Here is a 72,089-nt window from a genome sequence, read left to right on the forward strand (position 1 = left end):
AAGAAGAAGAAGAAGAGAAAAGTCACAGTCGAAAAAGACCAAAGACCTGCAGGAATATTCTCTCCCCCTATATCTTAAAAGTCCAGACTGGAGCAGAGTCCAGCTTACAGTGAACTTGCAACTTTGGTGAGCCCAAAGCCCACAAGCCCACACCAGTAATCCTCTGGTGCTGGGACACAAAAAACAAGACACAGTTTTGTCGGGTTTGGGTTTTTTTTTTTCCCTTTAATTATTACTGTTTGATTTTTTTGTTGTTTACTTTTAAAGATTTGCCTTCTTTTGCATTTATTTTCTTTTTGGTTTTGTTCTTTTCTTTTTTTGTTCTTTTCCTCTTCTTTTTTTCTATTTCTTTCTTTTCATTTTTTTATTTTATTACTTTATATATTATTATTACTATTATTTTTCTTTCTGTAAAAATCCATGGTTTATAAGAGTAACGAGCATATACAGACAGCTCCAGCCAGCCAGCAAAATTCACCAAGCATACACAGTTGGCATAGGGGTCACCATACACAAGACCATTTCCTCAACTTTAGGAGAAGTAGTTATTTGCATAATCCATAGAAACAAACACAGAAAGACAAGCAAAATGTGAAGACAAAGGAATAAGTTCCAAAAATAAAAAAAAAAAAGAAAGAAAGAAAAAGAAAAGAAAGTCAGTAGAAGAATTAAACAGAAATACAGCAACATGCCTGGTAAAGAATGTAAGGTAATAATCATAAAGATACTGGGCTAGAGAAAAGAATGGAAGAACTCAGTGAGACTTTCAATAAAGACATAGAAAAGATTAAAAAGAACCAATAAGAGCTAAAGAATACAATAACTGTAATAAAAAAAAACCACTGTATAAAAAAAACCACCTCTAATCAACAGTAGATTAGAGGATACAGAATGTATCAGTGATCTGGAAGACAGGGTAATGAAAAGTACACAGGCTGAACAGTAAAAAGAGAAAAAAAAATTAAAATTAGAATAGAGTAGAAGATCTCTTGGACAACATCAAGTGAATAATCATCCACATTATAAGGGTCCTAGAAGAAAGAGAAAAAATATGTAGAAAACGTATTTGAAGAAATAATAAATGAAAATCTCCTTAACCTAAGGAAGAAAATAGACACCCAAGACCAAGAGGCACAGAGAGTTCCAAACCAGATGAACCCAAGGAAGACCATACCACAGTATATAATAATTAAAATGTCACAGGTCAGAGATCACAGAGAGAATCCTAAAAGCAACAAGAAAGAAACAAAAAAGTTACCTACAAGGGAAAACTTAATAGACTATCAGCTTATTTTTCATAGAAACTTTGCAGGCCAGAGAAAGTGGCATGATATATTCAAGGAAAAATTCTAAAACCAACTTTATTCAGCAAGATGATCATTCAGGGAAGGGAGCAAGATGGCAGAAGGGTAGGGTCCCCAAGTCACCTGGCCCCACCAACTTACCTAGGTAACTTTCAAACCATCCTGAACACCTACAAATTCGGCCTGAGCTATAAAGAGAGAACAGCTGGAACACCACAGAGAGAAGAGTTGGTGCTTCTAACAAGCTAGGAAGACAGAAAAAATAAATAAAAAAGAATCCCATGGGGGATGGGCCCCATGAGGAGCCGGGCTAAGGGGGGTGGTGGGAGCCTCTAGGACAGGAAAGCCCAGTCCCGGAGAAGAAGGAACTTTAACAATCTTCCCGGAGGGAAAGGCACTGAGCGGGGAGCCCGGGCAGAACCGCGGAGGGGCCGTGGGGCCTCCAGCCTCCCGGGGTCACTGGCAGGACGTGCGCCCGGGGCAGGGCGCCCCACACCCCGCGGGCCGAGCGCGGGAAAGGGCTGGAGCGCCCGGCGGGGCCTCGGGGAGCAGCCGGGCGGGCGGGCGGGCGGGGGCTCCGGGCGGAGGGGGCTGCGCCCTGCTGCCTTCGGGAGCCGCGGCCCCGGGAGCGACCCCAGCAGCGCAGGCCCCGGAGCCCAGGGCGCGGGGGACACGGCCGGGACCCTGCGCTCCCCCCGGGACGGGGAGGCGGGGAGGCGGGGAGGCGGGGAGGGCCCGGGACGGCGGGGACGCTCCTGCCGCCGCCGCCGGGCGCCCCCGAGCTGTGCGGGGCCGCGCCCCCCGCCCCGGAGCATCCAGGCCAGTGCGGACCGGGAGCTGCGGTCGGTACCGCGGGAGCTGACGCCGGGGCTGGGGACCCGGCCGCCGCCAGGGGGGATGTCCCTCCTGGTGTCACCGTGTGCCTGGGAGGGGCGGGGCCGCCAGGGGACAGGGACCTCACAAGACAAACAGCTCCCACTGAGCCGTGCACTTGGCAAGGGTCAGGGCAGCTCCTCCAGGTGCACACACCTGAGAATCAGCACAACGGCCCCTCCCCCAGAGGACCAGCTGGAAGGACAGGGGAAGCGCAAGTTCTTGACCAAGCAGTGCTGGAAAGCTCCAGGGGAAGTCGAGGGATTTACAGTACATAGAATAAGAGGATACCCCTCCTTGTTTTTGTTTGTTTTTTGTTCTTTGTTTGTTTGTTTGTCTGTTTGTTTTCTCTTTTTTCTTTCACTCTTTTTTTCCTTCCCTTTTCCAGTACAACTTGTTTTTAGCCACTCTGCACTGAGCAAATGACTAGAAAGAAGAACTCACCACAAAAGAAAGAATCAGAAATAGTACTCTTTCCCACAGAGTTACAGAATTTGGATTACAATTCAATGTCAGAAAACCAATTCAGAAGCACATTATAAAGCCACTGGTGGCTCTGGAAAAAAAGCATAAAGGATTCAAGAAACTTCATGACTGCAGAATTTAGATCTAATCAGGCTGAAATAAAAAATCAATTAAATGAGGTGTAATCCAAACTGGAGGTCCTAAAGACAAGGGTTAATAAAGTAGAAGAAAGAGTGTGTGACATAGAAGACAAGTTGATGGCAAGGAAGGAAGCTGAGGAAAAACGAGAAAAACAATTAAAAGATCATTAGGAAAGGTTACGGGAAATAAATGACAGCTTAAGAAGAAAAAAAAAATTACGTTTAATTGGTGATCTAGAGGGAGCCAAAGAGGACAGAGGACCAGAAAGTGTATTTGAACAATTCATCGCTGAGAACTTCCCTAAGTGGGGAGAGAAATAGGCATTCAAATCCAGGAGATAGAGGGATCCCCCCTAAAATCAATAAAAACCATTCAACACCCTGACATTTAATAGTGAAACTTGCAAATTCCAAAGATAAAGAGAAGATCCTTAAAGTAGCAAGAGACAAGAGATCCTTAACCTATATGCAGAGAAGTATTAGGTTAACGGCAGACCTCTCCACAGAGACCTGGCAGGCCAGAAAGGGCTGGCAGGATATATTCAGCGTCCTAAATGAGAAGAACATGCAGCCAAGAATAATCTATCCAGCAAGGCTCTCATTCAGAATAGGAGAGATAAAGAGCTTCCAAGACAGGCAGGAACTGAAAGAATATGTGACCACCAAACCAGCTCTGCAAGAAATATTAAGGGGGCCTATGTAAAAGAGGAAGTCCAAAGAAACAATCCACAAAAACAGGGACTGAATAGGTAATATGAGGACACTAAATTCCTATCTTTCAATAGTAACTCTGAACGTGAATGGGTTTAATGATCCCATCAAAAGGCACAGGGTTTCAGACTGTATAAAAAAGTAAGACCCATCTATTTTCTGTCTACAAGAACACATTTGAGACCTAAGGACAACTACAGCCTGAAAAAGAAAGGTTGGAGAACCATTTACCATTCAAATGGTCTTCAAAAGAAAGCAGGGGTAGCAATACTCATATTAGATAAATTAAAGTTTATCCCAAAGACTGTAGTAAGAGATGAAGAGGAACACTATACTATACTTAAAGGATCTATCCAATAAGAGGACCTAACAATCATGAATATTTATGCCCCTAATGTGGAAGCTACCACGTATATCAATCAATTAATAGCCAAAGTTAAGACATACTTAGATATAATACACTTATACTGGGAGACTTCAACACAGTGCTTTCTGTAAATGAAGATTTTCTAAGCACAACATCTCCAAAAGAAACAAGAGCTTTAAATGATACACTGACCAGATGGATTTCACAGATATTTACAGAACTTTACATCCAAACGCAACTGAATACACATTCTTCTCAAATGCACATGGAACTTTCTCCAGAATAGACTACATACTGGGTCACAAATCAGGTCGTAACCAATACCAAAAGATTGGGATTGTCCCCTGCATATTTTCAGACCATAATGCTTTGAAACTAGAACTCAATCACGAGAAGAAATTTGGAAGAAACTCAAACATGTGGAGGTTAAAGACCATCCTGCTAAAAGATGAAACGGTCAACCAGGAAATTAGAGAAGAATTAATAAGATTCATGGAAACTAATGAGAATGAAGATACAACCATTCAAAATCTTAGGGATACAGCAAAAGCAGTCCTGAGAGGGAAATACATTGCGATAAAAGCATCCCTCAAAAAACCTGGAAAAATCTCAAATACACGAGCTAACCTTGCACCAAAAGGAACTGGAGAAATAAAACCTACACCCAGCAGAAGAAGAGAGTTAATAAAGATTCAAGCAGAACTCAATGAAATAGAGACCAGAACTGTGGAACAGATCAATAAAACCAGAAGTTGGTTCTTTGAAGGAATTAATAAGATAAACCATTAACAAGCCTTATTAAAAACAAAAGATAAAACTCAATAAAATCACGAATATAAAAGGAGAGATCACCATTAATACCAAGGAAATACAAACAATTTTAAAAACATATGATGAGCAGCTATATGCCAATAAATTAGGCAATCTAGAAAAATGGATGCATTTCTGGAAAACCACAAACTACCAAAACTGGAACAGGAAGAAATCGAAAACCTGAACAGGCCGATAACCAGGGAGGAAATTGAAGCAGTCATCAAAAACCTCCCAAGACACAAAAGTCCAGGGCCAGATGGCTTCCCAGGGGAATTCTATCAAACGTTTAAAGAAGAAACCATACCTATTCTACTAAAGCTGTTTGGAAAGATAGAAAGAGATGGAGTACTTCCAAACTCGTTCTATGAGGTCAGAATCACCTTAATTCCAAAACCGACCAAGACCCCACCAAAAAGTAGAATTATAGACCAATATCCCTGATGAACACAGATGCAGAATTTCTCAGCAAGATACTAGCCAATAGGATCCAACAGTACATTAAGATTATTCACCATGACCAAGAGAGATTTATCCCTGGGATGCAAGGCTGGTTCAACAGTCGTAAGCAATCAACGTGATAGATCACATCAATAAGAGACAAAACAAGAACCATATGATCCTCTCAACAGATGCAGAGAAATCATCTGACAAAATACACCATCCATTCCTGATCAAACTCTTCAGAGTGTAGGAATAGAGGGAACATTCCTCAACATCTAAAAGCCATCTACAAAAAGCCCACAGCAAATATCATTCTCAATGAGGAAACACTGGGAGCCTTTCCCCTAAGATCAGGAACACGACAAGGATGTCCACTCTCACCACTGCTATTCAACATAGTACTAGAAGTCCTAGCATCAGCAATAAGACAACAAAAGGAAATAAAAGGCATTCAAATTGCCAAAGAAGAAGTCAAACTCTCTTTCTTTGTAGATGACATGATACTGTATATAGAAAACCCAAAAGACTCCACCCCAAGATTGCTAGAACTCATACAGCAATTCGGCAGTGTGGCAATGCAAAATCAATGCCCAGAAATCAGTGGCATTTCTGTACACTAACAATGAGACTGAAGAAAGAGAAATTAAGGAGTCAATCCCATTTACAATTGCACCCAAAAGCATAAGATACCAAAGAGGTAAAGATCTATACCCTAAAAACTATAGAACACTTCTGAAAGAAATTGAGGAGACAGAAAAAGATGGAAAAATATTCCATGCTCATGGATTGGAAGAATTAATATTGTGAAAATGGCAATGCTACCCAGGGCAATTTACACATTTAATGCAATCGGTATCAAGTACCATGGACTTTCTTCAGAGAGTTGGGTACAAATCATCTAAAGATTTGTGTGGAATCAGAAAAGACCTCGAATAGCCAGGGGAATATTAAAAAAGAAAACTAGAGCTGGCGGACATCACAATGCCAGATTTCAGGTTGTACTACAAAGCTGTGGTCATCAAGACAGTGTGGTACTGGCACAAAAACAGACACATAGATCAATGGAACAGTATAGAGAATCTAGAAATGTCCCCTCAACTCTGTGGTCAACTAATATTCGACAAAGTAGGAAAGAATATCCACTGAAAAAGGGCAGTCTCTTCAATAAATGGTGCTGGGATAATTGGACATCCACATGCAGAAGATTGAAACTAGTCCATTCTCTTACACCATACACAAAGATAAACTCAAAATGGATGAAAGATCTAAATGTGAGATAAGAATCCATCAAAATCCTAGAGGAGAACATAGGCAACACCCTATTTGAACTTGGCTGCAGCAACTTCTTGCAAGATACATCTATGAAGGCAAGGGAAACAAAAGCAAAAATGAATTATTGGGACTTAAGGTAAAAAAACTACACACGCCAAAAGAAACAGTCAACAAAACTAAAAGACAACCTACAGAATGGGAGAAGATATTTGTAAATGACCTATCAGATAAAGGGCTAGTTTCCAAGATCTATAAAGAACTTATTAAACTCAATAGCAAAGAAACCAACAATCCAATCATGAAATGGTCAGAAGACATGAGTAGAAATTTCACAGAGGAAGTATAGACATGGCCTACAAGCACATAAGAAAATGCTCTATATCACTTGCCATCAGGGAAATACAAATCAAAACCACTATGAGATACCACCTCACACCAGTGAGAATGGGGAAATTTAACAAGACAGGAAACAACAAATGTTGGAGAGGATGTGGAGAAAGGGGAACCCTCTTGCACTGTTGGTGGGAATGTGAACTGGTGCAGCCACTCTGGAAAACTGTGTAGAGGTTCCTCAAAGAGTTCAAAATAGAGCTACCCTACAACCCAGAAATTGCACTGCTGGGGATTTACCTCAAAGATATAGATGCAGTGAAATGGCCGGACACCTGCATCCCAATGTTTATAGCAGCAATGGCCACAATAGGCAAACTTTCTAAGGAGCCTCGATGTCCATCGAAAGATGAATGGATAAAGAAGTTGTGGTCTGTGTATACAATGGAATATTACTCAGCCATTAGAAAAGACATATACCCACCATTTGCTTCGATGTGGATGGAAGTGGAGGGTATTTTGCTGAGTGAAATAAGTCAATCAAAGGACAAACATTATATGGTCTCATTCATTTGGGGAATATAAAAAATAGTGAAAGGGATTAAAGTGGAAAGGAGAGAAAATGAGTGGGAAATATCAAAGAGCGGGGCAGAACATGAGAGACTCCTACTCTGGGAAATGAACAAGGGGTGGTGGAAAGGGAGGTGGGCAGGGAGTGGGGGTGACTGTGTGATGGACACTGAGGGGGGCACTTGACGGGATGAGCACTGGGTGATATGCTATATTTGGCAAATTGAACTCCAATAAATATATATATTAATATATAGTAATCCCTTAAAAATTATCATTCAGATTTGAAGTAGAGATAATGAGTTTCCCAGAAAAACAAAAGGTAAAGGAGTTTATCACTAATAACCAGGCTTATAGGAAATGTTATATATACTTCTTTAAGAGGAAAATAACCATAATTAGAAATAAGAAAAATATGAATTAAAATGTAAATTATGAAAACATATAAATAAAATGTGGAGAAGGGAGTAAAAAGGGAAAATAAAGGGCAAAAGAAAACTAAAAAATCTTATTCAATTTTTAAAATTGTTTGAGCTTAAATGACCATCAAATTAATGTGGACTGCTATTTACTTAGGATGTTATATATGAACCTCAAAGTAACCATGAACCAAAAACCTATGATAAATGCACAAATAATAAAAAGAGGAAAGCAAAGCAAAGCATTATAGATATTCATTAATCACAAAGAAAGAGAGCAAGAGAAGAAGAAGCAAAGAGGTATAAAAAGAACCAGAAAACATTTTTTTTAAAGTGTGTGTGTGCTTTCTTCTTTTTTTTTAAAGATTTTATTTATTTATTCATGACAGACACAGAGAGAGAGAGGAGAGGCAGAGACACAGGCAGAGGGAGAAGCAGGCTCCATGCAGGGAGCCCGACATGGGACTCGATCCCAGCCTCCAGGATAGCCCTGGGCAGAAGGCAGTGCTAAATCGCTGAGCCACCCGGTCTGCCCCAGAAAACAATTTTTTTATGAAAATAAGTACATGGCTATCAACAATTACTGTAAATGGCCCAAATGCTCCAATCAAAAGACATAGAGTGGTGGAATGAATAAAAACAAACAAACAACCCCCTCCCACACACACACCCAAATAAACCAAGACCTTTCTATATGTTGCCTATAAAAGACTCACCTCAGACCTAAAAACACATAAAGATGAAAGTAAAGGGATTAACCATGTAAGTGAAAGTGAAAAAAAAAGCCAGAGTCCTTATATCAAAGTAAACTTTTAAAACAAAGACTCCAACAAGAGACATAGAAGGATATTACATAATGATAAAGGATCCATCCAACAAGAGGATATAACAATTGTAAATATTTACACACCCAATGCTGCAATACATTAATATATAAAGCAAATACTAACAGATATAAATAAAGATATTGCTGGTAAATAGTAAGAAGACCTTAACACTCCACTTACATTAATGGATAGGTCATTGAGTCAGAAAATCAATAAAGAAACAATATCTTTCAATGACACTTTGGGTAGGTGGATGTAACAGATATATGTACAGAACATTCCATCTCAGCACAACAGGATACACATTCTTTTCAAGCCCATATGGAATACTCTCCAGAATAGATCACATAATAGGCCATAAAATAGGCCTCAATAAATTTAAGAAGACTAAAATCATACTGTGCATATTTTCCAAACATAACAATATGAAACTAGAAATAAATCACACACACACAATGAAAAAAAACACAAACGTGGAGACTAAATAACACACTAAAAAATCAATACATAAATAAAGCAATTGAAAAGGAAATAAAAAAAACGCATAAAAACAAATGAAAATGAAGAAACAATGGTCCAAAGTCTCTTGGACACAGTGACAGCAGTTATAAGGAGGGAACTATATAGCAATACAAGCCTATCTCAAGGAGCAAGGGAAAAAAACTCAAACAATCTCACTTTATGCCCAACAAAAAAAAAGATGTACAAACAAAGCCCAAAGTGAGTATAAAAAAAGAAATAATGAAGATCAGAGCAGAAATAAATGAGGTAGAGACTAAAAAACAATAGAAAAATCAATGAAATCAAGAGATGATTCTTTGAAAAGACAAAATAATAATAATAATAATAAAATAAATTGACAAATTCTTAGCCAGATGCATCAAGAAAAGGAAACAGGACTCCAAAAAGTAAAATCATAAACAAGAGAAAAGTAACAACTGATAACACAGAAAGTATTATAAGAGAATTTTAAGAAAAATCATAAACCAACAAGCTGGACGACCTAGAAATAGATACATTCTTAGAAACAGTCATTCAGTACTGAACTAGGAAGGAAAAAAAATCTAAATACATCCATTACAAGTAACAAAATTGATGTTGATGCTCAACATCACTAATTATCAGGGAAAAGCAATGGAAAACCACAATGAGATATCACCTTATACTTGTCAGAATTGCTAAAATCAAGAAGACAAGAAATAACAAAGAAGTGTTGGCAAGGATCTGGATCCCTTGTGCATTCTTGGTAGGAGTGTAAATTGGTGCAGCCATTGTGGAAAACAGTAAGATGTCCTCAAAAAGTCAAAAATAGAAATATCATATGATCCAATAATTCCACTATTGGGTATTTACTCAGGAAAAACAAAAGTACTAACTCAAAAAGATATATGCATCTCTATGTTTATTGTGGCATCATTTATAAAAGCTATGACATGGAAGCAACTTAAATATCCATCAGTAAATGAATAGCTAAGGAAAATGTGGTATATGTACATGGTGGAACATTACACAGCCTAAAGAAGGATGAAATGATTTAAGACAACCTGGATAGATCTAGAGGGTATTCAGCTAAGTGAAATAAGTCAGACTGAGAAAGACAAATACCATACAACTCTACTCAAAATGGAATCTTTTAAAAAATGAATAAACAAGTAAAAGACAGAATCAGAACTATAAATACAAAGAACAAACTAATGGTTGTCAGAGGAGAGAGGTCAGTGAGTGCAGAGTTGGCCAAAATGGGTGAAATGGAGAGGGAAATATGGGCTTCCAGTTATGGAATGAGTAAGTCATGGGAATAAAAACCAGAGCATAAGAAATGCAGTCAAGGATATTGTGATAGCAATGTAATGGAACAGATAGTAGCTGTACTGGTGAACATAGCATAATGCATAAACTTGTCAAATTACTAAATTGTATACCTGAAATTAATGTAACATTGTGTCACTGTGCTCAAAAAAGAGAAAGGAATAAAGAAAAAGAAAAGAAATATAGATTAACTCCAGCCAAACATAGATGAAGAAAAAGTTTGCGTCCTACTATGAAAAGAAAAAGTCTGCATCAATGTGATCATATTTTTGTTGGGCCTTCTAAATCATTATTAAGTAAATGTTTTATAGAACAATTGCGAGCAGCCCAGGGGGCTCAGCGGTTTAGCGAGGCCTTCAGTCCAGGGCCTGATCCTGGAGTCCCAGGATCGAGTCCCATGTCAGGCTCCCTGCATGGAGCCTGCTTCTCCCTCTGCCTTTGTCTCTGCCTCTCTCTTGGTCTCTCATGAATAAATAAATGAACATATTCATGAAGTATGTATGTTTTTCATTTATTTCTCTTAAATAATTTTTATCTTCTTCTAGCCTCCATAGTTGATGACTGATGATAAATATCACTTCAGCTGCTTATAAAGTTTCCAATGTTATGTCCGTGGGAGTTTATAAGGAGCTAGAAAACTGGGAGAGGCCATATCCTTTGTCAATCCCAGTCATTATTTTCATTACCATTACTTTATCTATGACTCTACCTTGTCTCTGTGTAATAATTCACTGATATTGTTCAAGAACTGTGGGACAGGGGCAGCCCCAGGTGGCTCAGCGGTTTAGTGCCGCCTTTAGCCCAGGGCCTGATCCTGAAGACCTTGGATGGAGTCCCATGTCAGGCTCCCGGCATAGAGCTTGCTTATCCCTCTGCCGGTGTCTCTGCCTCTCTCAATCTGTGTCTCTAATGAGTAAATGAATAAAATCTTAAAAAAAAAAAAAAAAAAAAGAATTGTGGGACAGCTCTACTACAGAGATCCATTCTACACACCATAAACTCATATAACTTTTGAGGAGATGCTTCTGTGAATGTTCGACATCTTCTGCCACCTGCAGAAGCCCCCAAAATCATCAAACATCTTAATCTTTGGAAATATCAAACCACTTAAAGTGGCTGTATTTACTTGACATTTTCCTCAAAAACAAAAGCCAACTGGGTGAAGATTATCATCCAGGTACTTGAAAATTTCTGATATTTTAATTCTAAAATACATAGGCCAATAAATGCCACCCTTATTTCCTCTGAAATCATGCAATGAACTAAAACTTAAAGCTAATCTTAATTACTTCCTTAAAAAGGAAATAGAAAAATACCAATAGTGATAAAAAAAAAGAAATCTCAAATTACTACTTCCATAAATTATCCTAATGTAGAATTTAATTTTTGATAGCCATGGAAATTGGAAGAAGGAATTCAGGGTAACAATGCTAAAATCTTGCTAAACTACTAAGAAGAAAAAAATCATTTTTATCTAGCAATTAAGACTGACTTGTTCTAAAAGTGAAAGCAGCTCTGCAACTCCGAGATCTTTGGTTTTTATACACCTTTGCATGTAATGTTCAACATAGCTCCCAGGCCAATGATGGAATACAGGGTATATCTTTTTTTTCTTCTGTCAGTCATTGCCATTGGAGATTTGTCATATATGGAAGAAGACTGAGAGCATCATGGAAACACTTAAAAAGGCTGAAGATATTCATAGACAAATAGATTAGAAATCATAGGTATGTTACTACTCGCCTAGAACTTCTGGGTAGCTATGTTTGATAAAAAAATAATTCCATCACAATTAAATTCAGAAAGATACAGATTCATCATAACATAATTATGCAAACTACATTTCACACTTCAAGTGTCCTACAATTTCTAATATTAAAGGTGTTAAGATAAAATTTCCCCATTTTTAAAAATTTTCAAAGCCTCAGAAATTTTTACATTTGATTTTTACTTACATGTACCATACATCCTATAATCTTTAGCTAGATGAAAAAGTAAAAAATCTTACCTAAGCTTTTTAAGAGTTACATTAGGTTAGAATAGTATATGATGCAGTAGTTAAGTTAGAAAAAAAGATAAAGCCCTGGTGGTTGTTTTCTCCCTTTCTTTGTTCCAGAAACCACCTGACAAGTCTGCCAACATGTTAACCTTTCTTCTTCCTCCCCAGAGTCTCTAGTAATAGAGCAAATGTGATGCTTCCTATCAAAGATGAACAATGTGTCTGTGAGCTAGGGGGTTTGAACTTCACCTTCACCTTGATTAGTCTTGACTGTTTGGATCCACACATGAGTTTAGAAAACATGTACAACCTTAAGTCACTTTTCTTTCTGAGACGCAGAAAAATAAAGGAGGTGAATAGAACACTGGATGTGTGTGATGTGTGTGTGTGTGTGCATAAATGAGTCAAGAGCTACTGCAAAACTATTTTTTAAATTTCATATAATCATTACAAAAACATTGCAAATGGAAATTCCACAAGTCCCCTAGGAAACTTTGTTATTTGCAACTTACCAATAATCCTTATTTCACCTTAAAAAAATCAGATTGTAGTAATTTATTCTCCATTTGCCCCTTAGATTCGTGTTCCATCTTTTTTGATCCCATAATATCCTTCAGGAGACTATGAACCACATTACTCATTCTCCATTGTCATCTGACTTTCTCTTGGGTTAGGCCAATTGGAGGTGCTGGCGGGAGATCAAAGATGAGGAAAAAACACACTTAGGATATGTTTTCCCCATCTTTCTATCTCTGAAGTGGTTCTGACAGAGGTTTGTCCCTGTGAGAATAGATTCTGTATGGGAGCTCCCTTTGTGTGATCCCTGAACTTAGCCTGGCTTCAATTCAACCCTTAGAAACACACACTCAGGTTTAGATATGCTATTGCTAACATCAGGATGCCTCAACATCCTTAGCTGATTCCAATTACCTAGCACATACATCTATCAATAGTCCCTTCATTACAAAAAGCTCTTAAAAATCACAGCTCAATAAATCCTTATTTTGGGGGGGAACTAGACTGACGATGTTATTACAAAGCTCTCAGGTTTCACCCCAAAAGAAAATATATTCAAGTTAAAACAAAGGAATAAATATGAATTATTCTAAACAGACAAGTCAATAAACAAACAAAACATTTGTATATTTCCAGTTCCTCTACCCAAAGAAATTATGTGTTGACTACATTGTGATATTTCTATTAAAAAAATAGAAGGAGCCACCTCTCAATTGCCCAAGTAAAAAAAGGAAAAAAACATATAATAAGACATTATAACTGTGAACCATTTAGATAAGTGATTTCAAACTGTAGGTTGTAATCTTTAGTGTGCATCATTAAATCCAAGTAATCAGTCAGGACCAGCAATTTTTTAAAAGATATAATAGATTAGACAAGTCAGGGATTTAATTAGAATAGAATATAAATAATCGCAATGAGTTGAACATAGAAAGGATATTTCTCATGAATCTTGATTTATTAAGAACACATATGTGTTTATGAATTTGTCACAATTTAAAATATGGCTTTCACCATGAGTTACACTTTTAAAAGTTAAAAAAAAATTCTATTATAAAATAGAGATCTGATCCTTCCTTCTTTTGGAAGCATTTATAGGGTTATGTACACAGAAACTGACTCTGAATGGGCTACAATATATGCCTTCTAAGATTGAAGGAGCCATCATTCTTCAGGATTCTGACGCAAAATAAAGAAAACAGCTGAGGATTGGGAAACCACTATGAGAAAGAGCTCATTTTTACTTAATATATCTTGTGTAGAATATAAAAAAAGTTTTTATTTAGCCACAAGGTTCTGAGTCTTTTGCTCACTGCTTAATGGCAAAATGTATATGCACATATACTTGTACATGTATTCATTTCATAAATAGCGCACAGGAGATTTGAGAATTGGCAAATAGAAAATTCCTCAGATCACATCACAGATTGCATTTAAAATATAGGAAATATTATTCATGTTTAAGAGAAGACGGAATATTGGCTCAGCTGGAAAAAGTAATCTTCACCAAAACAAAGCCAGCTTGAATGTCATTGCCCTTTAAACGAAAGTATAACCTAATGATTTGTAGGATAGGCCCTATGGACAGAATTCCAGAATTTAGAGCCTCACTTAGCCATGGTTAACTATGTGATCTTGTATGTGTTTTTAATCTTAACTTCTCAGTTTTTCTTCTTAAAATGGAGACAATAAAATTATCTACCACTTAAGATTGTTTAGAGAATTGTATAAGTTAAACAAGGGCTTAGTACCTGCCATATCATAAGTACCCCCATAAAGGCTAGCTACTACTCTTTTTAATTTCTCTGTTTACTTTTACTCAGAATCTCTATTCCTTGGTTCTTTCCTCTAATGTACTGTAATGGTGTATAATGATTAAAATACCCATACCTTTATGTAGGACTATGTTAAGCTTATATAAGTGTCTATTATGTATATATTATCTTTTATCCCTTGCATATTTGACAGAGATTAAAAAGATTATCTTCTGATTTACCAGAAAGAGATTCCATATTACATGTTATATATAGTAGTATATATTCCAGAGCATATAAATAACACATAACATATATTTCTTTCTAATTTGAGAATCTTTGCATGAGAGAATTGTAATATCAAATTTGTACAACAATATGAGGGAATATAGTATTTCCTATAAGTAAGTCATTTAAATAATTTTAAATTGCTCAATTACCTTTGACAAAAGCCTTAGAAAAGCATATATATATTAACCAGGCAGTCTGATATGGTTCAAATAGCACTGTATTGGATATTGGACCTGATTTCTTTTTCTTTTATGAAGATTTTATTTATTTGAGAGAAAGACCACTTGCAGGGAAGGGACAGAAGGAGAAACAGACTCCACACTGAGCGGGAGCCTGAGGCAGGAGATCAGTGCAGGGTTCAATCACAGGACCACAAGATCATGACCTGAATCGGAGTTAGACACTTAATGGACTGAGCCACCTAGGTGTCCCCTGATTTAGGAACTTACAATGTCTGATAAGTTACTTAGCTGTACTGGACTTTGATTTATTCATCTGTAGAATGACATTTTAGAATTACATAATATCTAAGGTACTTTTCTATAATTCTCTGATTTAAAATAATCATTACAAAAATAATTTGCTAGCACTATTCCAATGGACTAATTCTCTGAGGGACTGTTCAAAAGAATAGTGTATTTCGTACTACTTCCCTCACAGTAAAAATCCCCAGTATTTTATTTTCTTGGATCCTGTGGAATAAAAATTTTCTCTCTTCCTCAATGGTATAAATATATTCTACTCCTTTTCACTACTCTAGTGTCATTGCATTTAATTTCACCAACCAAAATAAGTGAAGTGATTGAGAGTGCTAATATAATTCTTTCACTTATTACTTAACATAACCTTAGGTAATTTATTCAAATTTCTTAAATCTCAGCTTTATTGGTACAAAAGAGATATTAACAGTAGTTATTTCACTTTGTGAGAAATAAAATTATTTATTCAGCAAGCCATAGATGGAGTTCTTGCTACAGAGAAGCATTATTCTATGTGCTCCTGAGCAGTAGTATGTACATGAAGGGGTTTGGGACAGGTTGTCCCAAATATGCTACCTTTGTCTGTGGAATATTTTGAGCTGAATGCAATCATAAGCCTGTAGGCTCAAGGGAAACTTTTGACCCTGCCTTAACTACATAGAAGAATTTAAATTGGGGGTCTTTCTCAGAATGAGAGTTATTACTAGGGATAAATTTTATCTGAGTGATTCATCTACATGGCAAGGCAAACATGTACTTACCAAACATCTGCCCTTATTCTTACTTTCCTGTGAATTGAGTTCCTTTCCTTTGAAGTCTTACACCCCTCTACCCCCTCTCCTTAGTTTTAGGTGACATTGTATACCTCACTTTGCCTGTCTTCAGAATTTCATATCTATGTGGATTTCTCATAAATAAGAAATTAAATTTGATTTTCCCTGTTCGTCCATCTCATGTCAATTTGGTTCTTAGTGCAACTAGAGAGACCTTGAAAGGGGCAAAAACAAAACAAAACAAAACAAAACAAAACAAAACAAAACAAAAAAACGCTTCCTCTCCAACACCTGACAAATGTAATGCCCTCATGGATCCTGCTTTTAGAAGGAGATACAAACAACAAACAAGCAAACTGATATGTCAGATGATAGTAATTAAGGTAGAAAAAGTGGGGTAAATGTTTAGAAAGTGACACCATGGTGACTCAGTCGATTAGGTGTCTCGTCTGACCTTTGGTTTCAGATCAGGTCATGTCTCAGGGTCATGAGCTCAAGCCTCAAATGGGCTCCATTCTCAGTGGAAGTCTGTTTGGGATTCTTTATCTCTTCCTCTACCCCTTCCCCAACCTGTGCACTCTCTCACTTCTCTCTTTCTCTCTCTTTCAAATAAATAAATCTTAAAATTAAAAGAAAGTGATGGACAGGAAAAGTAAGGGTGTGATGGGAGCTATTTTGACCCAGTAGTTAACACCAACAGATACAAGAAATACCCCCAAATTTCATTTCCTTGGCATTGTTTAAATTTACATGCTGCTTATGTCTTGGAACAGTTTGAGTCAGATTGACTCACAGAGAGCTCTGTATTAAGTGAGACTATTTTATCTATTTTATCTTGCCATTGTTTTTGCAGTTGGGGAAACACAAGAGGGAAAAAAATCATGCAAGTTTTTTTCAGTCAGCCTGATATGTGTGGCACACACATCAGTTCTATCCACATCGTATTAGTCAGAACCCAGTCACATGACCCAAACTTAGTTATGAAAAAGAGTGTGAAATGTAGCTTTTTTTGGTACAGCAAAGGAAGTGAACCCAGATTTGATGGACACTCTGAGAGGGACTTTTAGTGGAGTACACCTGTACAGGCTTTTCTGCAGAGGAGGTACTGTGATAGAAATGTCCTGCTACAAGCTTTGCCAATTAAGGGGGGGGGGACAGAACTTACCATCCCAAAATATGCCTCTTTGGCATAAGGATTATCTTAACCTGGTTATTTTTAGGAAACTGAATACATAGAGGAAACTCTGCAAATCAAGCATTAGTTATCCTTTGGTAAGGGAAATTTGTTTATAAGGAAAATATCCATTTACTGTGAGGATGTCTCTTTAGGTAAGAGTGAAAGAGGAGAATCAGTGAATCTAGTAATTTATCAGTGGAGAAGGCATGGACTTCAGTCTGCATAACAACCATGCCCTTGTTTACTGTGATTTGCTGGAAAACCTCCCCCCATAGCTGGCACTTCTTACCCCCAACATCTTCTTTTGTCTTTAATCTAAAGACGTTCCTTAAGATGTCACTTGGGCCATTTCAGGGAGTTACTTTTCCATAAATACAAAAGGTATACATGTTATTAAACTGTTTTTTTTTTCCTCCTGTTAATCTTTCTTTTTACAGGGATGGTCTCAGTCGAGAACCTAGAAGCATATAGGAAAAATAATTTTTTCTCCCCTGCATACTCAATGCAGAAAAATTGTTCATGATTGCCCTACATAATTGAGGTAAATTAACCAGTTTTGCAATAATTCTTACTTTTTGATCCCCAAACCATTATTCCTTCTTTCTGTATTCCAAAACCTGTGTATGTATATACATCATTCTATTCCTCTTGTGATCCATCACCTATTCCTTGATTTCACTATTGCATTATATTTTAATTATTTATGTATTCCTGAAACAATTTTTAAAATCAGTATTTTAATATTCAGTAATATCAGAAAATACCAACAAATAAAATAATTCAGTTACATTTGAATTTCATTAAAAAAAGAAAAACAATTTTCCACAAATTAAAGGTCCATATATATTTGAGTGCATGCCACATTTACATACACCCACACACAATGTGAGTTTAAGTGCACTTAAATTCAAGACTCTTTTTATCATTTTCTTCTCAATAGAATTACTCAACCAGAACAGATCCATTGGTTTCCAAGGGAGAAATTTTGTAAGTAGAAGCCTATTGCTTAAAGTAATTCCCCTATGGGACTACTACCATCTGGCAAAGAAATATGCACATCAAAGCAGAGAGAAAACAGCACCTCTTAAAAGTAATTTTCTCTAAGGGTTTGCCTGCTGGTATCCTGCCAACAGTAATCTTTAAACCCTTAGCTAGCTACACAGTGAAAAGCTTTCAGATTAGGGGAGCCCTGGTTTGTGTTTCTGATTCTGAATAAAATAAATAATAATATTTAGTGGAACCAAGATATAAACAAAGATCTTTAATTTTATGGCAGGAATATCACTGAGTTATTGCTTTTCCTTCATTAATCATGTACTGCTACTAAAAATAAAATATGGAGACCATTTTGGGATATTGAGGCAACTCTAATTAGTCACCTACTATAAAAAAAATTCATGCTGATGGCTCTCAGAATATGTGTAATGCAAAATTACCTAGGTATAGAAGTGAAAATAACAGTGATAAGGAATAATAATATAAGACAATAATGATAACTGTGCTAGTTATTGTCATTTTGTATTTACTATATGCCAGAAAACGTAAAAGGTGCTTCTCATGATTTATTTACTTAAATGAAATTACAATTCTAAGATAGGTCTCATAATTAACTTCATTTTACAGATATGAAAGTTGAGACACAAGAATAAATCATTTTCCAAGGATGCCTGAGCAGTAGAGATTTTTTTTAATTTTTATTTATTTATGATAGTCACACAGAGAGAGAGAGAGAGAGAGAGAGGCAGAGACACAGGCAGAGGGAGAAGCAGGCTCCATGCACCGGGGGCCGACGTGGGACTCGATCCCGGGTCTCCAGGATCGCGCCCTGGGCCAAAGGCAGGCGCTAAAACGCTGCGCCACCCAGGGATCCCAGTAGAGATTTTTGATACCACAATATTTGCTCTTTGCCCTTTGGCCAATCATTTTTTTATTCAAATAATCCTATGATACATTCAAACATCTTTCATCTTCAACCACTTTGCATTTTCTCTCTTAACTGTACCTTCATTATTTCCTTCATTTGGCCACACATGTTTTCACCAAGTCAACCTGCTTAAACTTCTATTGTTAATGAGTTTTCTTTGCTTAAAATTAACTTTCATTTCTCCCCAGGGACCATCCCAAAAGGAATTCAATAACCCTTATGCATGGTGGCCAAGTGTTTCATAAACTGCCACTCCTTTATTTGAAGCTCATACAATACTGGATTTTTACAAGAACAAGGTTTTTAGTAAGATTCTCTTGAATGTAACTCATACCTTCTACATATACTACAAGTAGCTTAAGTTTTCTAAGTATTTTATCACTTTTGAGCTTTGTATTAAGTTTTACCTTATGATTTTATTCAGAGCAAAGTGATGTCATATAAAAAATGCGAGACATGGAATATTTTTTAACAAAAATTTTCTTTCTAGGGCAGTCCAGCAGTTTAGCCCCGCCTTCAGCCCAGGGCATGATCTTGGAGACCCAGGATAGAGTCTGACGTTGGGCTCCCCGCATGAAGCCTGCTTCTCCCTCTGCCTGTGTCCCTGCCTCTCTCTCTCTCTCTCTCTCTCTGTCTGTCTCTCATGAATAAATAAAATCTTTTTTAAAAATTTCTTTCTAGGTATAGTTCCTTTCTTGATCTCATTCTCCAAGTAAATTGTAACACTTCTTATTTTCTATTTCATATCTATACTTTGCCTTTCTTGCCTTAACATTCTGTTGCATCCATTACTGCTCAGCAGAATTTTCCTCCATTTTTTTCTAGAAAAAAAAATCTATTTATTTGAGGACCAATTCAAAATCACCTCCTCCAAGGAGTCTCCTTTGATCTTCCAAAGAAAGGTGTTTCTCCATCATTCAAAACATAAATTTATTACTTCTAGCATATTCTTCCTTGAAAGGTGTTTAATTATTATTTTTTGTCTATATGAAAAAATAGTCTTTTCTTGCCTACTACATTGGAAACTGAAGATCAGGAGCTATTTGAGACATACAGTAGAGCCTTCTCATAAATATCATGATGACTTCTATGTAGTAGAAACAATAGTCACTACTTGAAGGCAATCCATATATGTTGTAATTCATTTAACATTGTTCTGAAGTTGCAGTGCGCATTATGCACTAAAGTAGTACACTGTATAGCTTTACCTACTTAGGCGACATAGTATAGTAACTGTCCCTTCTGCATTTAATGCATCTGCCTTTATACGGTTATCAATGCACTTTGTGATGACCTCTTCTTTTGGATCCTAATTCACCAACTGACAGGGATGGTCTAACTTCCATCCTCCATTTTTTACTCTCTATTTCTTGAGTATTGTGCCATCTTCCTCATTGCTTCTTCCAGATAATTATCACTGCTGTCCATTCCCTTTTCTTATTTCCACATTTACAGATAATTTAGGCAGAACGTGCATCCTTAAACTATGACTTCTCACCGAGTACAGAACTTCTACCAAGTTGTAAAAACAAAATCTCTTATCAGCTCTAGAACAATACCTGCAGTTATTTCCCAGTTGTTTTGGCTAGACATCTTAGTCAAAATGAATTTATAACTACTGGAAATTACCATGCAGTTTATTTGGGTTGTATTTTGTTTTATGTCTGTCTTAGTACTGTCTCCCCCACTCTTCAGAGCTCAGAAGAGTAATGAAGGAAATGACAGCTATTGATGCAAATGTTAATGCATTACTACTGGTATTATATATCAGAAATCAACAACTGTATGAAGTTTCAATTTCAATGAAGCTTTGCTAATTTTAAGTGTTATGCATTTTTTAACATTTTATTTATTTATTCATGAGAGACACAGAGAAAGGCAGAGACATAGGCAGAGGGAGAAGCAGATTCCCTGCAGGGACCCTGATGCAGGACTCAATCCTGAATGCCAGGATCATGCCCTGAGCCGAAGGCAGACGCTCAACCAGTAAGCCACCCAGGCATCCCTTAAGCATTTTTTTTTTAAGAGAGAGAGACAGTATATGTGCATGTGTGTGTGTGGGGGGGGGGGGGGGAGAGAGAGAGAGAGAGAGAATGTCTAAAATCACCGTATTTTCTCACACTGAGAAGATACCTTTTGGTATCGTCTCATGTTAATTCTTCAATGGACTTTGCAAAGCAGCTCCTTCAAAGCTAGTTATTTCCATTCAAAATTTTTTACTGTATTTCTGAGTTAACTGAGCGAATTAAAAAATAAGTAAGGCCTAATTGATGCACACTGATCTGGGTCCCCACATCCGTAGACATTTATTCAACTTCTAATGCAGCTTCTCTTAAGCCATATTATCTAAATAACAAGAAACTCTCCACAAGAAACTCCAAGGGAAAAAAAATCACACATATCTATTCTTATTTGATTATTTGGCAATATTTAACAGTTTACCCATCCTGTTTTTCAGGAATATAATTTTTATTTTTTTTAACATATGTCTCATCATTCTCTCATAAATCTCTACCTAAGGAAAAAAAAATTCTACCTATTCTGTAAGCCCATCCACCTCAAACTCATTACAAAATTTTCTTCCTTGATTTTTCTCTTTAAGTAGGTCTTTTGCTGGCCCCTTTTGTTTTCTCTCTTTTCTCCACATGCAACAATCTATCCCTTTCATTTTCTATCTCTGCCTTTCACTTCTAGAGAGCTAGGTAAACTACAAATACATAAATTCAATTGCTGACTCAACATCTCTGCTTTAAACCCTTATTCTACGAAAATAAAAAAATAATTCACTGAAAACTCAACAATCTCTTTACACCAACTCCAAAATCTATTCTATCCTTTCTTTTTTCACTAAGTTACTTTCTTTTTTCACTAAGATATTCAAGGAAACTAGCTTAGTGCTAGGTATAAGCTTTGCATGTAAATAATATATGTTTAATTTTTAATGGTAATTAAATCTATTTAGAGTTACTATGTGTTCTTAAAACCATGCTAAGGGACATGAAAAGAGGCTAGAATTAAAAAAATATAATCTCTGCCACTTGTAGTTCTTTTAAATCCTAGGATATTCAACTAATATGATGTCTCCCACATACTTTTTTTCTTTAAAGATTTTATTTATTTATTTATTTATTTATTTATTTATTTATTTATTTACAAGTAAGAGAAAGAGAAACAGAGACAGAGAGAGACAGAGAGAGCATGAGCAGGGAGAGAGGGAGAATCAGACTCTTGGCTGAGCAGGGAGTTCAATGTGGAGTTCAATCCCAGGATCCTGGGATCATGACCTGAGCTGAAGGCAGACACTTAACTAACTGAACCACTCAGGCACCACCAGGTACTTTCTTTAAAAGATCAACTCTAGATTAATTTTGAAGTATAATTAATACACAATGTTACATTAGTTTTAGGTGTATAGCACAGTAACTAGACAACTCTATACCTTATGCTGTGCTCACAAGTACACTTACTATCTGTCACCATATATCACTATTCTAATTCCAGTTACTATATTCCCTATGCTGTACCTTTCAATTGTGCCTTATTCATTTCATAACTGAAAGCCTGTACCTCCCACTTCGTTTTGCCCATTTTGCTCATACACACAACCCATCTCCCCTATGTTTTGATGAAAGAGAACTGAAGAAATCATTTGAACTACAAAGAAATTCACTCTTCCTTATTTCCAATGAACTAAGCAAAACCATCTGAAATTCTTTTGAAATTATTTCTGCAAGTGTGACACTTTTTGAACAACTTAATACAGTTGCTACACACAAGTCCAAATTCTTGACTTGGATACATTATTTTTTTAACCTCAGCTAGTAGTTTGAACATACAGATAGTGAACAGCTTGATTTAATATATCAGCAACAAAATACTTAGCTATCCTTTAGTGGAATAAGGGGTGAAAGAACATAATATATGTCACACTTTCATTCTGGATTGAATTGTCACACTAAACTGCTATAGGAGAGGAAAAAATATGATACTTCTAGGTTCTTTGCTCACCTAATAATTACATTGACAGAAGACAAATTAACAGGAGAAAACAAACTTAAACTCTTATGTGTCAGAGCCTGGTGAAACTAAGAGATCCAAGGGCAAGTCAGGCAGGTGAAGCTTATATGCCATCCTAAGCTAAGGAATGGGATGAGGCTGGGCATTAAAAGCGAAGGGGATAAGTCACACGACAATGAAGATAAAAGCAGATGTTGGGTAATTAGATGTTTGCCTGACATACAGAAAGGTCATTCAACTAAACTTTTATTTGTGGTAATAGCTCTCTTTCTGGGCCAGGCCACCTACCCAAATTATTTTAGATAGTTAAAGGAGAGATAAAAGTTTTTCTTGAATCTATTAGGTCTTGATTGCCTTCAGCTCACATTAATCTGTGAGCCAAAATGGCACATTTTGGGGTGGTGTATTCCACTCCCTTTCACTGTAAATATATACATTTTCAAATACCATAATATTTTATGGAAGATACTGATGGAGAACAAATATTAAATGCACAATCTTTTGACTCTATTTTCTGACTGAAAGGCAAAAATATTTCATTTACTTTTATAAAGCAAATTATATTTTAAAATATAATAGACAAGTAGTAAAAATCAAAGGCCTACTATTTAATGTAGGCCTAAGGCATATCCTCTTGAATATTTTTGTACTTTAAAAGATGGTTCTCAAAACTATTTGCCCTGAAACTTCTCTATGTAACTTTGAATATTCCCCTAACTACTTGTTTCCATGAAATAAAAATGATAATAGAATTTGATATTCACTTTTTTAGTATTTCTCAAAGCGAATTTAAACATATGTTTTCAGATTGCATCTTTTTATACCTTTAATTTGTTATGGTTCTATGAAAATTTTAAATTAGAATTTGGCTTTATTGCATTTGGCTTTAAAATATATAGTTTCACTTAGAAATTGTTTTAAAGATTTTATTTATTTATTCATGACAGTCACACAGAGAGAGGCAGAGACACAGGCAGAGGGAGAAGCAGGTTTCATGTGGGGAGCCTGATGCAGAACTAGATCCCAGGACCCAGGGAACATGACCTGAGCGGAAGGCAGACACTCAACCACTGAGTCACCTAGGCATCCCATAGAATTTCTTTCCCCACAGTTTTAAACTACTGCTCATCCCTTAGTAAATTCTTTTTCAGTGTTTTTTGGGTAATTTTTGTGTCATTTAAACTCATATTAGGTAGACTTAAACACATATCTATTACAGAATTCCCTTTGAAATAAATTCTCTATCATAGATTTCTGTACTCATACATCATTCAAAAATAGATGTTATTTATTATAGCATAAATTAAATTTTATCTAAAATAAGTGATTAAAACTATTAAATATGAAATATACGAGCAAGATAGTATAATTTAATGGAGGGGCCATCACATTTGGAATAAAAAATTTAATTTCCATTTGAAGCCATAATATATATCAATTCTGTAATTTTGATCTATTTGGCTTCTTGGTCTCACTTGTGTCTGAAAAGCACATCATAATAAACCTACTTCTCTAATAATTTATATGTATGAATATGAAGTCAATATTTTGGTACCACAAAGTCATATATTTCCTAGTTATTGGAGTTAATGGTTTCTTGCTTTAATCTCCAACAAATTGTCATTTGTAGGTCTTTCAACCTTTTTTTATAAGTCATAGTAAAAATGTTAGTTTTAGGTGTACAAGATATTGGTAAAAGCTGAATATTAAAACATTTCCTTCTTCTGCCTATTCCTTTATGAATCCTCCCATCCCCTTCCCTGCATCCCCCAATATTACGCACATGGCACTTTGTGGGCCATGAAATGTCCCTGTCATTTGGATGAAATTTAGAGAAAATGTCTTTTTACCAAACATTCTAAATTCTTCACCTGTATGTTAGAGCAGCCATATTATTTTTATACCAAACAAGAGAAGAATGAAACTATTTTTGAAATTTAAAAATACTTAAATAGACTATGCACATTATGACAACCATGCAATTGCAAACATCTTTTGACTCTCAATGTATCTTAAGGCTTAGGCTTACCTGCTATTTAAGGCTTACCTAATATTCATTTAAATGGTATACTATTGAGCAGTTACAATATATCTCTAATTCTAACTATAGAATTTTTGTTTTGAAATTTCTTAACTACTTTCATTTATCTTCTACAGGTCTCAATATTTGCATAATCCTTGATTTTTTGTTTAATAAAACTCAATGTTTTCTAAAAGATAAATCTAAATTAAATGTAATAAAATGTATTCCATGAACTAATCCCTGTAAATAGCTATCATATCTGGTTCTGGGCTGTAAAAAGATTCAGAATAAGTAAAGTAGCTATTATAACATATCTAATTAATTTCTTACTTCCACATCAATTTTAAATTGTGAGTGTAAAAAGTCTGATATGCTAGGAAATTATATTTTATTGGATTAATTTTATATAGATAGAAATTGCAGGTGGGTGAAGGCTTAACATTTAAAATGTAATTTGAGTTTATTTTTCTCATTAAAAAACTAGAATTGGAGTTTTATAAGATAAAAACTCTATTATAAGTGATACTTTATGTCTAATTTAGAAAAATAGTTTCTAAAAGCTCTATCTTATTTTACAAACCAAATGAATGCAATAGAAAGAAAGCAAAGTGAAGGTAAAGAAACAGTTAATTAGCAAATTGGATACTTACTTTGTAAATATAATGGAATTGAACAGCAAATATCTTTAGATACCCAATGGTCATAAAGGACAACAAAAAATAATATACAAAATAATTTATTAAGATAGAATTTTTTAAAGGTTGACCAAAGTATTAAGTAACCAAAATAAAGTAACACAAATTAACAAATGCTAGAATATCTTTTAATTATGATATTGAAGCTCAAGCACAAAGAAAAAATTCTATAAGCATCCAAGAAGAAAATTCAAATTAGCTAAATAGAGAAAAGAAACAATAGGTTCATTTGACTGATAAACCTCTCCTGACCAGCATTCAAGGCAAAATCACCAAAGGATCACAGATTCTAAATGCAGATGCTAAAAAACCATAATCTAAGTTTTGGTTATGCTTCAATGATGTTGTACATGAGCATGAGCAACAGAAACATCTCAAATGTATATGGCTAGGTGACCAAATACATAAGAACAAAACCCCAAGCCTGACATCCTAGTGTCTAAAGCATCACAGTGAAATACAGTGAGACAATGGTAAAAGTTTAACAAGAAAATGCATAAAAGGCAGAGAATAGAGAAATGTAGAGATATCATTTAAAGTTGAATACAGACGAGCACATAGGTGGCTCAGTGGTTGAGTGTCTGCCTTTGGCTCAGGTCATAATCCTGGGGTCCTGGGATAGAGCCCCAGGCTTCCTCAGGCAGCCTGCTTCTCCCTCTGCCTGTGTCTCTGCCTCTCTCTTTGTGTCTCTCATGAATAAATAAATAAAATCTTTAAAAAAAATAAAGTTGAATACAGAGAAAGTAGCATTCAGTAACATTATAAACACCAAATATATAAAAATAAGAATACTGGATACTCAGTGATGAAAGGAACACACATAAGTTTGTCTTTTTCTTAGTGACATAATGTAACATGTATAAAAATTAGAGAAAATGCCAATACAAATTCTTGAACATAAAATACTAAAGGAAGAGATCTACATCTTGTTACTAAATTAATGAAATTAATAAGAACATTTAAAGATACAGAATATCATCCATCTATCCATCTACCCACCAAAATCTGTATTTTCACTGGCAAAAAATTGTAAGAGGGTATTAATCATAACTTCTTATTTGGAGTATCAAAAATAAGCCTAAGCCTGAGAAACAGTTGCATTTTTCTTCAGTTTAATATGGAAACCATATAACTGCCCTAGATTATGCAGGAAAAAAATTGCAGTGTTCACTTAAGCTATGCTAAGCTATTATAAGACAGGTTTTGACACTTTTAACTCATTACTCACCCAGATGATATTAATCAGGGAAGACCAGATCTCTGACTTAGAGGTACTGAAGAAACTGGGGAGCTGCAGAATAAGAATGTTTTCGTAGGCTCTTTTCAGATACCCGGGAGGATGAATCCTTGAAAAGGACTGAGGCTGCTCCTCTCTCACTTGAATTCCAGTGACATTCACACAAGAGAAGTACATAAGCTATTTGGCCTACGTTTTTTGGCATTTAGAGATTGCTGATAATTTACAAACAATCTGAAATCAAGATGCTGGCTGGCAGGGATAGAAAGGGAACCACCTTGAGAACTGCCTGCAACGTTTCCGATTTGGTCATGCAAAGACACTTGCTGCCTCTGTGAACCTGATTTAGTTCAACTGAACTAACACTGAAGAAAGAGGTCTAGATGTGAGTTATTTCACAAGAATCTACCCTCAAAAGAAATGCATTGAGAGGACTAGATCCCAAAAAGCCAGGAACTGTAAGGAAGATGAGTCATAAGTTAAAGATGAGGAAGCATTGCCCATACCAGGGAACTATAGTCCAAAGTGCCCAGATAAGGGATTTATGAGGAATCCCCCCCCCAAAAAATATATATATACTATAAGAGGAAGGATCATGTTTGGTGCCCATGATCTGCTGGATTGCGTTTCGTCTAGATGTCTAAAACCTGTCCCTTTAGGCCTAACCCCAGAGGTACTACCGACAACATCTTGCAAGAGGGAAGGAAGGAGAGGGCAGGAGAAGAGATCACCATCACCTTCCAGTTGAATGTTGTATCAACTTGGGTGATGGATGAGAGTAAGGGAATTTGAAAGTCAGCTGGGTTTGTTTATTACCTGAGACTTATTCCAAAAGGCCAAAATTTCATCCAGATGTTTAAAAGAAAAAATAAAAAAGCATATCAAAGGAACAACTTAAAGGGATCACCTGTAAAACCAAATAAATTTGCTTTAGCTTGTATTTTATCAAGACCAGCTCATTCAATGCACTAGAAAAAAAGTAGAGTAAATATTGGGCAAGCAAACAAACAAATCTTGTCAGTATTTTTCCAGGAATAAACAAAGGATAGAAGGAAGAATTACAGTCAATTTTTTCTTCATTTCCATAGCATATGGAAATGAAAGGTCTATAATCCTGTAATTAGCATTAATATCTGTTAATAAATGAACTCTGTCAAAGCAAAAAAGATTTTATTGAGAGTATTCTAATTGGGCAGAGAATCCAGAATATGAGTTCAACTCTATTGAAACAAAGAGCTGAAATGTTTTTAATATTTGCAGCAGGAGGATCACAGTCCGCCTGTGTTTGTCAATTGGCCTTTTCCAAAACAAAAGTAAACTTCTTCATATCTTCCCAACTGGAGGTCATTTACAGCTTGTAGCAAGGCATCCACCAAAACCATCCAATAGAGACCCTGAGATAGGGGCATTATCTTCTTTGATTATTATATTTCAAAGAGATGGCTCTCAGTACTTGAGAAAGACAATCCTCAGTTATAAAACAAGAAGGATATTTTTAAAGTGACTTATAGCTCATATGGGGCAGAGAAAAGACTGACAATTACTTTTTTAAAAAGTAAATGCTCAGGCAGCCCTGGTAGCCCAGTGGTTTAGCACCGCCTTCAGCCTAGGGTGTGATCCTGGAGACCCGGGATCGAGTCCCACCTCGGGCTCCCTGCATGGAGCCTGCTTCTCCCTCTGCCTGTATCTCTGCTCCTCTCTCTCTCTCTCTGTGTCTGTCATGAATAAATAAATAAAATCTTTAAAAAAAAGAAAAGTAAATGCTCTAAGGGAACGGGTTGCATATTAATGCATAAACTGCCTTTTATGCATTACTATGTGATGGACTAACATATTTCTACAAGTGAATCTTAATATCCAAATCTCACTTTGTTACATTTTTTATTCATTTAGCTTTCACTTACTTTTGAGATGAAAGGATCAAACTGAATAACTCCAATGCATTTACTTAAATAAATCCAATATTAAAAACTCAAAAAGCTGAAAAACAATGTGTTCCTAAAGAAAATATTTTAGTAGCAAACATACAGATCTAAATAATTTCTTCTGAGATTCAAATAAGTGACCTGGAGAATCAAGTACCAGAAACATCTAAACCTCAAGAAAAATAAATAAATAAATGACTAAAAATATATGACAAAAATATAAAATGATGATTATTTTACTTTTTCTGTGAATTGATTTGAGGTTTGCCAGTTTTTTAATTCAATCGATAGCTTCTATCCTTTCTCTAGCACTCTTAATCAAACATACATAACTTTATTCTTATTTGTAAGCAATATTCCAACCATTTCCCCTCATAAAATACATTATTCTCCCTCCATTACCATTCAGTTCTTCCACTCTCTCTCTTCATGTTTTTGTTTTTAAGATTTTATTTATTTATTCATGAGAGACACAGAGCAAGAGAGGCAGTCAGAGACACAGGCAGAGGGAGAAGCAGGCTCCATGCAGGGAGCCTGATGTGGGACTCGAACCCAGGACTCCAGGATCAGGCCCTGGCCTGAAGGCGGTGCTAAACCGCTGAGCGATCCAGGCTGCCCATCTCCCTTCATGAGTTAAAGCATTTTGTAAACATTTGTGGTTTTTAATCTTCCTTTTCCCCGATTTATTTTTTTTCCTTTTCCTATCTCCAATGAGTCTGTATCATTGCAAAAGCAAACAATCAAACAGAAATAAAAACAAAAATAACTGTTTTCATGTTTAAGGATATGGGATTTAACAGAAGCAAGTAGGTTTAAGGAAAAGGATTGGATGGGGTGGAATTCAGGAGGCTATGTGTGATGTCACTGCCTTGTGCTACAAGCTTAGGGGATATGATCTTTAGATCTGGCTGCTGTTGCCACTGAAAGTGTTCTCCCAAGGGTCAAGTGTCCTCAACCTTTGCAGGAACAGAAATAGACAAAGCTGCACATAGCAAAGCATGTAGCACAAGTTTGGCAAGTGAATTCACTTAATGGAAACTTATTTGCATCTAAATAATGTTGCAAAGGAGGATGAGAGGTTTTGTTTTACCTGTCCAGCCTCTGCTCTTAATGAAAACTTACTAGAAAGAAGTAGAAATTGGTACCAAATGTCAACTGATTACATGCAGTACAGTATAGCCACTGTCTACTGAATATTTAAATATATCCATTTGCTTATCCCTAAATTTTAACACAACAATAATGACAGTAACAATGCATTTTTTGCTTAAGAAAAAGAAGGAAGGAAGGAAGGAAGGAAGGAAGGAAGGAAGGAAGGAAGGAAGGAAGGAAGGAAGGAAGGGAGGGAGGGAGGGAGGGAGGGAGGGAGGGAGGGAGGGAAGGAAGGAAGGAAGGAAGGAAGGAAGGAAGGAAGGAAGGAAGGAAGAAAGGAAGGAAGCTCAATCTTTCCCCAAAATGGACAAGCAGTTACATCAGTCTTTGTAGTTCTTTCTGGATAAGAATTATTCTGCTTCTAGTTAACTACAATGCCCCCTACATATGCTATAATTTAAAGAATAAGTTATATAATAAATAACAATAAAAATCTTTATATATATAATATAACTGGTAAGAAGAATAACAGGAAAAAAAAGATAGTTGCTTTATATACAAAACCAAAACAAATAAGGTCAAAGTATATAGATAACCGTTATATTCTTTATTTTTGTACTTTGTCATAATCTTATTTATGATGTTCTTTTACTGCTTAATTCATATGCCCTAAATTCTAAAATAGCTCCTTCAGTTGATCAGTGATTTTTAACTGATGAAGTACCTCAAATGATTATGTATGAAATATCTGAGTGTTGAGGGTATTGCTTAGATGAACTGTAGCTGTTTATTAATTTTTGCCACTGGTATGGAAGTACTCAGTTATCCCAAATAGTTCCCTAGACTCCAGATATATTCCTACTATTCAATCCCACTTCCTTTGCTTCCTAAAATCATGTCCAAAATAAACTTACTTGTACTCAAATCTTCCTCTGAAGTTTTTGTTCAAGTGAATAAAACTAAAGCAATTTTAAGGTCATTTTATTTAATTCAGTAATCTCCATCGTGCCCTGTTTGTTCAATGACATGAGGAATTTATATTTTATAGGAGGAAAACTTGATATCTGTTCTATGAAATCATTGCTGGGTCTTCTAGTGAAAGCATCTTCCTGAGTAGAAAGTCCTCTGGATAAACAAAGTCTAAAGATTTAGGAGGAGAAGAAAAAAATGTATAAGTGGATTATTAGATATAATGGTGAAACGACCCATTTCTATTTCCATCATTCTCAGGTCCATGAACACTAACTATGATATCTCAACCCCATATATAGTTTTCTGGTTTAGAATACAAAATATAACCTTTAAAAGAGTACCCAAACTTTATGGTATGTGGCCCTGTCTGGTATTTTATGGAGACTTTGAAAAAAGCATATCAATATTCTTAGTAGACCAGCTGCCTCTCAGTAAATTAATTACATCAAAAATAAACGAGAGGAAAAAAAATCATTGCATCCTATCAATAGATACTGCAAGAACATTTGATAAAATTCAACAGAGCAACATAATATAAACCCTTTACTATCACTGGACTAGAAAGCAATTAGGCAGGTATAATAAAGACTGTAACCAATAACCCAAAAGAAGGTGCATGAAAATTGATGACATAATGAACTACTTTGTTTAAAATAATTATCTAGACAAGGACAACTACTATCGCCTTTATGGTTTAACATTTCTTTGGAGAATTTGGCAAATACAAGATGAAAACAAAGTGATTTACATCAACTTCAGAAAATATAAAATCTCCTTGTTTTGCTAAATGAAAAGATGAAAACCTAGAAAATTCCCATATTAGGTTTGCTAGAATGAGGACATTTTGTCTTAATTTAACCCTAAATATCAAGAGTAAAATGAATGAAAATATTCCATTGGCAAAAATGAAATATACGTACTTAAAAAAAACTCATGAAGAAATACTCAGAAAAGACATCTACATGAAACAATTATAAAGCCATTAGCAGACATAAAACAATATATAAAAACAATGTAAAGTTATTTATAGAAAATACTTAGATATCATCATAAAAATATAAGTTCTCAATTAATATATGTATTTATTTGATGGAATCCCAATAGAATCCTGAGATTTTCATGTAATTAAATCGAATGATCTTAAAACTGCTTTAGTTTTATTCACTTGAACAAAAACTTGAGAGGAAGATTTGAGTACAGTAAGTTTATCTGGGACATGATTTTTGGAAGCAAGAGTGAAGAAAGAGGGGTAATGAAGAAAGGGAAAAAAAAGTATTCATAGTATAATAGTTTATGTTTGTGGATCCTGGGCATGGGGGGGGAAGGCAATCACTGGGCTGACCTAAAAAGTATGGAGAACTGTGCATCAGATTGCTAGGGGCCTGGAGTGATTCTCCACCATCTTTGTTCCTTTGTTCTTTAAGGATGGCTCCAAGGAGCATTAAGTCAGGACTGCACAAAACTAGGGCCAAATAAGCTGTAGGTGTTGCAAAAGTTCAGGAGCTGAAGAAAAATCTTAGATAAGACCTTGATTTTGTCTAGGGTCTGACAGTGACAGGTAAGTCTAAATTCCCAAGGATCATCTAATATACATGATTAAAGTTAGATCAAAAGAAAGTGACAGAGTATAGCAGAAATATCTGCAACAAAAATTGAGAATAAATAAGAATAAATGGTAATGTTATTAAACCACTTAGTGGAGCATTTCCTTAAAAAGATATTAAAATGTAGGGGAGTCAGACTGGCCTAGTCAGTAGAGCATGTGACTCTTGCTCTCAGGGTGGTGAGTTCAGGCCTCATGTTGAGTGTAGAGCCTACTTAAAAAATTGTTTTCTTTTTAAATAAAAAGATATTAAAATACAGAGAGTAGACACTAATCAAATTAACTTAGTGTTAATGTAAAATATACAAACCAATCAAACGAAACAGAGAAATCAGAACTAAATTCCCAAATATGACATATTAACAGAGATGAATGCAGCAAGTTTGATTCAGTGGAAAATGACAAACACTTTCATAAATGGTAGCAGATACATGGTATTCAACAGAGGAGAAGAATGAATTCCCAGCCTTCATCACAGTCAAAACTAAAATCCAGGTGAATAAATTATTTAAATATTTTTAAAAGCATGAAAATGTTACAAAGAAATTCTAAGATACTGTATGAATTATTTGAATATAGAAAGTCTTTTCTAGGCAAGACTTAAAATCAATAATCTATTTAAAAAATAGATATTTGGGTGCCTGGATGGCTCAGAGGTTGAGCGCCTGCCTTCGGCTCAGGTCGTGATCCCAGGTCCTGGGATGGAGTCCCACTTCAGGCTCCCTGTGAAGAGTCTGCTTCTCCTTCTGCCTATGTCTTTGCCTCTCTCTCTGTGTTTCTCAAGAATGGATAAATAAATTTTTTTAAAAAGATATTTGATGAGAATAGATCTGTCAATGGACAAAAATAGAACAAAAATATTGTATCATAGCAGACAAAATTTCTAGGTTATTTATTAGTAATGAGTAAATGAATACATATAATAAAAATGGCAGAGATGAATTGTTATTACAAAAAAAATGTTTTTAAAATTGATAAATAAGTAATAGATGCTCAATTTAATAATAGATGCTCAATTTGCAATTCAAAGATGCATTATAGCTATATATATATTATAGCAATATATCAAAAATTGAAATATGTATTTCAAATGTAGACATCATTCAGTTATTCTACTTTGAAAAATTAATCAATTACAAAGTACTTAAATAAAATCATATTTATTGTTTGCTTTGTTCCAAAATATGGAAACAAAGTGAAGGACAACAGAGAAATAAATAGAAAAAAATTTAAGAGGGTACTTTAACCAAATCAGAAAAGCAATTATAATCAGTAAACTACTTAAATTTTTATAAAATCTATGATGACAATTATGTAGACAGTTTTGAGGGAATTGTCATATTTGAGGGAAACATATTTGGTAATATCATGGCTCATCTGTGTGTAGAGATGCGCGACTGTTATGATTAAGTAGATGCAGATGGATGATGTATCCATAGAGAAAAACAGCATATATGATATGGATTCAGTTAACTGAAGAGTAAGATTGGGATGACATTACATATGATTGTAGGAATAGTGAATTTTTGCTGTGTTAATTTTTTCTTGCTAAGAATAGGTAAATAGATTACACAAATTTTAGAACACATATAATGAAATATCTTCTAATAATTGCTATTATTATTTTTATTTTTCTGATTATATAAACTATATTATTAAAATTAAATCATAATGCTTTTTTAAAAAGTAATTCCAAATTTTATTTGAAATATTACTTATTAAATTGAGTGAATATGAAACAAAAAAGGTAACAATGAATAAAGACTCCAGATACATAAATATTACATATTTATATTAAAAAGCATCCTCTCAGTAATAGAGAAGAAGATCAATTAAACAGAATAAAAAGCACAAAAGAAAGTCATTGTCATATATAATGTAGGATATAAAAAAAGGCAGTTTAAGTCATTTGAGAAAATATTAAATACTATAGAGAATATTGAGACTTTTTGCTGGTTGAAGCATAAAGTTTGGCTTTTCTCATTATATTACAAGAAGGAAGGAAAGAAGGAAAGGGAGAAGGAAAAGATGTAACATTTAAATATAAAAATGAAACAGTAAAAGTATTTAAGTGAATTATATTTTATAAAGGGAAAGCCCTTTTATTATGATACAAAAAATCAATAAATTACAAAGGAAATTATTAATAAACTTAACTACTACAAATGTGGCAAACATATAAAACATACAAAGCTAAAGAAAATTTTAACAAAAGACAATCTGGTCAGATAAATGTTACAGTTCCTTCTGGATTTTGTAATTTCAGCTATTTTTAATTTTCATAATTATGTTTTATAGATTCTGTTACTATAGTATTATAGTTTAAAAAGCAGTATATTAGTTTCCAAGAGTTTCTGTAACAATATCCTACAAACTAGATGGTTTACCACAACAGAAATCTATTCTCTCACAGTTCTGGGAACCAGAAAATTGAAATCAAGGTGTTTGTTTTGAGGGAGAATCTGTTATGAGCATTTCTCCTTGCTTCCGGTAGTTGCTGGCAACACTTGACATTCCTTGGCTTAAAGACGCATCACTCCAATCTCTGTTTGCCATCATATGTGTGTCTGTATCTCTTTGTCTCCTCTTAGGAGGATACCAGTGATTGATTTAGGACCCACACTAATCCAGCATGGTCTCCTCTTCACTTGATTATATCTGCAAGTGCCTTATTTCCAAGTAAAGTCATTTTCATTGATGCAAGGATTAGGACTTCCATATACCATTTTAAAGGACACAATTCAACATGTAACATAATGTAAATATCTGTAATTTATAGAGTATTTTTTTTCCAAAAAAAAAATCAGTGCTAGCCTTCTGTTTGTGTCATCCTCACCCTCAGAGTTTATGGAATATGTGTAATTAATAAAAGTAAATACTAATATGTTAACCCTTTAAGACACCTTTTGAGAGATTTCATCTTGACTTTTGTCCTTTGGTTTATTATTAGTTGCAGTTATCAATATATTCGGTATCTTGGGAAGGGAAATAATATTAGAGATCCACGTAGTGTCTGCATACTATGTGCATATATGTTCATAGTCAAGAAAAGAATATATATAAAATACACACCCTGTGTCTAAAAATCATTTTGTGGGTGGGAGAAAACTTTAGGAGTCGATGAATATGTTTAGAGCATAGATTGTGGTGATGGTTTTGCAGAAACCTTGCTTCAAACTCACCAAGTTGTGAACATTAAATACACAGCTTTTTATATGTTAATCATACCTCAATAAAGAGGTTTTTAAAAATTGCCTTGATCTATTCATTCTCACGTGTTTTTTTTTTTCAAAAGTAATCTAGAGGCTTAAAACACACACACACACACACACACACACACACACACACACACGAACATTGTATTACATTGTTTAATCTTCAATAATGCTCTTAATGCCCCCATCTTCCGTAGAGCTCTTTCTTTCACACTTTCTCAGTTTCTAAGTGGCATGTCGTTCATTTATACTGGGTGCAATCTAAGATGTTTTTCTATATCACAACAAATAAATGTTAATACACCTTGTAAGAGATTACACAAATGTATTTAATCTTTTCAAACCTGTTACTAATACCATATTCTAGAGATTTCACTCACTGATATTTGCCATAGCAGAACCATGGACTATTAGAATAAAGTGTTCAAAGATACATTGTTTTTAAATGTTTTCTCACATAACTATGTGCGAAAATTCTTAATAAGAACATTCTTAATAAGAATAATGGAAGATGATGCCCGTTTGTTGTCAACTGTTGCTGAATGAATTTCCTAGAATAATGAAGGAGAATAATTATTAACAGTATCATTTTTACCAAGACTTTTAGCATTACATATCAAATTATGGACTCACTGATGTGTCCTAAAAATCCTTGCTGAGGAAGCAAACCTACAAGGGACAGAGGGACTACATGTGGGTGTGCTGGGTGCCCAAGAACAGAGGGGAGTGGAAACCCCTGTCAATCACCCAGAGGTCTGTGATCTGAATAGAGAGCTCTACTCCCTGAGAGCTTGAGTCCCTTTGTCCCTCACAGGCATGCTTTTATCGCCAAACCTCATGACAGAGAAAAAAGTACAGGGAGGCCCCTTGTTGGTATTCGGTGTTTAGAGCTGCTGCACAGAGATTTTAAAAATCGTTCTTTGATTTTTCAATTTACTCTCTTCTAAGGCTGATAATGCTTGAGGGTTGTGCTGAAGAGAGATTAGAGACAGGTAATAGAAGCCACGGAAGAAGCAACACTTGTTTTCTGCTATGGTCAATATGAAAAATTATCCTACTTTGATGAATGGAAGCCTGGTGTGCTGAGAAACACGGAAATATGGAAAAATGTAAATTGCACAGCCCTTTTACATTCAAAGGGAAATTCAAGTTATGTTTAGAACTGGGTTCTCTCCAGATGCAAGTGAATGACAAACCCTGTGTGTCCCCAAAGAAACATTCTCTATAGACAGAAATACAGAATAAGGCCTATATCTTTATTTCTCTTTTTTATGCTGCATGGCAAAACTTTCGAAGCTAATCATTTTTACGTACCAAACCTACTGGAGGGCATTTCTCAAACTGTTCTCTGAGAAATTCTTGCTTTCTGGGCAGCCCAAGTGGCTTAGCAGTTTAGTGCCTGCCTTCAGCCCAGGGCGTGATCCTGGAGACCCGGGATTTAGTCCCACCTCGGGCTCCCTGAATGGAGCCTGCTTCTCCCTCTGCCTGTCTCTCTGTTTCTCTCTCTGTTTCTTGAATAAATAAATAAAATCTTAAAAAAGAAAGAAATTCTTGTTTTCTGAGATTATTACAAGGTGCCTCTAACTACAAATTGCCAATCATAAACAAACGTTAGTAACATATTTTTCCAATAATTTGTTTTTAACATATATGCGATTACTTACATATCTGTCTCTTACTTGTCTAATAAATACTGGGAATTTCAGAGCATAAAGGAGAGATGAGAGACAGTCTACTGATTTGAAGTCAGATATTTTGTTTGATAAACTAACATATATAGTGCATTCACTATATGCTAGCTGCTGATCAGAAGTTCTTCGAATGTATTAATTCCTTTGATCTTCACAATGTAAGGTAGGTGTTAAATTAATTAAACATAGAGGCCATTATACTGAGGTGGCTCTAATGCCATGGCAGCCTGTGCAAGCAAATCAAAATCTAAGCCTCTAAGTGCCTCTGGGTTATGAATTGAAACCTAAGGACAATCAATCACAAGCAGCTAAAAGGCTTTAAGCTACAGTCAATCACATAATTTCCTTGCTTTGTTTTTGTCATCTCTCTACTAGAGTCTTTCTCCAGCTTGGAGTGGACCACTCCAAACTACTTCTGGTTTTGCGCTGCCTGATTCCAATTCATTTTTGTTCAAATAAACTCTTAAAATTTTTAATATGCCTCAGTTTCTCTTTTAACATAGATAATTTAACTGTCATCATTGTATGGAAAAGTGAAGCAATCCACCTCTTAGTGTAAGGACTGAAATTTAGATAATGGATTTGATTAAAGGCCAAAAGTAAGCCCCTCCCTACAAACATAATCACCTGATTTATAATGAAGGTACAAGTTGGCTAGATTTAATAAGAAAAGAATATCCTTTTCAACAAAATGTATAGAAACAATTGAACCTCCAAATGCAAAACTGGAATATTGATTTAGAAGTTATTAAAATTTCTAGAATGAAACATAAAAGAAAATATATGTGCTTTTAGATTCAGCAAAGACTAATTATATCACCAAAAATATGCATGAAAGAAAAAAATAACTTGAATCTTATCTAAATTTTAAAAAGTTTGCATAGCCACACTGTTAAGAAAATAGAAAGATAAAGTGAAGACTGGGAGAAAATATATATAAATCACATTTATGACTAAGGATATAAATCCAGAGTATATAAATAACTGTTAAAATCAACAAATAGATGATACAAATAGATATATTACAAATATACGAAGAGACATTTTGACAAAGAGGATACACTTTATGGGTGTCAAATAAACATGAAAATACACAACATCATTAATTACTAGAGAAATACAAATTAAAATAGAAATGAGATACCACTACCTACTTATTAGAATAGATAAAAACAAAACTGACAATACCAAGTTCTGACGAGGAGATGGAGAAACTAAAACCAACATGGTTGGTGAGAAGTTACAGGCAATTTGAAAGAGAGTTTGGCAGTTTCCTGATTGATCAATCGATTGATTGACTTTAAGATTCATTGGTGGGGAGGAGCAGAAGGAGAGAATATCCAAGCAAACTCCTGATGAGCATGAAGCCCAGCTCAAGGCTCCACATCACAAGCCATGAGATCATGACCTGAACCAAATCCAAGAGTCAAATGCTTAACCAACTGAAAACCCAGGTGCTCTTCTTATTTTTAAGCTTTATTCTTGAATAACTACTTAAAAATGGAACTATACCCTGAAATATTTTTTGCACAAAATAATTTATGTAAGATTTGTTTTCACTAAGAAAGATAATTTAATCAGGCTTCATTTCACAAGCTCTTCTTGTGGGTGTATAATGTCATCTTAAAAGTTTCCTTTAGTTAAATAATCTTTTAAAAATCTAGCAAGGAATAACAAGAAGAGAAAGAAATATAATCTGATTTGTGAGCAAGAGGAAATGGGCTTCTATATATGGAACAACAAATCAAAAACAGCAATGATGTTTACAATGTGTAATCACAGATTTGTGCTAAAATCATTGAGAGATATTCAGAAGGCTCCTTTCCTTGATCAATTTTCCCAATTGCCAACTAGTATCCCTTGCACCTCTCAAATGTTTCTGGGAGTATCTAAGACAGTCTGAGCCCAAGTTGAGGTAGAAAACCTCAAGAGACTATTTTACAATAATAGCTCCATCTCTGCTGCTTTTCTACTTGTGTTCTGTATATCTACCCATGTTTTATATAGTGCCTCCGAATAAGTCAAAGTAGTTAGGTTCCCATTTCAAGGGGGAACACATAGCCTAAATCTCTTTCCAATACAAACCCCTAACCCCAAACAATAAAGAGACTCATTCTCCTTTCTTTTCTGAGTCTCCAAGACATTCCATCTACTATTCTCTACCTGTCACTTACTCTATTCAGTAAACTCTGCCTTCACTTTTGCTGGATTGCATTTGATTTCTATCCTGCCTGATGCCAAGCACCATCTTGGCTGATCCTTTGGAACCCCCTCCAGGTATTCGGACCCAGCCTGCCTGCATCAGTTACTACTGGTAGTACTACACATCTATCTTTTCAAATATGAATCTAAGCAAAAACTCTGAGATGTTAATGCTTTGCAGATAATTATGGTAAATAAAGAAGACAATAGTTCTCTGCTAAAAAAAGATCAGAAATTGAAATTTCAAAACAGAGATATTTTCTAATATATTGTTTTTAAAGCATCCTGCTTTATTTACTTATTCATGTTCTGATTTCTCCTGTTAGGAATGTAAAAAAGTTAAAAATGTGATTTTTTTTCATGAACCTATCAGGGTGTCATTTATAACTCCCCAATAAATACAATTTGTGTAACACAGCTCATATGAGAGACAAGGCAGCAAATAGTTGATTCAATTGCCTCACAAAATCCTCAGTTCTATTGTAAAAAAATACAAGCCAAGAAAGAAACTCCCTGTGGTGTAACATGAGGATCAATTATTCATTTGATTCGTGTAAACTGGCAGGAATGACATTATTTGACAAAAAGCTTTTGTTTATATGATTGAAGGCAAATGAAAAAAAGAAATCAAATAACTTGAATATAAAGGCTTTATTTACATAAGAGGCTTATGAGATCCATGCAACTGGGGTTCAGTCAAAGCAACACTTCCATCAATGTATATTTATGATTATTTTAATTTTCTTTCTTTATATACATTTCCCAGAAAGAAGACACCTCAGCTTGATGATTCCAAGAACTATTTATGCTTGAAATGCAAAGGCTTTTGATTTGTTTTTTTTTTTTATAAAATATTTCCTGCATTATAGTGGATATATAAAGATAAAATAAAAGCCATAAATTATAAAGTAATCCAGAAATCAAAACTAAATTACTATAGAGGAAACTTTTTTTGCTGTATTTCATTTTTAAGAATACCTTTTTTGTGGGTAGAATGTTATATATATTCATTTATGAAAATCATAAAAAAGCATAATAAACGTATACTTTGATATTCCAAATAATTAGATACTGATTAGATTTAAATGTGTAGGTGTGCAATCTCTTTTAGTCTAAATAGTCTCAAATTGGAAATTTGTTTTTACTTTTTCCTTTCCTCTTTTAATTTCTATTTAAAAATGACTTCCTCACATCATCAGAAACTCTTAAGAAAAAGCATAGCCTAATTGACCTCTAATCATTACTTCCCCAAGTTTTATGTTATCTATTAAACATGTATCTCTTTCCAAATTTTTACTTTTACAAATAGTACAAAATATTTTACTTTTCATTTATTATGCTTGTAGAATGAATTCCTAAAATTAAATTATTGATTAGCTTCTAAATGTTATCACTTATTTTATATTGGCAGAGAAAGATAAAAAATGTATGCAAGCATACAGTTTTCCTACAATTGCTGATTTCATGATGTATGATTATAAATTATGTAGAAAAATAAATAATCTTTGTTTCTCATCAATAGAAAAATATAATTTTATAATTAATTTGTAAATTAACTATTACTTTTGAATTTTAACCTTTTTAAATTTATTATTGGAAAATTATCTTTTTCTAAAGAGTTTGTTGATGCATTTATTATGAGTACTCTCCTTTATGATGTGCAAGCTCTTAATTTATAGATGCTATAGTTTGGGGTTGTCAATGTTACAAGTGTTTTGTCTTCAATAAGCCACCATTTTTTGGTGCTTTAATTTTTTGTTTATCATAAGGTACAGAAATGTTTATGTGTTTACTGAGATTTGTTTTGTTGGGCCCAGAGAAAACTTTTTAAAGAAAATTTTGGGGGACGCCTGGGTGGCTCAGGGGTTGAGCTCTCCTTTTGGCTCAGAGTGTGATCCCTGGGTTCTGGGATTGAGTCCTGTATCAGGCCCCCCACAGGGAGCCTGCTTCTCCCTCTGACTATGTCTCTGCCTCTCTTTCTATGTCTTTCATGAATAAATAAAATTTTTAAAATAATATAAAATTCAAGACCATATTTCTTATTTATGCTGTTCTAAATATTTTTTCTAGTTTTTATAGCTTCAACAGGTATACAACCATTATATTGCATATGTCAAAATCATAATTGAATAATTGATTCTCCATATGAAGTATCTTTTAGGAATTATTTTGATCAGTCATAAATTGTATCCATATTGTATTACTAAGAACTGATTATTCTGCAACATATAACACTTCAAATGTCTATGTAAATAAAGCTTTCTGTTTTACATCATAGTCTTTATATTTTATAGGCAGAAGATTAAATTTAAATAGAAATGCCCTTATTTTATTTAAGAGGATCTCAAATTTGTTTACTAATTCCAAGGGCGATCTCCATGTATATCTGTAAAATAGGATTAAATAAATGAACATCTGTGGAGCTTTTGTTGGCATACTATGAGTGTAAGTGAGGTTGGATGATTATTCCCCACTAACATCTCTTCTAAATAAACAGTATTAAGAAAGTATTCTGTAAATTAGATAAGTGTCACCTGATGTGATAAAATAAACACTAACAGAAGTGAAACTCACTAAAAAAGCAGAGCAGAAGTCATCCATTTTAAGAGATAGAAAATTAAGGCATGTAAGCTATTATAGTGGTGCCTTATAAAAGCAGTAATAGTTAAGAAAGAAAAGAAAGACAAACTTTTCTCCAGAAAATTCTTGAATGCCTTACAAAACATGAATTTTCTTTTTTTTAAAGATTGTATTTATTTGAGAGAGAGAGAAGGTGAGAGAGAGAAAGAGAGTAGGTGGGGGGGGCATAGTAGATGGAGAGGGAGAAGCAGACTCCTTGCTGAGCCAGGAGCTCAAGGTGGGCTCAATCCCAGGACCCTGGGATCATGACCTAAATCCAAGGCAGATGCTTAATCGACTGAGCTACCCAGGCACCCCAAAATGTGAAATTTGTAATCAATAAGACCACTAATCTGAGAGGAGATCTTTTGTCTCTCTTTGTGGTTGGATTTTTAAAATCAATTAGCAGCTAGATTAATACAAAGTTTGTGTTTTAGATTTATCAGTCATGCCACTTCCTCTAACCAACCACCAGGCACGCATGTATGCATGCAGATGTGTGTGCACAAACACACTGAGTTTGGAACTAATTGAGGATCAGAAAAATTGTTATTAATGAGTTTAATTAGTTAAAATTGTGAAACTGAGATTGTTGAATTACAGCGAGTAATCATTGGATAGGATAGAGACCCTGAGAAAAAGTTTCATCTGCATAGTAACATAGCTTACAGATGGTTCCCACCTTATACTATAAGGCAAAAGAGGGAAAGAAAGAGAAAGAAAATGACAGGAATATTATATATATATACATAATATATATATATGTATATATATAGTATATATACATATATATACTATATATACTATATATATATAGCATTAGAAAAAAGGAGGGGGAGGAAAAGAGGTAAAGGGAAAGAAGAATGCTATTTTTAATGTACCCCCCCCATTAGAAGATTGATAATTCACTCATTCTCCAATGAGGTTAACAGTAAAACTAAAAATTGGTATTCTTATACAAATAGAACTTCACTAAGGGCACATGAGAAAAATGAATTTCCCTCTAAATATATATTATCAAACATGTTAGAGACAAATTTTGAGAATTGTCTTGTTTCAATAAAAGAATGAAGGAAAACAAATACACATTAAAAAAAAACCCACCTGTACCTGTCATGATTTACAATATGCAAAGTGTCTTCTATAATTATTGTCTAGTCAACTATAGCAAAGTTAAATTTAACTGGAAAAATTAAATAATAACTGCAATGTATGTCAACTTAACTTTTTAAATAAAAGAAGTTATAAAACAGCTTATTCTTAATTGAGAAGCAATAATTTTGAAAATATAATTATGGATATACATTATATGTCTCATATAAGTATGTCAATATAATTCAAATGAACATTTCTACAGTCCATTACACTTTATAAAACTTTTTCTAATGCCTATCTCACAGGACCCACTAAGATAGGTGAACATTGCTATTTAGGATAAGAGAATGAGGTCTTAATGAGTTTATGAAACTTATCTAAAATCAAATAGAAAGAATATTCTAGAATATGATCCCCAATTTTATGAATTTCTTTCTTCCATGATTAGAAAGAGATGAGGAGGGAGAGACAGAGACAGTGCCTGTGCATACATACAGGCCTATATTGGTGTGTATTCTGACCAAAATGGATTTTGGTCAGAATTGATAAGATCTAAGAATGATGATATGGGCCAGGTAATAATACGCAGGACGCTTTAGTTAAAATACAATGTAAATAAATCAAAGTGAATATGCTTAGGCTGGTTGAGCAATTTATTTTCAGGTAAGAACTTATAATGGTGCTACTCATCCTAACAGGATGAAAATATCTTCTATGTAAAGCAAGATCACTCAGATAATATATAAAACAAAGACAGTAATTTTGATCTTTGGAGTATGATGTGCATTTATTTAAGAATAAAGATGACATAATAATGATATAGAAGATAGAGTATTTTTGCCCTTGTAGAACCTACCATATAATTCAGTAATTCCACTTCTGGAAATATATCCAAAGGAAATAGAAACACTATGTTGGAGAGATATCTGTACCCCCATGTTTTTTTTTTTTTTAAGATTTTATTTTATTTATTCATGAGATACACAGAGAGAGAGAGAGAGAGGCAGAGGCAAAGGCAGAGGGAGAAGCGGGGTTCATGCAGGGAGCCCAATGTGGGACTCGATCCCGGGTCTCCAGGATCATGCTCTGGGTTGAAGGCGGCATTAAACCGCTGTGCCACCAGGTCTGCCCTGTACCCCCATGTTTATTGCAGAATTATTTACAATACCCAAGACATGGGCATTCATCAATGGATTAATGGGTAGAGAAGTTGTGGTATATATGAACAGTAGAATATCATTCAGCCAGAAAAAAAGAAGGAAATCCTGCCATTTGGGACAACATGGTTCAGCCTTGAAGATATTATGCTAAGTGAAATAAATCAGATTTTTTTTAAAAAAGGCCAATACTATATATGATCTCACTTTAACGTAGAATCTAAAACAAACAAACCAAAAAATAAAAAATAAAAATAAAAATCCCTCTTAGGAAAAAAAAAAAAAAAAGGTCAGATTTGCAGCTATCAGAGGCAAGAGGAGAGAAGAGAATTGGAGGAAGGTGGTCAACAGACACAAAATTCCAGCAATAAGATCAATGAGTACTAGCGATGCAGTGTACAACAGAATGGCTATAGTTAATATTGCTGTATGGTATATTCGAAAGCTTTAACAACGGTAGATTCAAGGAGTTCTCATCATATTATCTGTATGACATGATGGATGTTAACTAAATTTATTGTGGTAATTATTTCATAATATATGCAAGTCAAGTCATTAGCCTTTACAAAAGCTTATACATGCTGTATAACAATGACATCTCAATAAAACTGGAAAAAAAATAAGTACAGGAAGATGGCAGCATAGGAGGACCTTAAGCTTATCTCATCCCACAACCTGGTACAACCAGATAACACTCACATCACTGTAAATAACCCAGAAAATGACCTGAATACTCGCAGAACAAACTTTACAACTAAACATAGAGAAGAAGCCACATTGAAGAGAGTAGGAAGAAGCATAGTGGGGAGCTAAATAGATCCCCAACCTTCTGCAGGATGGAGGGATCCTCAAGGGTGGACAAAAGAGAGAAACACACCATCACAGGAAAGACAAATCCCCATAATATTTGCTTTGAAAATTAGAGAGGCTGAATTTGATGAATTCTTAGAACCTGTGTGACTTAAAGCCTAGAATATTAAAAATCAGCAGGCTTGGTTTCAGGAGAGCCTGGAGGGTGATAAGAAACTGAGTCCTCACACTTAAAGAGAAAGCACAACAAACAGCCTGAGGAGATAACAGCTCAGAAACATCAGTTTGAAAAGCACCTGGGGCATGCAAAAGAGAGAGTTGTTTATGCATCTCTGAGGAGCGGAGATCACTGGAAGACTCCTCTAGGAACAGGGAAGTTGGCAAGTACCATTTCCCTTTCCCACCCCCAGCATAAACAACACCAACCACCTGTAGGAACCAGCCTAGCACTCACATTCACTACCTAACTAGCTTAAACCAAGCCCCCATACTCCCACTGTCCCATACTTCAGCAGATTCACCCTTTCCAGTCATGCTTGCCTCAGTCCCTGCACTGCAGGTCTCTGCCCCAGAAGATCAGCATAAACCGTGCCCACCCAGGTCTCCTGACCCATGTGCTTTGAGGGCCTTCATTCTAAGCAACAGCAGCAGGCCCTACCTGTGGAAGTCCAGCCTGCAGTTTCTTAAAACTGCACACACCATACAGATCTGCCTTGGCTGGCCTTGATTCTGGCAGCAACAACAACATGTCTCCTTTTGCAGCAGACCAGCATGTACCCTGTTAAAACTGTGACTGGTCCTGGAAAGCTGGTCCCACAATGACTGCAGGTCCCCTCTCATCAGTGTGAAATCTTGCAGGCACTGTGTACCACCCCCCTTCCAATATGCTCTTGGCTAAAGGCCATTTAAACTGGGGCCACAAGTTTAAATGTGTGTGCCAGGAACTTGACAGGGGTCAGCACCACTCCAAAGTGACTCTTGTCTTGGAAAGATAACCATGCACACCACTCAGACTGAAGCCCCTGCAGCAAGCTGGGGACAGAGAGTTGGTAATTATAAGCCCCATGCACAAATGAAAACTTTTCTGGTGACAATACAAGAAAAGTATCCTGCAGTTTAATGCTACTGCACCTCTAGCAAAAGCCTAGTCTGACTAACTCAAGTCCAAGGTGGCTCCAGAATGGTCCACTAACAACACAGGGACCAAATCCTGCCCACCGTAGGCAAAGAGAGTCACTGTAGATAAGTAGTCTGAAGGAAAAAAGTAGCCAAGATAAAACAGCAAGGTGTATGCAAAGCCCATAGGAGACACCCCTGAAGCACCAGGTTCTGGTGAACAGGGGACATTGCACTCCAGGGCACCACAGGACCTCTTCTTCATAAGGCCATTATTTTCAAGAGCAGAAGATGAAGTTGACTTTCTTAACACTGAGAAACTGACTCAGAGAGGTAGAAAAAATGAGGAGAGGAATATGTCTCAAATGAAAGGACAGGACAAACCCACAGTAAGAAAACTAAATGAAATGGATATAAATAATGAACTTGATAGAGAATTTAAAGTAATGATCATAAAAATTCTTGACTTGAGAAGAGAATGGAAGATATCAGTGAGACCTTTAACAAAGAGAGAAAAAACAATCAGAAATGACGAACACAATAAACAAAATTAAAAATACACTAGATGGAATAAATAGCAGACAAGAGGAAGCAGAAGAGTGAAACAGCGACCTGGAAGACAAAGCAATGCAAAGTAATTGAACTGAATATCTGGGAAAAGAAAAAAAAAAAAAAAATATATATATATATATATACACACACACACAATGGGATAGTCTTAGGGTAACAGTGACTCTATCAAGTATAATACTTGAATTATAGAGAGCTCAAAAGAGGGAAAGAGAGAAAAGGGGGCAGAACATATATTTGAAGAAATAATAACTGAAAACTTCCTGAATCTGGGGAAGGAAACAGAAATGCATAACCAGGAGGCACAGATCTTTCAATAAAATCAATCCAAGGTTATCCACAACCAGACAAGCAATAATTAAAATTAAATAACATGCTACTAAATGAATAAGTTAACCAAGAAGTCAAAGAAGAAATAAAAAAATTACATGAAAACAAATGAAAATGGAAGCACAATAGTCCAAAATCTTTAAGATGCAGCAAAAGGGGTTATAAGAGACAAGTTTATAACAATACAGGCCTACATCAAGAAGCAAGAAAAATCACAAACAAATAACCGAACTTTACACCTAAAAGAGCTGGAAAAACAACAACCAAATGCCCAAACCAGCCCCCAACCGGCTTCCAGGCAGGGAAGCCGGGGCTGGGAGGTGGGCTGAGGCAGCTCGGGTAGGGACTCAGGGCGCAGTAGGGACACGGGGCGCGGGACAGAGCCTCCCATCGGCTCCCCTTAGGTGCCGAGATGCTCAAGGGAGCTGGGGCAACAAACAAGGGCAAGAGCCAGGAGCTAAAGAGGACACCTCCTGGCTTAGGTCCTGTGGTGGTGGACCCCAGAGGTGGTGTCACCATAGCCATCCACGCCAAACCCGGGTCCAAACAAAACATTGTGACAGACATGAGAGCGGAAGCTGTGAGCACGGCCATCTCAGCCCCCACTTCGGAAGGAGACGCTCATGCCAAGCCCTTTTGGTACCTGTCCAAGGTCCTGGAGCTAGGAAGAGTAAGTGGTTTTGGATGAGGGTGGTGAATCTCGTAAAAAAGTGGTGAAGCTATTAGCATCCACAACCACTGAAGAGATCTTGGAGAAATTAAAGCAACAGGTCTAGAAAAATATAAAAGCAAATTTTGAGAAATACATCCTTTTTTTTTTAATTTATTTTTTATTGGTGTTCAATTTACTAACATACAGAATAACCCCCAGTGCCCGTCACCCATTCACTCCCACCCCCCGCCCTCTTCCCCTTCTACCACCCCTAGTTCGTTTCCCAGAGTTAGCAGTCTTTACGTTCTGTCTCACTTTCTGATATTTCCCACACATTTCTTCCCCCTTCCCTTATATTCCTTCACTATTATTTATATTCCCCAAATGAATGAGAACATATAATGTTTGTCCTTCTCCGACTGACTTACTTCACTCAGCATAATACCCTCCAGTTCCATCCACGTTGAAGCAAATGGTGGGTATTTGTCATTTCTAATAGCTGAGTAATATTCCATTGTATACATAAACCACATCTTCTTTATCCATTCATCTTTCGTTGGACACCGAGGCTCCTTCCACAGTTTGGCTATCGTGGCCATTGCTGCTAGAAACATCGGGGTGCAGGTGTCCCGGCGTTTCATTGCATTTGTATCTTTGGGGTAAATCCCCAACAGTGCAATTGCTGGGTCATAGGACAGGTCTATTTTTAACTGTTTGAGGAACCTCCACACAGTTTTCCAGAGTGGCTGCACCAGTTCACATTCCCACCAACAGTGTAAGAGGGTTCCCTTTTCTCCGCATCCTCTCCAACATTTGTTGTTTCCTGCCTTGTTAATTTTCCCCATTCTCACTGGTGTGAGGTGGTATCTCATTGTGGTTTTGATTTGTATTTCCCTGATGGCAAGTGATGCAGAGCATTTTCTCATATGCATGTTGGCCATGTCTATGTCTTCCTCTGTGAGATTTCTGTTCATGTCTTTTGCCCATTTCATGATTGGATTGTTTGTTTCTTTGGTGTTGAGTTTAATAAGTTCTTTATAGATCTTGGAAACTAGCCCTTTATCTGATATGTCATTTGCAAATATCTTCTCCCATTCTGTAGGTTGTCTTTGAGTTTTGTTGACTGTATCCTTTGCTGTGCAAAAGCTTCTTATCTTGATGAAGTCCCAATAGTTCATTTTTGCTTTTGTTTCTTTTGCCTTCGTGGATGTATCTTGCAAGAAGTTACTATGGCCGAGTTCAAAAAGGGGGTTGCCTGTGTTCTTCTCTAGGATTTTCATGGAATCTTGTCTCACATTTAGATCTTTCATCCATTTTGAGTTTATCTTTGTGTATGGTGAAAGAGAGTGGTCTAGTTTCATTCTTCTGCATGTGGATGTCCAATTTTCCCAGCACCATTTATTGAAGAGACTGTCTTTCTTCCAATGGATAGTCTTTCCTCCTTTATCGAATATTAGTTGCCCATAAAGTTCAGGGTCCACTTCTGGATTCTCTATTCTGTTCCACTGATCTATGTGTCTGTTTTTGTGCCAGTACCACACTGTCTTGATGACCACAGCTTTGTAGTACAACCTGAAATCTGGCATTGTGATGCCCCCAGATATGGTTTTCTTTTTTAAAATTCCCCTGGCTATTCGGGGTCTTTTCTGATTCCACACAAATCTTAAAATAATTTGTTCTAACTCTCTGAAGAAAGTCCATGGTATTTTGATAGGGATTGCATTAAAGGTGTAAATTGCCATGGGTAACATTGACATTTTCACAATATTAATTCTGCCAATCCATGAGCATGAATATTTTTCCATCTCTTTGTGTCTTCCTCAATTTCTTTCAGAAGTGTTGTATTGTTTTGAAGGTATAGATCCTTTACCTCTTTGGTTAGGTTTATTCCTAGGTATCTTATGCTTTTGGGTGGAATTGTAAATGGGATTGACTCCTTAATTTCTCTTTCTTCAGTCTCATTGTTAGTGTATAGAAATGCCACTGACTTCTGGGCATTGATTTTGTATCCTGCAACGCTACCGAATTGCTGTATGAGTTCTAGCAATCTTGGGGTGGAGGCCTTTGGGTTTTCTATGTAGAGTATCATGTCATCGGCGAAGAGGGAGAGTTTGACTTCTTCTTTGCCAATTTGAATGCCTTTAATGTCTTTTTGTTGTCTGATTGCTGAGGCTAGGACTTCCAGTACTATGTTGAACAGCAGTGGTGAGAGTGGACATCCCTGTCTTGTTCCTGATCTTAGGGGAAAGGCTCCCAGTGCTTCCCCATTGAGAATGATATTTGCTGTGGGCTTTTCATAGATGGCTTTTAAGATGTAGAGGAATGTTCCCTCTATCCCTACACTCTGAAGAGTTTTGATCAGGAATGGATGCTGTATTTTGTCAAATGCTTTCTCTGCATCCAATGAGAGGATCATATGGTTCTTGGTTTTTCTCTTGCTGATATGATGAATCACATTGATTGTTTTACGGGTGTTGAACCAGCCTTGTGTCCCAGGGATAAATCCTACTTGGTCATGGTGAATAATTTTCTTAATGTACTGTTGGATCCTATTGGCCAGTATCTTGTTGAGAATTTTTGCATCCATGTTCATCAGGGATATTGGTCTGTAATTCTCCTTTTTGGTGGGGTCTTTGTCTGGTTTTGGAATTAAGGTGATGCTGGCCTCATAGAACGAATTTGGAAGTACTCCATCTCTTTCTATCTTTCCAAACAGCTTTAGTAGAATAGGTATGGTTTCTTCTTTAAATGTTTGATAAAATTCCCCTGGGAAGCCATCTGGCCCTGGACTCTTGTGTCTTGGGAGGTTTTTGATGACTGCTTCAATTTCCTCCCTGGTTATTGGCCTGTTCAGGTTTTCTATTTCTTCCTGTTCCAGTTTTGGTAGTTTGTGGCTTTCCAGGAATGCGTCCATTTCTTCTAGATTGCCTAATTTATTGGCGTATAGCTGTTCATAATATGTTTTTAAAATCGTTTGTATTTCCTTGGTGTTGGTAGTGATCTCTCCTTTCTCATTCGTGATTTTATTAATTTGAGGCTTCTCTCTCTTCTTTTTAATAAGGTTGGCTAATGGTTTATCTATCTTATTAATTCTTTCAAAGAACCAACTCCTGGTTTTGTTGATCTGTTCCACAGTTCTTCTGGTCTCGATTTCGTTGAGTTCTGCTCGAATCTTTATTAACTCCCTTCTTCTCTTGGGTGTAGGATCTATTTGCTGTTTTTTCTCTAGCTCCTTTATGTGTAAGGTTAGCTTTTGTATTTGAGTTCTTTCCAGTTTTTGAATGGATGCTTGTATTGCGATGTATTTCCCCCTTAGGACTGCTTTTGCTACATCCCAAAGATTTTGAACGGTTGTATCTTCATTCTCATTAGTTTCCATGAATCTTTTTAATTCTTCCTTAATTTCCTGGTTGACCATTTTATCTTTTAGCAGGATGGTCCTTAACCTCCACGTGTTTGAGGTCCTTCCAAACTTCTTGTTGTGATTTAGTTCTAATTTCAAGGCATTATGGTCTGAGAATATGCAGGGGACAATCCCAATCTTTTGGTATCGGTTCAGACCCGATTTGTGACCCAATATGTGGTCTATTCTGGAGAAAGTTCCATGTGCGCTTGAGAAGAATGTGTATTCAGTTGAGTTTGGATGTAAAGTTCTTAGATATCTGTGAAATCCATCTGGTCCAGTGTATCATTTAAAGCTCTCGCTTCTTTGGAGATGTTGTGCTTAGAAGACCTATCGAGTATAGAAAGAGCTAGATTGAAGTCACCAAGTATAAGTGTATTATTATCTAAGTATTTCTTCACTTTGGTTAATAATTGATTGATATATTTGGCAGCTCCCACATTCGGGTCATATATATTGAGGATTGTTAAGTCCTCTTGTTGAATAGATCCTTGAAGTATGATATAGTGTCCTTCTTCATCTCTCACTACAGTCTTTGGGGTAAATTTTAGTTTATCTGATATAAGGATGGCTACCCCTGCTTTCTTTTGAGGACCATTCGAATGGTAAATGGTTCTCCAACCTTTTATTTTCAGGCTGTAGGTGTCCTTCTGTCTAAAATGAGTCTCTTATAGACAGCAAATAGATGGGTCCTGCTTTTTTATCCAGCCTGAAACCCTGCGCCTTTTGATGGGGTCATTAAGCCCGTTCACATTCAGAGTTACTATTGAGAGATATGAGTTTAGTGTCATCATGATATCTATTCAGTCCTTGTTTTTGTGGACTGTTCCACTGAACTTCTTCTTAAAGGGGAATTTTAAGAGTCCCCCTTAAAATTTCTTGCAGAGCTGGTTTGGAGGTCACATATTCTTTTAGTTGCTGCCTGTCTTGGAAGCTCTTTATCTCTCCTTCCATTTTGAATGAGAGCCTTGCTGGATAAAGTATTCTTGGTTGCATGCTCTTCTCATTTAGGACCCTGAATATATCCTGCTAGCCCTTTCTGGCCTGCCAGGCTTTTGTGGAGAGGTCTGCTGTTACCCTAATACTCCTCCCCATAAAAGTCAGGGATTTCTTGTCTCTTGCTGCTTTAAGGATCTTCTCTTTATCTTTGGAATTTGCAAGCTTCACTATTAAATGTCGAGGTGTTGAACGGTTTTTATTGATTTTAGGGGGGGATCTCTCTATTTCCTGGATCTGAATGCCTGTTTCCCTTCCCAGATTAGGAAAGTTTTCAGCTAGAATTTGTTCAAATACATATTCTGGCCCTCTGTCCCTTTCGGCGCCCTCGGGAACCCCAATTAAACGTAGGTTTTTCTTTCTCAGGCTGTCGTTTATTTCCCTTAATCTATCCTCATGGTCTTTTAATTGTCTCTTTTTTCCCTCAGTTTCCCTCTTTGACATCAACTTGTCTTCTATGTCACTCACTGGTTCTTCCACCTCGTTAACCCTCGTCGTTAGGACTTCTAGTTTGGATTGCATCTCATTCAATTGATTTTTAATTTCTGCCTGATTAGCTCTAAATTCTGCAGTCATGAAGTCTCTTGAGTCCTTTATGCTTTTTTCTAGAGCCACCAGTAGCTGTATAATAGTGCTTCTGAATTGGCTTTCTGACATTGAATTGTAATCCAGATTTTGTAACTCTGTGGGAGAGAGGACTGTTTCTGATTCTTTCTTTTGAGGTGAGGTTTTCCTTCTAGTCATTTTGTTCAGTGCAGAGTGGCCAAAAGCAAGTTGTATTGGGAAAAAGAGAAAAAGAGAGGAGAGAAAGAAGGAAAGAAAAGAGAAAGAGAACAAAAAGGGAAGAAAAAAAAAGAAGAAAAAGAGAAAGAAAAAGAAAGGAGAAAAAAAAGGGGGTGGGGGAAGGAAACAAATCAAAAAGCAAAACGAAACAAAACAAAACAAAGAAACAAAAAAAGAACCACGGGGGAGTATCTTCTGATTCTGTGTACTTTAAGTCCCTGGCTTTCTCTGGAAGTTGTCAGTCAGTCTAGCTGGTCTTCTGGGGGAGGGGCCTGTTGTGCTGATTTTCAGGTGTTAGCACTTGGGGGAGCTGCTGTGCCCCTGCCTGGTGCAGGGCTCAGTGGGGGTTGTTTACCCCGTGAGGCCGCAGGAGGAACAGCCCCAGTGGCGGGGCCAGCTCTGGAAACCTGGATTCAGCCCCCGCAGGAACTCCGGAGCTCTCGGTCTGCAGGGCCTGGAGGCTCCGGGGTGGGGCCGCTGCTCTGCTCAGCTCGGGGCAGGAGCGTCCTTGCTGTCCTGGGCCCTCCGGCCTCTGCCTGTCCCGGGGGAGGCCGGATCCTGGGCTGTGTCCCGGCGCCCTGTGCTCCGGAGCCTGCGCTGTTGGATTCGAGCTCCCGCCCCGCAGCCCCCTCCGCGGAGCCGCCCCGAGCCCCTCCGAGCTGCTCCGGGTCCCGCCGTGCACGCTGCAGCCCTTAGGGAGCTCGGCGCACTCTCCCGGGTGCGCAGTTGCTGTTACTGTCCCCGGGAGCCCGAGGGCATCCCCGCCCTCCTGGGTCCTGCTCCAACTCCCCCACGAGCCCCTTTCCGCCCGGGAAGGTCGGTGCAGCTCCTGCTCCTCCGGGACGGGGCTCTCCTGTCCTGGGGACCCTCGCCCCGGCCTCAGCCCGGCTCCTCGCGGGGCCCCTCCCCCTTGGAGGCCTTTGTTTCTTTATTTCTTTTTCCCCGTCTTCCTACCTTGATAGAAGCGCGAACTCTTCTCACTGTTGCATTCCAGGTGTTCTCTCTTTAATTCTCAGGCCGAATTCATAGATTTTCAGGATGATTTGAAGGTTTTCTAGGTAATTTGGTGGGGACAGGTGATTTGGGGACCCTACTCTTCCGCCATCTTGCTCCTCCCCCCCGAGAAATACATCCTTGAGAAGCTTTTTAATTGCTATCAGTGAAAAGGCTGTTAAGTAGGAAAATAAATTTCAGGGCATGGAAGAACAAGAAAAAAAAAAAGAAAGAAAAAAAATTAAGAATAGGACTCAAAAAAGCAGGAATTTTAAAGGTAATGTATGTTCAATTCAGATTCTAACATCCCTGACCCCAAACAGCTTGGAACATTAGTCTAATTTTATCACGTTACACAGTAACAGCTGGAAGAGATCTTCAAGAATGACATTAGTCAGTCCCTTCATCCTGTGGCGGGGCTTCCAGAAGTTGAGAGACCTGTTCAGGTCACATCATACAGGATGGCAGCTAGAACCAAGGCCCCTTGACTTCTGGCTGGATGCAGTTTATCCTGATTGTAAATGAAGATTATTTCCATGCCACTTCTAAGGTTCTGAGGATTTCCTTCTGTAGAGTTTAAAAGTGACAGAAGAAAACCTGTCACACTGCTTTGTGGTCTTACTTTATATTTTAAAAGGCTTATTTAAATACAAAAAATGCTTTTTCTGTCTTTTTAAAACTTTTAAAAAATTTTGTGACAAAGTAAATAATAATCAGGACTTGTAATTTAATGTTAATTATTTTGGAGAAGTCACTGAATTTTCATCCTCATTGGATGGTAACTACAGTCTTCAAATCTGGTAGTTCTTATGAATCTCCAAAGATCCTTAAAAGAAGAGGGCCTGAAAGCTACTTTCCGTATTTGTAAAAGCCTATCAGAAATCATATCTATATTAAAGCTTCAGAAGCTAATAATAAATATGTTGTTTTAAAATATCCAATGCAAATTATAGTGACTTGGTCAGGTAAATAATAAGTTCATTACCTTTGTTGATCATAATCAAAGTAGATATGTGCTTTTGTCTAAGTACTTGAGAAAATATATTCGTAGACAAAATGTTTAAAAATACAAAATTCTCCAAGAAGAACAAATAATAAAAAACTACTGATCCTGAAAGAAAAAAAAAAAAAAAGCCCAAACAGGTAGAAAGAAAGGAATAATAAAAATTACAACAGAAATATGTGATATAGGGATCCCTGGGTGGCTCAGCAGTTTAGCGCCTGCCTTTGGCCCAGGGCATGGTTCTGGAGTCCTGGGATCGAGTCCCATGTCGGGCTCCCGGTGCATGGAGCCTGCTTCTCCCTCTGCCTGTGTCTCTGCCCCTCTCTATCTCTCTTTCTACGTCTATCACGAATAAATAAATAAAATCTTAAAAAAAAAAAAGAATATGTGATATAGAAACTAAAACAAAGGATGTGTGGGTGGCTTAGCAGTTGAGCATCTGTCTTCAGCTCAGGGCATAATCCCAGGGCCTGGGGATTGAGTCCCACTCTGCGAGGAGCCTGCTTCTCCCTCTGCCTATGTCTCTGCCTCTCCCTCTGTCTCTCATGAATAAATAAATAAAATCTTTAAAAAAAGAGAAACTAAAACAACAATAAAACAACAAACAATAAATACCTATTTGAATACTTTTTATCCCCCCCCCCCTTTTTTTTGTCTGGTTGCTGTGGCTAGGACTTCTAGTACTACGCTGATTAATGAAGATCAATAAAACCAGGAGCTGGTTATTTGAAAAGATTAACAAAATTGATAATCATCTAGCCAGACTCAAAGAGAGAGAGAGAACACAAATAAAAACACAAATGAAAGAGGAAAAAATAAAAATAGCACAGAAATACAAACAAGTTTAAGAGAATATTATGAAAAATTATATACCAACAAATTGGACAAACTAGAAGAAGTGGATAACTTCCTAGAAACATATAACTTCCCAAAAATTAATCAGAAAGAGAAAATTTGGACGGACTGATAACTAGCAATGAAATTGAATCAGTAATCAAAAACTCCCAACAAATGAAAGTCCACGACCAGATGGCTTCACAGGTGAGTTCTATCAAACATTTGAAGACGTTTAATACCTATTCTTTTCAATCTTTTCCAGAAAATAGAAGAGGAAGGAAAACTTCTAAATTCATTCTAGGAGGCCAGCATTACCCTAATACTAAAACCAGATAAAAATGCCACAAAAAAAGAGAACCACCGGCCAATATCTCTGATGAACATAGATGTAAAAATCCTTAACAAAATATTGGCAAACTGAATAGAACGATACCTTAAAAAAAATCATTCACCATGATCAAATGGGATCTATTCTCTGACTGCAAGGGTAGTTCAATAATCACAAATCAATCAATGTGATATATCACTAAGGCAAAGGATAAAAACCACATGATCATTTCAATAGATGCAGAAAAAGCATTTGACAAAGTACAACATCCATTCATGATAAATAAAACAAAACCAAAACATCAATTCAGTTCCTTTTAGAAGGATCATAACTCAATATAATAAAGGCCTTAAATGGAAAACCTACAGTGAACATCATCTTCAATGGGGGAAAAAAAAAAACCGAGAGGTTTTCCTCTAAAGTCAAGAACAAGGCATGGATGTGCAGTCTCACCATTTTTTAATCAGTATAGTATTAGGAACCAGACAAAAAAAAAGTGATAAAATGTATTCAAATTGGTAAGAATGAAGTAAAATTTCCCATATTTGCAGATGACATGATAGTCTATAGAAAATCCTAAAGAATCTACCAGGACAGCCTGGATGGCTCAGTGGTTTAGGCCGCCTTCAGCCCACGGTGTGATCCTGGAGACCTGGGATCGAGTCCCACATCAGGCTCCTCGCATGGAGCCTGCTTCTCCCTCTGCCTGTGTCTCTGCCTCTCTCTCTCTGTGTCTCTCATGAATAAATAAATAAAATCTTAAAAAAAAAAAAGAATCCACCAAAAAAACCTACTAGAACTGATAAATGAATTCAGTAAGTTTGCAGGGTATAAAATCAATGTACAGAAATCTGTTGCATTTCTATACACTAATAATGAAGCATCAGAAAGAGAATTTTTATTCCCATTTATAATTATATCCAAAATAATAAAATAGTTAGGAATAAACTAAAGAAATGAAAGATATGCAATCTGAAAACTATGAAATATTGATGAAAGAAATTGCAGATTATACAAATAAATGAAAAGACATTCCACACTCATGGATTGGGGGAAGAAATATTGTTAAAATGTCTATACTGCCTAGAGCAATCTGCAGATACAGTACAATTCCTATCAGAATACCAAAAGCATTTTTCACAGAACTAGAATAAAAAATCCTAAAATTTTTGTGGAACACTAAAGACTCCAAATAGCTAAAGCAATCTTGAAAAAGAAGAGTAAAACTAGAGATATCACAATTCCAGGATTTAAGTTCAATTACAAAACTATAGTAATCAAAACAGTATGATATGGTCACAAAAATAGACAAATAGATCAGTAGAACAAAATAGAAAGCCCCAAAATAAACCCACAATGATACAGTTAATTAATCTTCAACAAAGAAAACAAGAATATGCAATGGGAAAAAGACAATCTTTTCCACAAACAGTGTTGGGAAAACTGGACAACAACTTGCAATGAATGAAACTGGACCACTTTCTTAAACCATGCATAAAAGTAAACTCAAAATGGATTAAAGAGATCGAAAGATATGAAAATCCTATAAGGCAGCACAGGCAATAATTTTTCTGACATCAATCATATGTTTCTCTTGAGATAACAGAAATAAAAGTAAAAATAAACTTAGGGCTACATCAAAATAAAAGCTTCTGCACAGCAAAGGAAACAACCAACAATACTTAAAGACAACCTACTGAATGAGAAAAGATATTCGCAAATGACATATCTGATGAAGGCTTAGTATTCTAAATATATAAAGAATTTATAAAGTTCAACACCCAAAAAACAAATAATCCAATTATAAAAAATGAGCAGAAGGCATGAACAGACATTTCTCCAAAAAAGACATCTAGATGACCAAAGACATGTGAAAAGATCCTCATAATCACTCATCATCAGGGAAATGCAAATAAAAAACACAATGAGGCATTACTGCATATCAATCATAATGACTAAAATTAAAAAAAAAAAAAAACTCAAGAAACAATAAGTGTTGGCAAAATGTAGACAAAATGGAACCCTAGTGCACTCTTGGTGGGAATGCAAACTGGTGCAGCCACTCTGGAAAATATCAGGGAGGTTTGTCAAAAATTTAAAAATAAGACTATCCTGACCCAGTAATAGCACTACTGGATATTTACTCAGAATAACAAAAATACTAATTTGAAGGGATATACACACCCTTACATTTATTGGAACATTATTTTCGATAGCTGATCTATTGAAGTAGCTTAAGTGCCCATTGATAGATGAATGAATAAAGAAGCAGTGTATATATATGCAGAATGGAATATTCTTCAGCCATTAAAGGAATGAAATCTTGCCATTTGCAACAGCACGGATAGAGTTAGAGTATAATTCTGAGCAAAATAAGTCAGTCAGAGAAAGACAAATAGTATATGATTCCAATCATATGTGGAATTTAAGAAACGAAACAAATGAACAAAGGAAAAGGAAGAAGACCAACTAACCAAAAGACACGTTCTTAACTATAGAAAACAAACTGATGGTTAATGGAGGAGATATGGAGTGGGGGATGGGTGAAATAGGTGAAGGGAATTAAAAGTACACTTAATGAGCGTTCAATAATATATGGAATTTTGTTTTGGGAGATTTTTTTGAAGCTTTTATTTATTTATTCATGAGAGACACACACACACAGAGAGAGAGAGAGAGAGAGAGAGAGAGAGAGGCAGAGAGAGACTCCATGTAGAGGAGTGTAATGTGGGACTTGATCCCTGGTCTCCAGGATCAGGCCCTGGGCTGAAGGTGGTGCTACACCCCTGAGCCACCTGGGCTGCCCATGGAATTTTGAATCGGTATATTGTACACCTGAAACTAATATAACACTGCACATTGGAATAAAAATTAAACTATAAATAAAAAGAAAAAATAAAAAGAGCTGAATGAAATCTTATTACCAAAATATAACACTGCACACTGGAATAAAATTAAACTATAAATAAAAAGCTAAAAAAATAAAAAGAGCTGAATGAAATCTTATTACCAATGAAGCAAAGGTCCCTTCCTTGTTCCATGTCCCACATTTACAATTTTATCCCAGTTATGTTTTTGACAGATGGTACAAGACAATATTTCTTGTTCCAGATCAGAATGAAATTTCCCCTATCAATGTTAGTAGATTGGGTTCATTGGAATCACAAACTATTCGTTTTTTTATACCTGGCTGATATACTGACTTTCAATATACGTCGTTTTTTGGGATCCCTGGGTGGTGCAGCGGTTTGGCGCCTGCCGTTGGCCCAGGGCGCGGTCCTGGAGACCCAGGATCGAATCCCACGTCAGGCTCCCAGTGCATGGAGCCTGCTTCTCCCTCTGCCTGTGTCTCTGCCTCTCTCTCTCTCTCTCTCTCTCTGTGTGTGTGACTATCATAAATAAAAAAATAAAAAACATCTATGTCATTTTTTGTTAGTTATTGATATGCCTTACATCATCTTCACAGATTTCTGAGAAAAAAAATTTTGTTGAAAAATATTTGTACAGAGGAGCACACCAACATTGTAGTTTCTATTATATACTGCTAAATAAAAAAATACATCCTTTTAGAATGTGACTTTAATAAGGAACACTTTTGTTGACTTTTTTACATGTTAAAAATCCACTTGGGCAATTCAGTTTTACTTTCCATTATTATTGAATCAAATTCAGCAGTTGTAATGAATGAATGATTTTGTCACCAAAAAGGAAAGCTTTTCCTTTGCAGAAAGAACATATTCTCTACTCTACTCTAGTTTCATGACCCTTATGAATGCTTAGTTACTTGCAGATCATGAACTGGAAGGATACAAGAGTATGCAGGTTTCAATAGTTCTGTTGCAGTCACTCCTATCTAAGGAGTGTCCCTCTACAGAGAGTTTCCAGGATTCTTAATTCAATGCCTGCCATCCTAGCAATATGCACAGGACGGAGCATAAAATAAAACTCCAATAAATAGGTTTAGATCTGTAAAAATGACTGCAATTCTATTACTTGTACTTAAGAGAGTTATATCTACTTCCAAGTATTTATATTTCACACAGGGCACAAATTACTATAAATAGTGTTTGGTAAATTAAAGCCTAGTGATTCCTCAAGACTTTTATACACTTTTCTTTTTATCCTTACATTATGCCTAAGTCACAGGGATATCAATAATTAATATAGGTTATTAATTTCAGATGAAATAAAATGAAATCCCTATTCCATGTTGCAAAATGTAGAATATGAGACCACATCTTTAAATGTTATTTTTCTATTAAGCCATTGCTATGAGATTTGCTTCTCTAAGCTTTTTTTTTTCCCTACCTATTCTTCTTCCTCAAAGGAACACTTTGAAAATTAGTTGTACTTCTGTAAATATGATTTAGATTCCTTAAGAGAGAAAGCACTCAGAATATGGAATATGTAATACATTTATTCAGTAAATTGTTACATCAAATCATAATCTAGAGAGATGTTTATTGAGTTTGTAGAGGGCAGAAACCATAAATATATCATCTTAAAATGAAATCTTATAAAAACAATTTAAAAAAGGAAATTGGCTACCATTAATATACCTTTTTAAAGCTTTTATATTACCATTATACTACCTTTAGCAGCTAGTGTCCATTTATACTGTAATTCCAATTACATAATTTAGACTATATTGATTATACCTTAATTTTATTATATTAGAGATTTTCCATAAAAATCTTATATAGTGATATTTCTTTCTTTTCATAATTATTACAACTTTCTCTAGCTTTATAAACGTTTCCAGTTTATGATGCCTAACTAAATAGAGAGCTGTGTTCCTCCTCAAATTTAAATTATAGAAGAAATTTAATGATTCATTATAGTATTAAAAAAATGTGAGGGGGGATCCCTGGTTGGCGCAGTGGTTTGGCGCCTGCCTTTGGCCCAGGGCGCGATCCTGGAGAGCTGGGATCGAATCCCACATCGGGCTCCCGGTGCATGGAGCCTGCTTCTCCCTCTGCCTGTGTCTCTGCCTCTCTCTCTCTCTCTCTCTCTCTCTCTCTGTGACTATCATAAATAAATAAAAAATTTTTTAAAAAATAAATAAATAAATAAATAAAATAAAAAAGTAAGTCTTATAACTGCTTAAACTTTTCATAAAATAGAGATTTTAATTTTTTTTTTGAGATTTTAATTTTTAATAGGGCATCATATTACTAAGATAAGCAACAAAAATTATAGACTTCTTGTTAGGGCTTAAAAATTGCACATAAAGCAAAGATACAATCTTTATTATTTGGGTGTGTCTTGAGACTGTTGTTAGAAATAACTTCTGCAAGAAGCTTTATGATATCAAATAGCATATCCCTTTCTGTAGCTGTATGGGGAGAATAAGTAATTCCTCATTTTTATCTTGTGAGATTTCTTTCACAGTTAGATAGGAAAGCCTGTGGCTTTTAAAACCTCAAGGGTTGGGATCCCATTAATTAGCAATGAGAGTCAAACAAAACATGACTAAGAAACTCAAAACTTAAAATGTGGAGAGGAAAGGAACAAAATCAGTCTATGAGCAAATGGATTACAGAAAATGGAATATCTTACAGACATAGCCTTTGAAAGCTTGCTAAAACCTTAAACAGATATATAATATTTTTAAGAGAATTAATTTTGTTTCAGCCTAGTCAATGAATATCAAAATGAAGATTTTTAAAACTAAATTTGGTAGTACAAAATAGAGAAAGCAGTGTTTCTCTGCATAAAACTTTGGGATAGCTTTTCTAGAGGATGTTTTTACTTTTATTACTGAAAGGAAGAATATAGAAAATCAGAGATGGGAGAGAGTCAGGGAACTTCAAAAAACTGAGAAATAAGAAGCGTGAAAATTATGGTAGACATTGCCAAAAGAATGTCTAAAATCCAGTATACTTTAAGAGTAAAATTCAACTACTTCTTGCCTAAAGATTTTTCTGGTGGTAATTATGATCACCTGGTTTCAAATCCTAGCTCTGCTACCTAGCTGTATGACACTGGAGAGCCATCTAACTTCTCTCTGTTTAAGTCTCTTATCTGTAAAATGGTGATAATTCTGGGACATACTTCCCATAGCATAATTTCTTTACCTGGTGAGGACTCATTGACCTAACACATTTAAAAATGTTAGACCAGTGCCTCTAAGAAAGAAAAGCATGTACATTCCATATATTTTCTTAGAGCAGAGTTTGCAAAGTAAATACACTCTTTTCTCCACATGATAGATTGGAGGATACTTTGTAGTAGGTAAAGGGTAAGTGACTGCCATATAATCCTTTTCTTGGCATCAGTGCTGGGTAGACAGGTCTTAACATTTTACAAAACAAATGTTTCCAAGTTTTGCTTTTCTGTTGATTTCTTTTTATGTATACAAACACAACCCTTCAGTAGTTTTGTACTGATGGCTTGGTTTTCTGTGAACAATATTTGTGACTGAGCCAAAATGACTAAGCTAAAACATGCAGTAAAGACAGGTAATATGCATCTAGACCTTTTGAAGATTTAGTTTAAGTTCTATCTATTCTCTAATTTGAAAAAGGGAAGGGTGAGCTGAATATGGAGTTGTTAATAATACTCATAACCACACCACTGATTTTGCTTTTGACACCCAAACATTAAAATTCCCAACACTCAAACTCTAAGAGAACCAATATATATCATGATCTTCTACCTGACTTGAAGATTAATGCTTATGTACTGGTTAATATTTCAAGTACTCCTGAAAAAAGAGAGAGAGAGAAACCAAAAGTTACACTACCCAGGGTTGATTTTCATGGTCTGGAGAATTTGTTTGTTCATACAGCTATGGTCAATTTTAATATATGCAAGAAACAAAATTGTTAAAAAATGAGACATTTGGGATAAAAAGGAAAATATGATGACTTAAAAAGAAAAAGGTAAAGAAATTATGCTATGGGAAGATCAAGCCATATACAAGAATTTGAAGTTCAAAGTTTTGTATAACATTTCAGAGGTTCATAGATTCTTTTGCTCCCTGAGCCTTTCCATGGATCCCCTTGGGATAACCTTGATAATATTGAATCTCCTGCATCCAAATCCAAATAAGTTTGAAAATTATTAACTGTGGTTGTCATACAACCTGAAAAACCTTGTTCTGATATTATGTTATCACTGAATACTATGTATGGTGCTGTGAACATATTCTCATAAAAAATGTGGGACCCAAACACAGGAAGTATCTGAATTAAGACCATTTCATATGGAAGTAAATTGATGGATTACTTGCCCAAAGCCATAATTTTTGTTTTTCCATTATGTACATTTGAATTAATGATCAAGTTTTATCTCAGAATAAAATGAGAATTATGGTCTGAAAAATATTTATAGGATATATGATCAAATGACCTGAACTAATATCAACAAAATATCTCCTGGGTATCTAACCTTGCCCAATGTAACTAACAGAATTCCCATGTAAGGTAAGGTGATTATACTGTATGCCTAGGTAAATTCAGATTTTACTCTACACAACTACATGCTATAAACCAGTTAAAAATTAGAACATAGAACATTAGAGCCATGCTGGAAAACTCTTTGATCTAAACCCTGGAATTATTACAGTAAACAAAATGGGAGCTCTCATGGGGCTTACATTCATATAGGGCAAACAGACAAACAAACAAGCAATATCAGTAAGTAAAATACATGATGTACTTGATAATGATAGGTACTAAGGAGAAAAGCAATGCAGAGGAAAGGAATAGAATATACTAAGGGCAGAGATTTTAAATTGGTATTTAGGGAAGGCTTCACTGAGTTACATTTGAACAAAAATCTGAAGGAAATGAGGGAAAAGAGCAAGTACAAAGCCCGGACCCAAAGAAAATGCTTTCCCTGTTTGTGGTCCTGGAACTGCCAGGAGACCAGGATGACTAGAGCCGAGTAGGTAAGGGGAGGATGAAAAGAGATGGTAGATTAGACATAATAGGGACCAGACCCTGTGGATCCTCATACCTGTTGGCTGAAAAAAGGTGACAACTATTTGACAGATATCTGTAGAGTCCTGAAACAGTCAGCTCAGTACCCTGCTTAAGTGCCATTGTTGTTAGAACGATAAAAGTCACTTAAGAATGGCTAACAGATGGTCATTATTTTACCACAGATTATTACTTGGAGGAAACCAGTGAGGACCTCCTGGAATTTAGTAATCATTACCTGGAAATGTAGGTGGGGAACAAGAATTCTTTAGCTTTGTCTCCATGGGCCATGAATTGCCTCGGAATGAAAAGAAAGTTATCAAATCCACTGGCATTTTGTTTTTATACATATCAGTTGACATTCCATTATAAGGATGGCAGATGGGACACCTGGGTGGCTCATCGGTTGAGTGTCTGCCTTTGGCTCAGAGCGTAATCCTAGAGTTCCAGGATCGAGTCCCTCATCAGGGTCTCTGCCTGGAGCCTGGTTCTCCTTCTGCCTATGTCTCTGCCTCTCTCTTTCTGTGTCTCTCATGAATAAATAAATAAAAATATTTTAAAAATATATATAAGGATGGCTGGAAAAGAATGAAGGGAAGTTTTCTTTAAAGAAAAGATACAATTTTCTCTCCCACAGGTGCTGTTCATTATGAATACAAAGGTAAATATGACAAGATTCATGGCCCAAAAGAATTTGCAATCTAATGGTCTGATACTTTTGGCAAAATAGGCACTAAATATGGAAATATTCTATGGAGAATTTTAGTTGTCACAGTTTAGAAATCAAGAACATTTCATATCTGGTCAATAATTCATGAAGTACTTTATATATCTTATCTTATTATTTCATTTAAAAAACTGCCTTACCTACTGAGTAACTCACACAGCTAACAGATGGTACAGAAAGAGCCTGAATTTCATTATGCAGGACCCAAAAATTCTTGTTCTTCCTCTACACTAAAATCCCTTCAGGCTATAGATATGAAAAGAATTAGACTTCAATCACTGTCACTACCATTAAGAACCAGATCTGACTCAGCTGACTTACTGCATGGTAGATATCCTCTTCTCACCTAATGATTGCATAGTGTTTCTACTGAAATTTTAAAGAGAGATTGATCATTTTAGTTGGTAGGGAGTAGGAATTGTGTAGTCAATGACATATGAGTAACTCCAATCTGCGGGCAGAGAGACACATAGTAGAAAAGAATGGATGGGTCATTTTCATGACATTATTTAGGAATTTTCACCAGGTTTCTGAACCAAAAAATTGGAACACATATTCTAATAAACAGGAGTCTATTTTTAGTACAACAAATTGAATTCTACAAGTGAGAACTGCAGAATATTTCAGTAAAATTTAAGCTGTATGGTTTTATATATACATATCTATGCCATATTTTAACATGGAGATAAACTTAATCAAAAGAGAATATTAGTTACATTGGAACACCTGTCAGGCTAAAAAGAGAAAAGTCAAACCATTGGCTTTCCTCATTAAAGGATCTTATAAGGGTAAGATCAATCATCTGCCATTTGTAGATAAAGAGTCCAATACATGCACAGGCAAGTCTACAAAATGAAATGATGGCCAGTTTGTGGCTATGATAATTCTCATTTTTTAAAATTTATTTATTCATGAGTGACAGAGAGAGAGAGAGAGAGAGAGAGGCACAGACACAGGCAGAGGGAGAAGCAGGCTCCATTCCATGCAGGGAGCCTGAAGTGGCACTCGATCCCAAGTCTCCAGGATCACACTCTGGGCTGAAGGCGGCGCTAAACCACTGAGCCACCTGGGCTGCCAGATAATTCTCAATTTTATCGGCTAAGAATATTTTGAGGAATTTTGGATTATTATATCTATGAACTGCAGAGTGACATAATTTTAACTTCAAGAGTCCCCAGTACCACAGCTTATAATTTATTTTTTTTTATATCAGGTGTCATCTTGAAGAATTTGAATTCTTTTAATATGTTAAATATTATATTTAAATATATTTACTTTGACAGCTAAAACGGAATGGATTTTTTTTCTGAATAAATAAAATCTGTGATATCAGATTGTTCAATTCTAAATTTTTATTAAACCAAGTTTTATTTCCTGCTGTGGATCAGGAATTCATGAATAGACCCTGTTCCAAACACATATGGCTGAGTGTTTAAATACAGAAGTTTATGTGTATAATAAAGTCTGATTGCTTGCCAAATTAAAAACCTCCTAATGACAGAGACTAAGGATCTTTATAGAAGTTAAAAAATAGAGTTTGACTATGTTTTATATGCATTTCAACACACTGAAAATTTACTATCTGAAAATAAGAAGAAAAATTTAAAATACGAGGGAAAATAGTTTGTGCTTAAAAGACTAAACAAACTAATTAGATATTATGTAATTACATTTATACCAATCAATGTTTGTGTTTAGTGTATTTTTGTAGTATTCCAATATTCACCATAATTCATTCTTTCAGAAACAAATCAATGTTAGCTTATGTCATCAATGTTAGCTTATTCTGAGGAATCTGAAAATTTCACCTTGTGGTGATAGCAATTATTTCTATTGCCTGATATTTTTCCTATAGCTTCAAGTTAACCAAATCTTATTTTTGTCTTTTAGGTAAGCAAATTCATTCTTTAAGTGATCCAAAGAAAAAGAAAAATGTTCTAAAATGACTAGTTTGAAATTATTGGTATTATTTTAAAAGTTAAAAGCAAATATTTTATAATGTTCTTAAAACAAAGAAAAGTGATCCGTCTCCAAAACTATGCACATAATGAAATAGCCTATATAACTCATATATCTTCAGGTCATCTTCTAATGCTTTGTTTATACACAATGCACTCAGTTCTACAATAGATCTAGGGTTTTTGTTTTGTTTTGTTTTTAATATTTTTTTTATTTAGGAGATACAGAGAGAGAGAGAGAGGCAGAGACACAGGCAGAGGGAGAAGAAGGCTCCATACAGGGAGTCTGACATGGGACTCGATCCCAGGTTTCCAGGATCAGGCCCTGGACTGAAGGCAGCACTAAACTGCTGAGCCACCCAGGCTGCCCTAGGTCTAGGGTTTTAAAACCTATTGTCCTTCCTACTTCTCTACATCTTTCTTATATCTTAGCAAAATTGATGGATGCACTTTTCAGTCCATAAGAATTGTTTTTTTAGATTATAAAAACCAGTACCATATTGGATACTGTTTCTAGAAAACAGGTATTTCAAATTGTATTTAGTCATTGGGTCCCAAATGCATCACTTTCTTAGGCTTTTGTAGGCAAAAATAACAAGTTATCAACTCTATGTGTATAGCCCAATGTAATTGACAGCTAAAATTATTCCTTTTATCATTTATTTGCAAGACAATTAAATTTTCCACATACTCTTTTTATGTACAAATGTTCTAATCACTTTCATTTTATAGTAGAGGAAGCAAATTAAAATAGGTTACATAATTGTTCAAAGATGCTCCTCACCTTTAATAATTAATATCACTACATACATACTAAAAAGGCTAACAGGCTATATATTTTATATATATAAAAATACATGTATACATGTTTATATATGTAAGTTTGTATGTAATAAAAACATATTTCATACACACATATATATACAAAATAAATATAGACACACACAGACAATACAAACAGCTAGCCAAAGTATAAAGCTCCAATACATTGCTACTGGGAATACAAAAGGCTACATTACTCTGATAATCAGTTTAACAGTTCTTAGAAATGTAAACTAATACTTATAATATGGCCCACAGATCCCATGCCTAGCTATTTATCCCAGAAAAATAAAGGGCCATTTTCACACAAATACCTATAAACTTATGTTTATAGCATCTATATTCATTTGGAATATTTGGATTTAATTATCTGAAAAATAACCCAAATGTCCTTAACTGATTAAATTAGCTTTTAAACACTGCAGTACATCATACTATTACTGTTACAATACTATTACTCAGAAAAAAAGAAATCTACTTATACATACAACTTGAATGAACCTCAAAGCATTATACTGAATGAAGGAAGCCAGTCTCAAAGGGTTGCCTACTCTATGGTTCCAGTTATATGACACTCTCCAAGAGACAAACTATAATGGTAGAGTGCAAGTCACTGATAGAGAGGAGTTAGATGTTGGAGGGGTGGGGATGTTTGGAGTGATGGCATTGTTCTATGCACTGAACTATTCTGTGTATTGTGGTAGTTACTAAAATCTAGAATGTGCTAATAGACATGTATACATCTAAAGAAACTGCTGGGTGGCTCAGCAGTTTAGCACCTGCCTTCGACCCAGAGCATGATCCTGGAGTCCTGTGATCGAGTCCCGAATCAGGTTCCCTGGGTGATTCCCAGGGTGATTCTCCCTCTGCCTGTGTCTCTGCCTCTCTCTCATGAATAAATAAATAAAGTCTTTAAATATATATAAATATATATATTTATATGTATATATAAATATATATATTTATATATACATCTATATTTATATATAAACACATATTTATATATAAATGTATATTTTATATATTTTTATATAAATATATTTACATTTTATATTTATATATTTTATACATATTTATATTTATATTATATATATAAAAATTTAAAAATAAAACTAAATATCTAGGTACATATTGTGTATATACTTATATATGTATATGCAACTGTATAATGATTATAATGCTATTAAATAGTGAATCCAAGATTAAACATCATTCTTTGAATCTGTGTATAATCCAAATTTCATTTACTAAATTATTTGTGAATAAATTACACATATATGTAATGTGGATTCACATATATGTAATGTGGATTATACGTATGATAGATCTCTAGAAAGAAGAATATGCCAACAGTATTGTAATATATTAGGTTTCTATACTGGGACATGAAATTTGTCAGTTAAGTTAAAATGTAAAGAATACCAAGCCTATAAATAAGAGCAATATAATGGAACCTAAGACAATAAACAAATCATTATATAATTTTCCTTGGTTTTCTTCTCACATGATGAAGAGAATATAGACTATATCAGTCATTGCCATGATGATTATATGAATCAGAACATTGTTTATCTTAGGAAAGAATAATTCAAGTAGTACAAAGATCAAAAAAGGAGAATGGGTCAGAAGAATTATAATAAAATTCATGTTTCAAATTAATTTTATAGAGACATCTTATTTAAAAATTATTTCTTCTTGTCTTCATCCCCATGAGTATGTTAGTAGCCATATATACATTTATCTGTATGTATTGCTGTCCAATCATTTCTAAAGTATTACAACTTCTAAAGAAGCAGTCTTAAAGCCACCAAACAAAGTTCTCAAGACTCTATCACTTTGTCCTCTATCAATATGATATTACGTATGGCTAGGAATTTTATATATGCACCACATTAATGGTATTAAACATCTATTTAAGAGAGTTAATTGAATAAAAATGCTTGCTAAGAAACTGTTTATTAGGCTTCTTGTAATTAATACAGAATATACCTGGCTGTTGGAATTGAGTTAAATTTTCAGGAAAAAAAAAGCTGCTTCTGATTCTACTGACTTTACTACTGCATTCTATATTTACTCAAATCAAAAGGACATTGTGGAAGGGGGTGGGGGATGAGATGGATGTAGGCCCAGCTTTGGACTATTACTACAGTATACATAAAATTGAATTTATGTCACAGAAGTAAGATCATATAACTATTGAGGTCACAAAGATGAGTAACTTAACAATTTTGTAGCTCAGTTTGCTTATCTGTACAAAGGCACATGGAGTGTCAATTATTTCAGTGGTTACTACCAGCTGGCTGCCTGTTAATCAGTCTAGAGTTTGAAAAGATAGCAGGAAAAATGTAATATTCATATGGCATGTCCTAGTTAGAAGCCTGAAATTCTACCTGAAATAAAGAGCAACAGTAGTTGGACTAGAACATTATGTCCAGTCTTTTCTGTCACTCAGTTAATTATAGTTATTACTAGAACCTCTGACTAAAATGCTAATTAAACATTCCTATTGGTCAATTTATCTGTTGTCACTTTGGTGAATAGAAAGCAAGTTGATATCTGGAATTGCTAGGAGAATATCACCATCAACACTACCCCCACCCACAAATATATGTGCAATTACCAGAAGACTTGTATACTTTTTTGGTGGACATTGTGTCAGGAAAAGATTGCATCTACTTATGACGGCTCAGCTATATGAATAGGACCTTTCCCAGATGATAGCTAGAGATATACTATGTGAAAAGGACTAAGGTAAACAGACCAACTCCTATATAATACAAGCATATTAACTAAAATATTATCTTTTTCAAATTGTACTCTTTTCTAATTTGTTTCACAAAGTATTACTAGAAAACAAAAGTAGGGAGAAAAATAAAACTAATATTAATGAAATGTCTACTGTTTACCAGAAATTCTAATGGAGATGTTTATTATGTTATCATGATAACCCCTCTTGTATCAGATTTGTACTGGTATTCTCATTTTGCATAGAGTAAACTGCCTAAGAATTTTCTTAAAGCTATAAGTAGAAATGTAGAAGTTTAAGTCAATTTCTCTTTGATTATAAATGGAGTGCACTATACCAAACAATAGCACCTATCTCTCGTTGAGAGTACAAGTTCCAAACTACAGGAAATACATTTTAGCCTTGTAACAATAAGATAACAACAACAAAAGTGAGTGGAAAGGGTAGGATATGAGCATACCAGTGACAGAAGCAAGGAGAGTTTGATGCAGTATTCATGGATATTTATGTACATAATTTATATATATGTTAATTTATGTACATGTACTATCTATGTATCTAATGTGTCCACCATTTAGTGATCTTGTCATCTAACATAAATCACAGAATCTAAGTGTCATTTCTTCCCTTAACATGGGGAAATAATAGTAATCCTTACCTCACAATGTTGCTAAGAGGACCATAGATAATTAATGGAAAAGTACCATCAATCATAAATAAAATATATACATTTAGAGGGCCTAAGATGGCAGAGTAGCAGGAGGACACTAGGCTGGCCTTGTCCCTTGAATATAGCTGGTAAAATATTAAGTCCTTCTGAATATCCAAGAAATCAATATGAGGACTGACAGAACAAAATGCATAACTAGAGAAAGAAGAGGCCACATTGTGGAAGGCAGGAGGTGCATATGTGTGATTTGGGAGAGAAATGGATCAGGGTGCTATGGAGAGGAGGGAGCCCTGGCTATAGAGAGAAGCAAGAGAAAGAGAGAGAGAAAGGAATACACAGGGGATGATCACACAAGAAAAACACTTACCCAAAACTACTGACAAGGAAAACAAGAGGGGCTGTTTTTTGTGAGTTTTTACAACCAGTGGGGCTCAAAGACTGGAGTTTAGAGGTCCTCAGCATGGAGCCATGAGGGTGCTGTAGTGGTCCTATGGAGAAGGAGGGAAGAGAGCCCAGGAACAAATGGTATGATCTCAGAATCCCCTAAGAGAGACAATTCCCCCATGTTGAGCATATCTGGGAGACATGGCATTGCCTTTCCAGGGACAAAGGAGTTGGAAGGT

The 72,089-nt window shown here is 35.6% G+C and overlaps 1 pseudogene; it reads left to right on the forward strand.

Moving 5' to 3' along the window:
• The first annotated feature begins 27,862 nt into the window (after positions 1-27,862).
• Positions 27,863-48,399, forward strand: LOC112650370 (UPF0235 protein C15orf40 homolog; annotated as a pseudogene).
• Positions 48,400-72,089: the final 23,690 nt, after the last annotated feature.

Source organism: Canis lupus, chromosome 11 (assembly GCF_003254725.2).
Source record: "Canis lupus dingo isolate Sandy chromosome 11, ASM325472v2, whole genome shotgun sequence".
NCBI classification, from domain to species: Eukaryota; Metazoa; Chordata; class Mammalia; order Carnivora; family Canidae; genus Canis; species Canis lupus.